The 60,948-nt window shown below is 29.0% G+C and overlaps 5 protein-coding genes across 8 annotated transcripts; 1 reads left to right on the forward strand and 4 right to left on the reverse strand.

The window, feature by feature from the left end:
• Positions 1–4,861: 4,861 nt before the first annotated feature.
• On the reverse strand, positions 4,862–5,329 carry LOC129972088 (uncharacterized). Its single transcript, XM_056086067.1, has one exon. The coding sequence runs from the start codon at positions 5,327–5,329 to the stop codon at positions 4,862–4,864; it is 468 nt and encodes a 155-aa protein (XP_055942042.1).
• Positions 5,330–5,417: 88 nt separating this feature from the next.
• LOC129972089 (uncharacterized) lies at positions 5,418–6,833 on the reverse strand. The gene is made up of 2 exons (XM_056086069.1): positions 6,457–6,833; positions 5,418–6,300 (listed from the first exon to the last, which is right to left on the reverse strand). Exons 1-2 carry the CDS (start codon positions 6,831–6,833, stop codon positions 5,418–5,420), a joined length of 1,260 nt encoding a protein of 419 aa, XP_055942044.1.
• Positions 6,834–11,345: 4,512 nt separating this feature from the next.
• LOC129971655 (52 kDa repressor of the inhibitor of the protein kinase-like) lies at positions 11,346–19,417 on the reverse strand. Of its 4 annotated transcripts, XR_008784818.1 has the most exons (4): positions 19,120–19,417; positions 17,630–17,995; positions 15,404–16,857; positions 11,346–14,848 (listed from the first exon to the last, which is right to left on the reverse strand). XR_008784818.1 is itself a non-coding variant. In XM_056085621.1 (3 exons), exons 1-3 carry the CDS (start codon positions 19,270–19,272, stop codon positions 16,483–16,485), a joined length of 894 nt encoding a protein of 297 aa, XP_055941596.1. In that variant the 5' UTR covers positions 19,273–19,417; the 3' UTR covers positions 11,346–16,482. The 4 variants fall into 4 exon arrangements, 3 of the variants coding, with proteins under 3 accessions (XP_055941596.1, XP_055941598.1, XP_055941597.1); XM_056085621.1 differs by having other exon boundaries at positions 11,346–16,857; XM_056085623.1 differs by lacking the exon at positions 19,120–19,417 and adding an exon at positions 18,872–18,981 and having other exon boundaries at positions 11,346–16,857.
• Positions 19,418–30,800: 11,383 nt separating this feature from the next.
• LOC129971119 (voltage-dependent anion-selective channel protein 2-like) lies at positions 30,801–47,650 on the reverse strand. The gene is made up of 8 exons (XM_056084608.1): positions 47,525–47,650; positions 46,606–46,684; positions 41,821–41,955; positions 40,358–40,478; positions 34,663–34,773; positions 34,121–34,237; positions 32,130–32,280; positions 30,801–31,014 (listed from the first exon to the last, which is right to left on the reverse strand). The coding sequence occupies exons 2-8, from the start codon at positions 46,667–46,669 to the stop codon at positions 30,865–30,867; spliced, it is 849 nt and encodes a 282-aa protein (XP_055940583.1). The 5' UTR covers positions 46,670–46,684; positions 47,525–47,650; the 3' UTR covers positions 30,801–30,864.
• A 147-nt stretch (positions 47,651–47,797) lies between these two features.
• On the forward strand, positions 47,798–60,372 carry LOC129971120 (transcription elongation factor 1 homolog). The gene is made up of 4 exons (XM_056084609.1): positions 47,798–47,960; positions 51,455–51,602; positions 55,912–55,982; positions 60,243–60,372. Exons 2-4 carry the CDS (start codon positions 51,487–51,489, stop codon positions 60,305–60,307), a joined length of 252 nt encoding a protein of 83 aa, XP_055940584.1. The 5' UTR covers positions 47,798–47,960; positions 51,455–51,486; the 3' UTR covers positions 60,308–60,372.
• Positions 60,373–60,948: the final 576 nt, after the last annotated feature.

Here is a 60,948-nt window from a genome sequence, read left to right on the forward strand (position 1 = left end):
GTTTGAATTCAGGCACGTCAGTGGGAATCATTGGAATTCGTGGCAGCAAAACATTTTCGGCTTGGAATTTGCCGTTCAAAATGGTGGTTTCGAAAACTTTTTTCATCAATTTCGTAATGAAGAATCGCGTGACATTGCACAGCCGTAGTGGGTTCAAATTACGAAGTAAAATAACGGAAGATCCAACTTTTAGTCGTAAGAGGTGTGGTGACATGCCTGGCACATTCAGTGAATTCAAAAACTAACTCTGTCGGATAACTTACAACTTCGTTAGTATCTCAAACTGTATCGATCGATTTGTATGATACCAAGTCGTCTGGCAACGATTGCTGTATCTTGAAGTTTAAATCGTCGACGTCCACATTTTTTGCTGCCAAAATGGCTCTTTCTGCCAGCCACGCATGATTTATGTATTGTGTGCTTACATCGGGAAATATGCGGTCAATGAGAGCATTTTGCGAATCAAAGATTGTGCAGAAATTAGTGGGCAATTTTATGCTTCCAGTATTTTCATAGACAGCGACTTTTCCATCGCCGATATCTAACAATTGGTCCGAGAATGTCTCAGCAGATGGATCTTATAGCATTTGGACGCGCATGTTTATTTTTAGCTAGACTTGTTCAACATTATGCCACAGTGGCGATGATTTCAAGCAAGCGTCAGAGTATGAAATAACGGGATAGAAATACCCTAATTACCTAGCGTTATGAAATATACTTTACGACCTAAACTCATATTTACCGAATACACATAAAAAATTTCATAAAAATCGGTCGAACCGTTTCGGAGGAGTACGAACACAAACACCGTGACACGGGATTTTTATATATCAGATTAATTGCAGTTTAATCATTTCCACTTTAATTTAAAGCATAAATTCTACGGGAGTTAGCAGAAAATTAGAGAGATACATATTACGTTATGACTGAAGGCATTTATATTATGAGTGAATTATATGACTATCAAAATTTGAAGTTTTAAAATATTTTGATGAAGCTATTAAAGTAAGAATTACATGAAATATTTCATTATTAAAATTTTAACGAGCATTAAGATTGGCGAACCGGCTGGTCGCCAAAGGCGGCTAGTAATAAATAAAAAAAACTATACAATTTACCAAAATAAAAAAATGCCCTAAAATAAATGTTGAATAAGTTAAAAGCATGTTGAAATGTAATACTAAATTGGCTAGTTTACTAAGCGATGGGTCTCATTACATAGGATCACAAAATGCTTTACTTCACCACCGACAGAAAAAAAAATATGAAAATAATAATAAAAATAAATAAATAAATAAAGGCTACTGTATATTGTCGTAATGCGCGTATGTATAGATGCAATATCTGAAATAATTTTAAATATATTATTGAAAAATATACTTCAAACTTTTTAAAAATTTATTTGCACCAAAATCATTGAGGGGAAACATTGTTAGCATGCTTCAATCCACATAATGGCCACGTGCCAAATCCGTTAGTTGTAGTTTCAATGTCAGTCACCTACAGAATTTTGAATATTGCATATCGGCATTTGAGATCGCATGCACGGGCCGGTCTGGATTATCAAATAGACGTCTACAGGCCTTGAAAAAACTTTGGTTTTTATTTCAGGGAAAATTAAATTTCTACTTCCATTCCATTTTTGAAAATCATGTATTAGGGCTTATTCAAATTAAAATCCAAGAATTTTTTTAGATTTAAAAACATTATTTCCAGGATCTTTTTTTTCTTCGTGTTTTTAAATTTGCCTCTAAAATGTTTTATTATTATTGTTGTTGTTGTCGTTGCCGACAAATACTAATACACAACTCAACAGCTCTGACGAACTTTGAATTTATTTTAACAATTTTTGTAATTATTTAAATATTTTATTTGAAATTATTTTTAATTAAAATTCTTTTTATATGCGAGACACTGATATCAAGTCTTTTGAAGATGGCCCACAATAAAAAGTTTTGTTATGTAATTTTTCATAACTTTTTATATTAAAACAAACTGTTTATATAAAGACTAAATTTTTAAAAAATAAAAAGAGGTTTTAGACGTTTGTAGAGGAATGGAAAATTTTGCATTATTTACAGCCATACAAAACTTATTCCGTGTCTGCATATTCAGTCCATAATCATATGATGTTAAAATAATTGACTGTAAGAGAAAACCCATTTTTTCCCCTATTTTGTTTTAACTTATTTATTTTATATCTGTAGCCTATATTGCAATTAATAAACGTTTTCTTTTTCTTGATCAGCTACAAAAATGAAACAACACATTTTACCATTTACGAAAGCAGTGTAATTAATGCTTTTCTGTAATTTCTATTCGGGATCTTGTTTTCAGAAATGAAGATAAAACAACATGGAAATAAGGAGATTCATTTGAAAGAAGTAGTTGCTTAATCAGGAAAATTTTAAATATTGTTAACTCTCATTATTTGTCCTTAGAATCGAATTTTTTCATCTTCTCCTCTGTGTAGTAATAGATGTGAATAGAGTTTTTTTTCAAAGTAAATAAATAATTTATTATGATAGCAATGCTCGTCCCTTAAGTAAAACTTTTTTTTAAAATAATATTTTAAAGTTAGGAATAAAAGAGCATGCGAAAAAAAAAAAAAGAGAGAAATAAAATATTTGACTTAATTCACTTCATGACAATATTGTAGTATAAAGAATTTCTGAAATATGTTTATTATTATTATTATTAAAACAAAAGATAAAATCTAGTATCAGAGCAGCAAAGTCGTAAACGAATTCTATGTTGTTGTTTTTTCAATAAAAATCTTTTACAATTAACACTTCCTAAAATCTCCAATGTGAAAAAATGGCATGCCCCCCCACCCAAAAAAATAAATTCTCTCACTTTCTGATTCCACGAACTGAGAACTTTTACTTCCCATAAAGCACTTCCTTTTTGCTAGACGAGTGTCCAAAATGTGTTGTAATAAAAGAGCTAAACACCGTGTAAATCACCCAAGGTCAACTGCTAGTCTTCTGCTAAGTGATATGAAAAATCTACCCCCCCCCCCACTTTCTCATTCTTTTGCGTCCATAACCACAAGCATCTGTCTTCTTATCTCTGGGAGAATCACGCATGAAATTGGCAAGTTCCGTACAGTCGTTCGCGAACGGAAATAGCCGGGTCGCGAACGAAAGACTTATTCAGAAAATGGCGACCCGATTCAGTTCGTTCATTTAGATGACCCGTACGTTCGCCAACGACCTACCCAAGACCGGGCCAAATGACGGGAAACAAAATATTGCTCGACAGATTTCGAGTATATCAAGATTTGCGAAATGTCGCCAAAAAAGGTATTCTTACTCTCAAATTCTCCCTAGGTTACGTGACTCATGTTGGGTGCACTCGTTTCGATACGACTAGCTCCCTCCATTTATATATCAGCACTATGGTGCCAACATGAATTCTGGTACAAAGTCGATCATCATGTTGCACACATCCGTTTGGTAATTTCCAAAATCTACCGTACGCAGAAATCCTTGCCTAAGTTAGCACTTTAATGTGCCTCTGTAAGTCATCAATTAAGTAGCATCAAAAATAAACTTGGTCAACTCTGTTGACCAAAGAACCTCTGGTTGCTAGAATAGTATAACTAGCACATTTAATCAAGCGAAATTTCCAAAAAAATAAAAACTTTCCTATTGCCCCCCCCCTTTTTAAAAATATTATCATTTTATTAATACAACTACTATCAGTTTTTTCCCTGTTTGTTCCGTTTTCGTACTTTACGAACCAGAAGTATATTAAAACTCGATGTTTTGTGTAGTCATAAAATGGATGAAACTTCTCTTCTTCTACATTAACACAAACGTTTTTTATAGTTCAAATATATACTCTCTTCGTTTAACTTCCCAAATTTTCATTCAGAAATATATATTTATGGCGTAAATCATGCTTATTAATATCATCAAAGTAAGAAACTCTACTCAAAAGCCATTCTCAAAATACCATAACATTACTCGCTTTTTATTACAGTTGCCATTCGGAACTTACAAAATATTAAAAAACAAAGATAATAATCAAGTAGAGCATCAACGTGACATCCTCCCACCTAAGTTAATTTTTATCTTAACATTTAACTTACAACAAATTATAGTAACTATTACAATAACAAAATTATATAAAGAGTTCACAAGTCCAGTTTATGAGGCATTTTAATGATACGACCACTTCTCGTTTTCCTTTCCTCCTCCGAAGGTTCAATATTGCAGTCCACTGAATGACTAACTATTGGTTGCTCACTTAATTTTGCATTTGGCAATTTCTCTCGAATTAGAACTGACTCTGTTGCTGACACTTCCAAAGGGTATAGGCGTTGTACCGGTCGAAGCAATTCTCCTCTTGAAGTTTTCAGTTTTACAAGTCTTGTAATACCATCTTTCTTTGGCATTACCTCTATTATTTTGCCAAGTGGCCAACTGAAGCGTTTCGTATTGTCATTTCCAATTAATACAACATCACCCACAGCTACGACAGAAGCTGTTTTACGTTCTGGTCTTTGAAGCAGAGCTCACAAATATTCCGACCGAAATCTATTTCTTAAGGCTTTCTGTAAATTTTGCCGATACTTGACACGCTGATTAAGACTCTGGTGATCAGGTTTATCACAATCAGGAACACCACTCACTTTGATATCCTGCAGGAACATTGACGGAGTCAGTGGAACCAACTCTGAATCATTATCCGTGACATACGTCATCGGTCGTGAATTGATTATGGCTTCGCTATCACATAACACCGTCGTCATCTGTTCATATGTTAAAGAAGATCGACCTAAGACTCTTCTTAATAATCTTTTAAGAATACCGATCAGTCGCTCCCACCATCCACCCCACCAAGAGGCATCTTATTAAGGGTTAAACTTCCGCTTAATAAGATGAAGAGCAGTGTCACTTACAATAAGGCTCCAATCCAGCTTACTCAGTAGATTAGAAGCACCCACAAAATTAGAGCCATTGTCACAATAGATAATGCTGCATCGTCTCCTACGGGCTATGAATCTGCGCAAAGCCAGTAAAAATGATTGCGTAGATAAAGAAGTCACTAATTCGATGTGTACAGCCCTATAGACAGCGCAGGTGAAGAGACATGCCCAAGACTTCTTATTATCTCTGAGAAATAGTGGCCCAGCCAGGTCAATGCCACAGATCTCAAACGCAGCACCTTCTCGGATTCGGTCCTCCGGAAGAGAGGCAGTAAGAATATCAAGCTTCTTTGCAGAATGTCTCTTACAGACAACACATTTTGATAAGATGGATCTCACTGTCTTTCTACCATGTAGAATCCAAAATCGCTCTCTCAAAATGTTACGCAACATTTGAGTATCGGCATGAGCGTTTTTTACGTGATAGTATATCACTATACGCTTTACAAGCTCATTTTTTGATGGTAAAATTGCAGGCGTCTTAAAAGTCCTCGCTATCTGGTCGATATAAAATCTTTGTTTTCAACCGGATGATGTCGTTTCCATCTTTGAAAGCTCTCAGAGTTTTCAACTTTTCATCTTCTTCATTAAAGAAGCTTTCCTTCTGTATTATTCTGATAACTGCATATTCAGCTACAGAAATTTCCTCGGAATCAAGGATTCTATATTTTTGATCATCCCTAGAAATACGACTGTTATTAATAAATCGATGTATCCAGGCAACGATTCTTACAGTCTTGTGATAGTTCGAAAACTTGTAAACAAAGGAATTGTCAGTTTTTTGAAGGTTCACCATGGATGATACTATTTCCTTTCTCTTTTCCTTCAACACTTCTTCATTTACGGAGAATTCAGATCTAGGCCATTTATCAGATGAGTAATAGAGCCAAGGAGGACCATGCCACCACTGTGTCTCCGAGAGCTGTCGAACGGAACAACCTCTGGATGGTAGATCCGCCGGATTGATCGATCCAGGTACATAAGACCAATTTTCGGGTTTACTCGCCAATCTAATTTCTTGTATCCTGTTATATACAAATGGTGTCCAGTTTTCGCTACCTTTTATCCAACACAAGGCGGTACTGGAGTCAGTCCAAAAGAAAATTGGAATATTTTCTAATTTTAAATCTTCAATAACTCTTTGCACCAGTCTGGTACCAATAGAGCAAGCTAACAGCTCTAGCCTAGGAATTGTAATAGCCTTCAGCGGAGCTACCTTACTCCGTGCTTGAACCAACTGACATGAAGTCAAGTTCTTACTTTCACTCCTTAAATATATGCAGGTAGCATAAGCTGTTTTGCTTGCGTCACAAAACACGTGTATACTTAATCTGCCAGCATTATCAGGATCTTTTATTAAACATCTAGGGATAGCAATTTACCCAAGTAGACTCAACTGATTTCTCCACCTTTTGAACTTCTTAGAGATTTCTGTTGGCAATTCGGAATCCCAATTTGTTTTCTTTTGCTACAGTTTTTGTAACAACAACTTCGGGTAAAAGGTAACTGGACAAGTATACCCAATAGGGTCGAAAATTTTATGAACTTCTGATAGTATTTTCCTTTTAGTAACAGGTCCATTATCTTCACAATCTTCTTTTAAAATTACAGAAAGTGTATCCGAGTTTAAAGACCATTGCAGGCCTAATACTGGGATAATTTTATTTGTCATACAGGAAACCTCTTCTGTTGAGGAGTGGGAATAATTATGCCCCCACCCTCTTAGATCGAACTTCCTTTCTAGCATAACATCTTTAGCCACTTGAATGAACTCATGTAACTCAGTCTCAGTTTGTAAACTAGTTAGACAATTGTCCACACAGAAACTATTTTTCAGATTCACTACAACACCAGCAGGATGTTTTGAGTTACCCATTTGTGCTTCCTCCAAAATCATTTCTAGATAGTACTGGATTACGTAATTAAGCAAGAACGGACTACTACAAATTCCGAAGACGACACGGCAGTGTCTAAAGTATTTCAGCTCATTTTTTTCGTTATACCAAAGAAATCTTTAAAAATCTTTATCATTTTGTTTAAGGCAAATTTGTAAAAACGCTTTACGGATGTCTGCTGTGACTCCAAACTTGTACATCCGAAACCGCGTTAATAGAGTAGGAATCAATTCTACAAGATTTATTTCTTTCTCCAGACAAACATTTAAGCTGGGGGAGGCTTTCACTTTCGCCGAAGCATCGAACACAGGCCTGATTCTCGTCGTGCTATTTTCTTTCACGACATATCTATGGGGTAAATAATGAGCCAGAAAATGAATCTCGTGCCTAGGAACTTCCTCAATTATACCCTCACTTGCCCATTCTTCAAATATTTGATTATAATCGTCATACAGATTTTCTTCTTTTAACTTTCGTACAGTATTGCCCAGTCTCTTTAAAGCCAAATTAAAATTGTCAGGCAGTGGAGGATGATCTTCCAGTCATGGTAAATGTACCACAAAACGATTGTCTTTGTCAACCTGAACTGTTTTAAGAAAATGCTCTCTTGCGGATTCATGCAAGTCTTCTTTAATTTTCCTATCAGACGGATCAGTAATTCCAAGGGAGTCAAGAGTCCACAATTCTGTTATTGTTCTAGTAGTAGAAAGCATAGAATTAGCAACTGAGATTCCATTTTCTTTTGAAGAAATCTGGGATATTCGTCCCATAATGGTCCATCCTAAACGTGTTTCCATTGCTGTTAAGCCACAAGATAGAGATTTGCAATCACCGGTAATGAGTTTTCCAGTTTCATCAGCTCCTATTAATATTTCGATAGGCTAGTCATAATCACCGTTCACATGAATACCATAGTCATTAAGTTCTTTTAAATGAATTGCAGGAATTGTCGGTGGGACACTCACAGATAATAGGTTGACTCAGTACTTTGAAATGACAGTTATAAGATTCATCACAACTTGTCAAATACAATGTAAACACATCGTGCTTGCACACTCCTGTATTTTCTCCACCAAACAGAGAATGTTGAAGATATTCCCAGCTTTCCCTTTTATATTTCATCTCTCTAGCAGTATTTTTTAAAACATAAGAGCGCTGCGAAGCAGTGTCTATGTTGGCTCTTGCCTTCCGTTTTCTCCCATCACCTCTGATGAAAACTGTTAAGGTTAGTAGCATAACAGTAGAACTTTTGGATACATTTGCAAGCGCTTGATCACCATTCGGAAGACTATCTACTTCTGCAGGGTTTTTTTTTTCCAGTAGAGTAAGATGTTCGTTGGTTTATGTTGTGACAGAGTATAATGTGATGTCTTTTTCCACATCCTAAACAAGTTACTTTTGAATTGCATTTACGAACTTGGTGACCCGGTTTTAAGCACAGGAAACAACAACCTGATTTCTCAACAAGATTCTCTCTGTCCTTCATCGACATTTTCCATACCTTCAAACAGTCAGTGGAATTATGTAAATTGTGGCAAAAAATACACTGTCTTTGTTCTTTCGACGAAGTTAAAAGATCAGCTGCACTAGCTATTTGACGAGTGTCCCCATATTTGTGTTTATTATTTGCAGCCTTTTTCTCCTTGAATGATTTAAAATTAGGCTTGGTATCAAATCCAAAGTTTTGTGAGGCTAAAATTATACGTTCCTCTGCTTGTACTTCATCTTGAAGAAACTCAAGAATTGAATCTAGATCAGTTTTTGTAGTAGTTTTACTATTTTGATTTTCCTCATCCTGTGATCTACGATTTGTAGATCTATACCGTTCCCAGGTTAGAAGTGTTTCCTCAGGTAAAGCAGACTCAACAAGTGGGAAAAGCATCGCCGCATATTTATCCCTTGTTACTCCTAATATCTCAAGCGCACGGAGCTTTGTTTCCAATAAATCATAAAGATTTCTCAGAGATTTTTTCGGCATATTCTGCTTTTGAAGAACCAATGATAAAAGATCTCTAACATACACTTGTATAAGTAATTCTTCTCGGCCGTAACGTAATTTCGATTGTTCTATAGCTTTCTCATAACTGTTTCCTCCTGGTGGAAAACTTTTAATTAATTCTTCAGCGACACTTCCTTTCTCCATACATTGGGATAGGTATGCAAATTTATCATGTAAATCTAAATTTTGGTCTTTATCGACTTTTTCAAATTGACCCCAAAAAACTTACCCAGCTTCTTATATTTCCATTAAACGTAGGTAACTGAATTTTAGGGTAACGTAATAATGTATTCAGCTGAGAAACACCACAATTCGACGAAACTTCTTCCATTCCTGCAATTGAAAGTTGTTGCAGTTTCAACTATAACAACCGCCAACGGTCTGTATAGCTTTCAGATTCATCTATCTCTTTATTTATAATATCATCTTCAACGTTTTCAGAAAAAAGAAACTCTTTAACATTGTCTTCAGAATTTATCATTAACATCGCTTTCTCCTCGATAATTTTTAATTTGATTATTTTATCAGAAGTTTCTAAATTTGTTTCTTCAGCATCGAACTCATTACATGCTTTAGTAAACAATCTCCTCTGCTGAGTTCTATTTTTCTTTGCGGTTTCCATTTCAGCTCATAAATATTCAAACACAAAAACCATAAATGCTCAGCTCAAAATAAGATAAACAAATAAATGAAATAAAACTCACTCAGTAATGAGCAGACGAATCCTGTCGCGGACGCCAGATGTTCCGTTTTCGTACTTTACGAACCAGATGTATATTAAAACTCGATGTTTTGTGTAGTCATAAAATGGATGAAACTTCTCTTCTTCCACATTAACACAAACGTTTTTTATAGTTCAAATATATACTCTCTTCGTTTAACTTCCCAAATTTTCCCTCAGAAATATATATTTATGGTGTAAATCATGCTTATTAATATCATTAAAGTAAGAAACTCTACTCAAAAGCCATTCTCAAAATACCATAACATTATTCCCTTTTTATTACAGTTGCCATTCGGAACTTACAAAATATTAAAAAACAAAGATAATAATCAAGTAGAGCATCAACGTGACACTGTTAATGAGGATTGGAAGTTCCCAAACAGGGCTAATAACAGGATATCATTTACATGCCATTTTTGTCATTCGAAAATGATTCGTAAGACCTGTCCTCAAATAGGGCTCCTGCAGCTTCAAAATAGGCCGCTAATATAACTAAACTGACTATTAGTATTCTTCCATCCCCTAAACAATAAATGTTAATACATGGTTAAAAAAAATACTGAGTGTGTCGAATTTCAAGCAGATTTCTTCTTTCTCTTGTCAGCATGGAAATAAGAAGTTGCATGGAAAAGTATATAACCTGTAAATTTTTTTCAACAAAAATTCGGCAATCTTAAAGCTGGGCTTTATGCAAACCCATATGCTTATAAGGTCATAAGGCGACCAATAAAGAGCTACTTTCATTCATCACGCCTAAAGGAACAAGAATAAAATTGGAATAAAAACATTCATTTCAAACCTGCATGTAAGAGTCCATCAATAAAGGTTTTGCACATTTACATGCAATTGATTCCATTAACATAGCCATTATGATTAGATACTTACAGAATAAGAAAACTTGAACTATATTACATTTTTGGGTCTTCTCTTCAGTGTAAATAAAACAGCAAAGCCATTATATAAGTTTCAAAGCTTTAATTCGATTCAAGCGTTATCTCATTTCCAAAATTTTTTTTTCTATGAGTTCTGTACTTATACTAAACACTAGATAAATCTACCATGTTACTGAATTCATAATTCCACAATATGCCTAAAATATTTTTTAAACAATAGTTTAAAAAAAATCAGATAATCAACCAAATTTCAGAATTTTCTCTTTTTCTACACCACATCTTGTGACTTATTTCAACACCAGAAATTCTGAAAAAAAAAAAAAAAAAGTAAAGAGAGTATTTCCAATTAATAGCGAAATGACCAATTTGCATTTTTATGACCTTTGTTTAAAATATTACTTCACTAATTCATCATCTAATACATTTTTTAACTATAGTTTGCACTCATTCCTAAATGAAACTGGCAACAAAAGGGAAGTCAAGATTTCATATCATTATACAAAGCAAAATAAAAATATAAATAATTATGTATGTTGAAGTATACAAGAAAAATTTAAATTCTACCACAAGTAATTTATGTTTTGGATTCTAAAATGTCATTCCAAAAAGGAAAGTTGTTCTATTCTATGGGGCTCATGTTTTATTGCACTAATGTCAGTAAAACGGTGTAATTTTTCATCTGCAAATGACAGTTTTGCTCACAACTTTTCACATATTGTCAATTTGAGTACTGGCTGATAATTCAAAAGTCGGAAAAAGTCTGCAACATTTAAACTATCCGTAAATCTAACTATTAAAAAGTTATCTTGAAATGTTGAAATTTAATATTCAATATTCACAGACAGCCATAACTTGAAAAACAAACCTTGTAGTAATGGGGGGAAAAAAAACACTGAAATCTAAAACAAAAATTTAATCATAGAAAAATTATGCAAGATTCTGTTCCAAATGCAGGGCTCTAAACATGAGAAAAAGTAAATAATCAGCTAATACAGTTTGAAACCACATATATTTTATAATATAAATGAACTCCATTAGGAACTCTTTAACCAACTTTCACACAATTATCAGCAATGTAATTTCTTATCTAAAATTACAGTATAGGTTCATGCACAAATAAATTATGCACACATGCATAGCTAAGGTTAGAGTGGCACATTTTTTTTCTCCAATTTCCTCACAATATCACTGTTTAAAACATGGCACACATGCACTAATATGTTATCATCATGGCATACTCAATGAATACTTCCGAAGTATCTATATTCATCTAACACTTCAATCACCAATTCAAATTTCACCAAAACATACAATTATGCATCATAAAAACATACACAGATAACGATGAGATTCAAGGTCATAAAGTTTTACAGGAATTATTATAATAATGTTTATCACTTCTGCAATTAAAATAACAAGAAAAATGAATTGAAATCATTCAAACTATTATCTAACATACGAGTTATTTACAGGAAAAATTTGAATGTAAACTAATATACTTTTCATCCCATGGTTTTCAGCAGGGTTCTGTATTTACTATTTACTTCAGTTATGAGTAAACATTCAGGCAGAAAGCATTAAAAAAAGGGGTGGGAAGGTATTAAAAATTTTTATTAGTTTTTTTTTTTTTTTTCTTTCTGGGGGAAAGGGGTAGAATTTATCCAGGTATAAGGGAAAACAAAATATGAACATAAATCATATACATATATATCAAATTTTATTCCAGTTACTTTTCAGATTTTTATTTACTCAAATGAAATTCCAATTTGTTTTATTTCATTACAGACAAAAAGTTTTAAAGCTGATGAATAATTGCTTCAAATAATCAAATACAATATTTAAAAGAACTTCTTCAAACATAATTTATTTTCATATAACCCTTCATGAAGATATAATCTATATCTATTTTAACAAAGTGCACACATAAAAATTGTTTGTGAAGTTTCATAGGCTAGATCCTGTTAGTTTTCAAAAGCATTTAGAAAAACAAATTCAATGTTACAAAAATCCTTTTTTTAAAGATAAATATTCAGACAAGTTTTCTAAAGAATTTAGAAAATGTTTTTCACATAGCTTAAAAATCCAAGAAATTGGTAAAATTGTAGTTTTGTGTACTTCTTACCTTATCAATGATAATTACAATAACAAGTTGCCAATCAAGATAATTGACCAGACAAACAATAATGCAGCACAGATATAATTCGCTACTTTTTTATAAAATTAAAATTATGAATTTTTATTGATCATGAATATTGTATTTAAGAAGACTTCATTTTGAACTTCTATAGACTACTATTAATGAACCTCTTTTAAATTCTGATTTAAAGAATCTCTGTAAACTGGCTGTGCCATTGATCTGGGTTTTGGGCAATAAAGTTACAGCATGGGATGCCAAAGGCATCTGAAGCAGAATTGAAGCATCCCTGGGCAGAAATTTTTAACTTAAGAAAATAGAATAATAGAGTTAATAGAAATAGCTCAGAAAAAAAAAATACCAATTCCAGTAGCTCCACTATTAGAAATGTATGTTCTTTTTAAGAAGAAATTTTAAGAAATAAATACACTTACTCATTTCAGCTAATCCTTCGTTTAAACATAAAATAATTTAGAAATTTTATAAAAAAAATAGCAGAACTTTTCAGTAATTGGACATTATTTTGTCACTACATGGACTCCACCATATAAATATCAAATTCTTTAATACAAAATCCCTGATAATATTTATGATCAAAATTTTTCTAATCATCTCACCCATCAGATACCCATTCTTGAACAACCACTCATGTGTTGAATTATCTTAGAAAATCCAGGAAAAGAACAACAAATTACAAGGAATTCCTTTAGAATGACAAGATAATATTAAAATGAAAAATTGTAAAATAAAGAAAACAAATTCAAAAAGCTTAAACATATACTTTTAAACTTTTATTTTCTGCTCAGACAATATTCGTGAACAAATGCTTTTAATTGAATCAATTCAATAAGAAATGCAAAAGGATAAATATTATCTGTTTGCAATTCACTTAACAAATAAATGAGAATGTTTTATTATTAACCATGATAATATTTACATTTATAATATGCATTTTATTTTTCTTTAAAAAATGTTAATTTTCTGATTATTTTAAATTTTCATCTCTGATAAAATTGTTGTAGTAGGTGCACACCTCGACATTAAAAAAAAGGTAAACAAAACATTAAAGTTAGTAGGAGAGCTACTTTGCATGCTTGTTTAGGCTACCATATGGCAACAAACTCAAGATTACACTAAGCTAGAATTTTAACCAAGATATTTGTCTCTCAGCTATTCATGTAAATAAGAAAACCTAATCGAATTTAATATGCAGCATTCATTACTGAATAAATTAAATTAGATTTTATATAGGATCAGCTTAGAAGATTCATAAACTGTTGCTATAAAAGAAGATTTCCAATAGTAAAATTTCCAGATCAAGCACAGAGTTGATATCACTAACACCATAGAGGCAAGAAATCAAGTCTTAAATATTAAAATTTCTATATCATTGATTTAGACATTAACACATTCATTACTAGACTTTTGAACACAAAAATGATACATATCATTGCTAAAAAATAAAATAAATATTTTATAAAACAATGCAATATGAAAGAAAATTATAAGTATAATTAATCAGATTAATATAATTAATTATATTAATTAGATAAATATAATTAATTATAGCTTAAAAAATTACTTCATATTAATTTTGAAGCAACAGATAAGGAAACATCTTATTGATATTTTCAAATTTGTCCATAACTTTTTTTTATAATAAATACTAAAAGATATTCGTTGATACAGTTTAAAGAAATATCAAATAAATAAAATATAATATTTTCAGCAATAATAATAAAAGCAATCAGGAATTTATAAAATTTATCATTCCCAAGAAGGCCTATATTTAAAATTTACATTAAAATGTTTTGTCTATTAAATAGCATTTTGCTCTCATTAGCCTACTTTCACAAAAGAAATGTCCCAAATATTTCAGGCAGAAAATTAAAAAAATCAGTGATGAAACTAGGTATAACAAAAATAAAATTTTAAAAACATAATATATGACTAAACAATAATACAAAGCATTACCACTTTCCTAGTATTTTAAAAATCTATCAAATAAATTTGTCTTTTCTACAACAAAATACACATCATCTGTTTTTACTCGAACCCTAAAATACTCTATAAGAGATGTCGACTGATTCACGAGATTGATGAACATCTCATAAATGAGTATTTCTTCTAAAGATGGAAATTTAAAAAATTGACAAAGAAAACAAGAGCAGGTATAAAAACACATGAATATGTAGCATTTTCTGAATATCTGCAAACATGTCTATCATGAATATAATGCCATATCTATGAATGGGTTGTAGTAGTTCCTGCAAGAGAGAATAATATGTCACTTTGTATACAAATGAAAACTTCCAAAATCTCATCATTTTAGGATCAACGGAGTCGATTTATTTTTGCATGCTAAATGTAAGGTAATATGCATTGATCAAAATTTAGAAATCAAAGTATAATATGCAAATCCTATATTTAATATTAAAAAATTATTCATTTCATTTCAAATTGTTTATTTTTTATATTATACTTTCTTAAACACTGAAATTCTAATTCTCTTCTTCAAATGCAATACTTGTAATTGATTAAATGTCGATTATCAATGCATAAGAAAAACATTTAAATTCAAAGAATAAGTCGATCTGACAACGATAATTTCACAAACCATGTTTTTAATACATCAGAAATTTTATCAATCTTTTAAGACAAGAAATACTCAAAATTATCCATAATATAAAATTTAATTCCATTAAATAAAATAAACTCAATCAAGTTTATTTTACTTAATGGAATGATGTCCCCATCTTTTGTTTTTGAGGTTAATTATATCCAACTAAATCCGAACTATTCAGATTTGAATCATCACTTACTTTGATGAGCGGATAAGAAAGACCCACACATCTGCTTCTTCCAATGTCTTCAAATACCAAAGAAAAATCTTTCATTGCAAAATGAATGATTCACCTTTTCCTTACTCATATATTTTCATCCTTGCTAAAGAATCGAAAAAGAAAATTTATTCCATAGAATCTTTATATTTCCTCCATGATACTGAAATCTTTATATTTATCCATGATAATTATTGATTTCAAAATTTTATTTGATTATCAGTCCAGCTCGTTCTCCAATTCCCAATTGAAATCAAGGATAATTAAAGGCAAATTAGCCAAAGATTGTGCATATATCTCAATCTCTACATCAGGAATTTTAAAAGGAATTTCAATAAAATTTAATAAAAACTTATTTTTTAAACACACTTATATTAATGTGCTGAATAATAGGATTTCTTTCAATTTAATTATTTTATGTTCACTTTTAATTTATAATTCTTTATGGTAAATACTAAGTATCAATTTCTTTTCTCAAATTCATCAGCAAAAGGTACAAATAATTAAAATAATTTCATGATAACTGATAATTAAATTGTGAAATATTAAATAATGCATTGGCATCAAAAATAAGGAAGTATAGTAAATTTCAAATGCATTAGGAAGAGAGTGAAGAACTGTTTATAAAAATTCATTTTTGCAAACAAGAAATGTTGAAATATTTCAAAATATTTTCATACGGCAAATATATTCTTTTTTTACATTATAGCCGTCAAACACTGCACAATAATTTGTTTTTCAGAACAACAACAGAAAAAAAATTGGTATAAAATTTAATTACAGCATAAATTAAAAGAGAGTTGGTGCATGTGCACTGTTTCATTCAGTGCAACATTTAATTAGATGTTTAGATGGCATGGCATAGTTATGTTTGTCGGATAACTGATTTCATATGAACTGAACTCCACACAATAACAGACAAGTACAGATCTAATGGCAGATCTCATGATAGACATGTACAAGTCAGAAATAAGGAAACAAATAACAGAGATGTCAAAACAAATACAATGCATTATAGTAAAATTTGATCAAAAAATGAAATAAACTCTTTTTTCTTTGTTTTATTTTATTCCAGGAATATATCTTTCAATTTTCCCAAGAGCCATCAATTTTTCCATTCTTGCAAATTGTTCTTCAGAAAAACAGCAATTTAATTTTGATTTGAGATCTTCATTTTGTTTTTCCAAATCCTGAAGTTTTTTACTCATTACTTTATTATCTTTGTCCAACTCTTGCAATTTTAGGCTCATAGCCTTGTTGTGTTTCTCTAGTTCCAAAATGACTCTGCTCATGGCTTTGTTATGTTTCTCAAATTCTTGAATTTCCTGACGCATCGACTCATTTTCGCGTTTCAAAACAGTAATTTGCTTCTCTTGTTCACTTTCTTCCTCTTCTTCAATCTCAGATTCATCAACCTCTGTCTCTGAAGAAGAATCCTAGAGAAAGGAAAATATGGAAATTTTCTAAATCAGTCTATATTTAATAAATTTTTTTAATAACAGAGTAAAATTAAATGTACAAAATAAAGATTGCGAAAAAGCAGTATTTATATTTGTTCACAGTACGTTAAAGAATTATTATAAATGCCCCCAACAAATTAACATAAAATGAAACCAATATTCTAATTTTTTTTAAATAATTAATACAGTTAAAAGTGAATAATGTAATTTGGCAACAATAATAATTTGTACTATTTTTTACCAATTTTTTTGCAAAAATAAAGAAAAAATTTTCTTTTGTTTTGAAATTTAAACTATGCTCAAATGATGATTCAAAAGTTATTACTGAAATGAAGAGAAAAATAAAAACCTTGTATCAAATATATGCTTTAAAAATAAAAATTAATTCTAGGAATTAAATATCAAATTGAAGTCTAAATTTTCTATCAGAACATACTTTTTGTGGAAGAAATTATATCTAAATATGAAGAATTCAAATGTCTATGTACAATAAACAAAAATTATATCTAAATATGAAGAATTCAAATGTCTATGTACAATAAACAAACAGATTAATTTTTATTATTATAAGAATTTAAGTCTGGTTTTATAAACAATTCAGAATATAATACTGTAATAAAAAAATTTTACATATATTTTTATAAATTTACAAATAAAAAATAAACTTTTATTTTTAAACAGAAAATAAAATATTAAATTTTTTTATAAAATAAAATATTCCAAGAATTATTGTATTTAGAATACTCACTGGTTCTGGATTACTGATTTTACGAGGTCGACCTTTACGTCGTGTAGGTGAAACATTTTCCTTCTGTTGGGATGAACCATCAGAAGAGGAACGAGTTGCATTCTTTTTACGAGATGATTTTCTTTTTGCCACAGTCTGATTATCCTCCTCGCTGCTCAAATTCTTCCTGCGTTTTGACTTCTTTTTTGAGACTTTAATTTCAGAATCAGATTCTACAGATGAAGATCTTTTGCGTTTTCGAATCTTTTCTTTTGTTTTTTTAGGCGATTCAGGAGGATCTGGAAAAACTGTTGGAACAGCATTTGGTTTTAACTTCTTCCAACCATCCTGGCGATGCAACTCAAACTGATTTTCTTCAAAATGAATCTATTTTAGAAATGAAAATAAAGTATAACAAATAAATTCTACAAATCTAAATTCTATTATGATTATTTCAATTTTCTTCATTTCAAAACACTACACATAAATATAAATTTAAATAAATGAAACACTGCATGTTTTGTAAAACAGTTTAAATGACAATATGTAATGAAGCTGCTCAAATTACCACTGAAAATTTTACAAGATTTTTTAAAATTAATTGACAGAGTAGGACTAAATAAACTGAAATTAATTTTCAGTTTATAACTTTTGTGTACTTTCCTACAGTAAAGAAGATACTAATGAAATTTAAATAGCATTTTAAATATGCTTGACAAGATGTAGCCCGAATGCTTTGAAAGTTATGATATAAGCCAGTTAAAATGTGCATGACAACTTTTATCTGCATTTATTGCTATGTGTAAAATGCAACTTTATTTCTCCGAATGAATATCAATCAATCCTTAAATGAAGATGTAAAATGAAAACATATCAGAAAATCAATTTTAGAGAATGAAAAGTACATGTAAAATACATAGCATAAAATTACATTATTATAGTAATAATTTTTTGAGCGAAAATGCATTTATTGTTATTCTTACATTATTCAGTAAAATTAAACTAAAATTATTAAACTTTCATATGCGAAAAAAGCTATCACGATACTTTTTTAATAAAATAATACTTCAGAATTTTGAGAAATTTCTTTAAATTAAAATCGTCACAGTAATTAATTCACACAATTGGTACCGAATTAATATCTTTATATTATCACACCTCGCAAATTCTTGTATAAGTTATTCTGTTACGAAAATTTAATCTGCAGTTGGAAATCCACAACTTTCTTCGCTTTTCATCTCTTGGGAAACGAAATAATCTTACATTTTTACGAGATGAATTACAACAATTTGGCGAGGCACAGCCGGTCATGTTATACTCCCAACATTTTTAGAAATTAAATTCATGACTGAATATCGAGCAAATATGGCAGGCAACAACAGGAACAGTATAATCGCATTTCGCTTTTGTGACTAAGTTAGTATCAGACTATATCTTCGACATAATACCTTTATTTCTGCAAAACTTTAATTATTTCAGTATCAGGACAAGATAAGACGGAGAGAACTTACTTCGCATAATTTCGCGTAAGGTCCTGGTTCATTTAAAAGTCCTGAATTAGTCATCCATACTTTTCTTCGTGTTTCTTCGCTAGGAAATTTAAAAAATCGCATCTGTTTGATTCGCGACGAATTGGAACATTTTATTGCAGCACATACAACCATGATAACAGGTTTTATAATTCATAAACTTTTCACAAAAATTAAAGCGTTAATCTAGTAATAAAGAAAGAAAAAAATTCTACGTGGTCCAAAATGGCGTTCAAAAATACTGGAACGAAATCATTGAACAGAGGTGTAGGAGAAGGGGAGGGAATCGAAAACAAAATATTCGCTACAATTTCTTCGATCGAAATCCAATTTTCATTTATTTTGAATTTTTATTCATTTTTTTCATTTTATTCACTAATCTATAGTTATGAAACTTTATGGAAGTTAATTTAATTATAAGAAGTTTTTAAAAGTCGTGAGAATTCCTCTGTAAACAGTAGGTAAAAAAAGTGTCCGTATGCAGCTATGATTGTTAATGAAAGTTTAATTTTTGACCCAAAATACTTTGTAATGAAAATAAAAATTTGAAAATTGGTTTAACACAATTCCATTTATTATTTATGAATGTTATAAGCGGAAAACAATAAGGAAATTAAATGCGTAAATTGAAAGAACCAAAAAATAAAGAACAAAAAAGTTTCCATTCGGTATTCACATAGCACATGAAAGATCTTTTTCATGCTGACCAACTTGCATTTGATGATCGGTAGGCCCTAATTTGGCCTTTATCACTTCTCTCAAACCTTGTGGCATAGCCTCCACATGTTTTGTTGTTGTTTCTTGAGAAATATTGCTCCAAATGTCCTGAATGGGCCTTTTGAATGTTCCTTTTCCTTGTTCTTTGTGTCATATTCTTTTTTGTTCCAGTCTGATTTCTACCCATAAATGCTCTATAGGATGTAAATCGGGTGACTGGCAAGTGCTATGAAGCTGTTGTTTAACATGATAGAGGCCCCATTGTCCTGTTGAAAAGTAAAGTCAGTTCAAAGAGACAGTTTTTCTACACTGATTAAGACGCTTTGTTTTAAAATGTTAAAATATATGTATCTGTGGTGACGCTTTATAAGCCAGATAACAGCTACGAGACATGAGAAATTTCTTTTGTCTAGTGGTCTTGTTACTCGGCTACGAACCATAAGGTTGCGAGTTCGATCCTCGCCTATCGCCAATCGTAACATTGGTGACCCGAGGAGGTGATACGCAAACTTCATACAACTGTTGTGGCGCCCTCTACCAGAAATAAATAAGTGAAAAAAAAAGCTGATAAAAAATAAGCCAATAAATAATAATAAAAAAAAAGCTGATAAATAATCAGCCAGCAAAAAAATGAAGCTGATAAATAATCAGCCAATAAATAAATGCAGCTGATAAATAATCAGCCAATAAATAAATAAAGCTGATAAATAATCAGCCAATAAAAAAAATGGATAAGGCGCAACAGCCAATATATCACCACTAATAACAGCAAAAGCAGGACAAAAAATCGTTCGTCTCACCTCCGACGAACTGAAGGGAGAGTAATGTGGTGACGCTTTATAAGCCAGATAACAGCTACGAGACATGAGAAATTTCTTTTGTCTAGTGGTCTTGTTACTCGGCTACGAACCCAAAGGTTGCGAGTTCGATCCTCGCCTATCACTAGTAGCAACATATCTATCCAAATTTCCTTCTATAAAACATAAAATTCCAACACCAGCAGCACCCAAGCACCATGATCCCGCCACTACCGTACTTCACAGCTCCCATAAATTCTTAATTAACATTTGCGGCTTTGGTTTCCTCCAGACCATTACCCGACCATCTGACCATAGGATACTAACTAGTAATTCATCACTCACAAAGGTTGAGGTTTGTTTACAAGCTTCTTTGCAAATTCAAGGCCTTTTTTCTGTTGCAGAGACTTATAAAAGACTTCTTACGAGCTCAATGTCTATTATAACCTTCTTTTTAATGACATTTATCACCGTCTGAGGTGAGACTTTAATGTTGTAATCGACCATTAAATCAGTTGCCAGTTGAGGTGCATCTGCAGATTATCGTGCACCTGACGCATGATATTGCTTTTATGCAAACGATTTAAGGTATCTGCCTGGGTTGACAAGTCAGTTTTTGACTAAAAATCAGAATTTTTCTTTTATTGTTTCCTTTGAAAGCCAAATTATTTACGTTTCCAAATCTGTGTTTGTTTTGTTTCTACGATTATTATATCAGAAGATATAGATGTTTCTTTAAATCAACATTAACGAAAACAAAACTAGAAGTCAGTTTTTTGCGTTTTAATATCATTAATATTCACTGATTAAAATTCCCTAAAGGTTCTGTTGTGAAACGTGAATGTGTACGGCATGTTCAAAAGCGAGTGGTTACTCAATGTGGTCAATTCATGTGACGTAAAAGTCACATGTTATGTACTTCTTGCGCATGGCATTTAAGTTTCATCCGCACCGCTTTCGTCGATCAGTCTGTTCCAGTAATAAAAAGCCAATGCGTGGACAACGCCCAAAGGGAAAGGATTCTTGGTGCAAATACCAACGTGCACTTTCAGAAGGTAGAAATATAAAGACTCAATTATAGGAATCCCTAAAAATATTATGAATATTATTAAGCCTACATATTATGTGACCAAAATCTTCTGAAAAAAATGCCTTCATGGGAAAACACAAAATGTTAATGAAAGTTTGAACAGTGTATTATGGACAGTTATTACCAAAAATACGTTTTTTTGAGTTAAAAACTTTGCGTTTAAGGACTAATATAGCATAATACATATATAATATATGTATTGTTATTCGTTTATTCTGGCATAATAGAAATTTTTAATGAATTGGGTATTATTCCAAGTCATTACATGCTAACACAATACAGTAGCTTTGACAACGAGCGAATTGTTGCTGCAAAAAGAATTCTTTGCTTGTTACAAAATTGTTCAGAAAAATAAAAAAAAAATTAATAACAGAGTATAAAGAAGGCATTTGCTACAAAATTGGTGAATTTTAAGTGCTTAAAATGAAATATTATTTTAGATGTATATTAAAAAAAAAAAAAAAAAACTTTAAATGCATTTTTTAAAGAATGTGTTTTCTGTCAACATTTTACTACGTAAAACATGGTTTCACAAAAACTTCTGGATATATTTTCTTGAAATTTTGTATATATATTACCATAAGTATTATGAAGGCAATGAACTAAGGATTTAGGTCTAATGTTAATAGTTTTTGATTTTTAGCACTTTATTGCAAGTAATACCTGTGATTTTTACCATAAAAATGCTCGAAGAGCCATAACTTTTTTTCATTTGTATATTTTTCTTAGCTTTTAGTTCATTACCTTTATAAGTACAATAACTATGCTGTGTAGAAAAATAATTTAAATTGGATAATTTGAATTTAGTGTAGAGTGTTTTGCGTTTTGCTCGAATTTCATGAAATTTTACCTAATATACCTTAATTTAATTAATTAAATTATTTTTAAATTTTTCTAATTAATGTTATTTATTGCTTTGAGTTATAATCATCAAGAAAATTTATTAAAATTGATAATCGAAGGAGTTTTTAAAAATGTGCCTTTAAAAATGTGAAACCAGGTAGATACCTTAACTTCAAAGGTCTCCGGGATCGATCTCCATCCTGAAATGTTTGCAGAACAATGAATTCGATTTCAAATTTGAATCAGATTTACATTTTAGATTCTAAACATATGCATCAAATTTTATCAATGTAATTTTTCATGTTTTGTTAAGAAAATTTGCTTTCGAACAGACAGATATCTCTAAATGGATTTCTTCAAAATTCGATTAAAAAACTACAAATTTGGAATAAAGTCTCATATATTAAATTCAATATTATGTATTTTATCCTATTGAGAGATAGACATAATTCCAAAAATGTGTTTTTTATACTTGGAGAAATCTGAAACCTGGAGATTTTAGCTTAAATTTCTTGACAATTCTGAAACTTTCTCTTTGTATACTTCATAAATGGGAAAATATAAAACCGGTATCCGAAACATTTTAATAAATTTACTTTTTCATAAAAATTTAAATAAAAATTGAATTTATGGTAAATCTCGATATAAAGTGAACGCATTTGGAATTTTAAAAATATACGTAAAGTAAATATTCAGTATATCATATCTACTAGTAATAAATATGAATGTGTGTGTTGGCGCTGTACAAGAAAGACAGTTTGACATCCATCTACCAAATCTGGCATGCATTTGTCTTGGAGGACAAAGTGTGCAACTCGGAAAGATTTTTTTTAAAGTTTTTGTTAATTAAAAATTAAAATGTAGTTTAGCATTTTTTTTTCTTTATAACTTTTCAAAATTTTATTGCAAAAATACATTGGGCATTTTAAAAAAATATCTATTTTCCTAATTTCTAAGAATATATCTGTCCTGAAATTCAAATCGCTTTCATTGTTTCATCAAATATTTAGTCATGTGAACCTACCCCATTGATGAAAGCTAAAAAAGTAGGACCTTGTTTAATATTTGTGCAATTTACAAGACAAATAAAAAAGCGAAATTCAAAAGATAGATGAACCAAATATTTGCGTTTTTAATAACGCTATGAAATCATGGAGCTGTCTCCATGCGAAAAGTTTACGTATACAATAAAAATAATTTATGTAAAATAACATGGCTTTAATGTCAGACAATTCGTCAGAATCATAGACATAAATTTATAACTAAATTATTTATCTGAAATCAAATATAACCTGTATTCCTGGTGAACCACCTGGTAGCCTGAGGAGACTAGTACTCAATATACCAAGTTTTATATTATGCTATTGGTCACATTTACATCGATTCCTTTTATAATGCAAAATAAGTATTTTTATGTACATACGTATTTTGAATTATAATTACATTTTATATGATGAATAATTAAAATCTTCTTTTAAAATAAAATATATTGTTCTCTTTGTCCATTCTGAAAAACTGGAATTCAAAAATCAATTCTATCATATTTTTTCACTAGTAATTCCAATCTTAAAACCCGGTAAAGATCCTGCCAACCCTCTGAACTATAGACCAATCGCTCTAACGAGTTTTGTTATGTGCAAAACGCTTGAGTGTATGGTCAATGCCTGACTAATGTATGAATTAGAGAAACATGAATGTATCTCGTCATTACAGAGTGGCTTCCGACGGGGACATTCAATTTTTGATAACATCGTCTAGCTGGAAACAGAAATTCGTAATGCATCTGTTCACAGGAGCTCCCTCGTTTCTATCTTTTTCGATAGTGAAAAGATCTATGACCGTACGTGGCTTTATGGTATTCTACATACACTTTTTAACTTGGATTTTAGAGGAAATCTCTCAGTTTCTATTCAGAACTTTTTAACATCTCGAATTTTTCTTGTACTTGTCGATAATTTTTATTCTGATCCTTTTATTCAAGCTGAAGGAGTGTCTAAAGAAATGAACACTATTTATCACTCATTTTAGTGAAATTATTTGTCAGCTTCCTTCGTCTGTTCAAAGGACGCTTTATGTTGATGATATGCAAATTTCTACTCAAGGCTGTAATATATGCTTTACTGAACAGCAACTACAGAATGCTGTGAACAAATTAGTTTCCTGGTGCGAAAAGAATGGACGAACACTCCTTCCCCAGAAAAGAGTCGTTGCATGCATTTTTGCCGAAAGTGAAATCTCCATCCAGACCCTGTAATTAATGTTCGAGGAACCACCACTCCCGTTGTGGCTTTTGGAAGTAATTTTTTATTGGAAGCTCACTTTCCTTCCACATGCTGTACATATACGGAAGAGGTGTGAAAAAACCCTGAATATCCTAAAAGTTTTGTCTAATACTTCTTGGGGTGCCGATTGCTCATCCCTTCTTCGAATATATCAAGTCGTCATTTTATTCCGTATTGATTACGGGTGCTAGTGTATGGTACTGCACGTCCTTCTGTTTTGAGCAGATTTGATACAGTGCACATTCTGTCCTGAGAATTTGCTCTGGTGCTTCTTTCAGCATGTCACCTGTGGAAATTCTGTATGCCATCTGCAACTGCAATCAAATACCTTCTGATCTACGTCGTCAGAAGTTAACCACACAATATTATTTCCGATTGTTATTGATTCCGAAACATCCTGTTGGTCACTTGTCTCTTCTAATTAGTCTTCGGAGTCTATATGAAGCACGCCCCTGTCACATTTTCCCCTTTAATGAGAGAGTAAAAATTCTTCATGATTCTGAACTTCATGATATTGCAATTCAGACTATTAATTGCTTTTCTTTTCCGCCTTCGGATATTCCACAATTTTCATTTTTGAACCCGTTTTCGGGATTAATAAATCCACAACCGCACCAATTATTTTTCAGAAGCTCTGTAAAGATCATCGCAGCCAATATTATTTGTACACAGAAGTATTCACTGGTCTATATTTATTCCTACATCTTTCTCTTTGTTTTGTCTGCCTAACCGATTGTAATACATATACTCTTCAAGTGATTTTGTCTTCTTGTACGCCCAATTTCTATATTTCTACTCACAATATGAGTGTTTTTGGAATCTCTTTCCAATTTCAGTAATGCTTTGGAAATCCTGATTTGTCTTCCCCCTTCAAAATTTTATTCTGCTGGGTTCCAAGACATATCGTTATACCTGGAAATGAAATGGCAGATGTTGCAGCGAGCTCTTCCACAAGGCGAAACAAAGGCATTCTTTGCAAGTCATGTTCACATGTTGGGGCAACGATCTTGGAAACAGTAACTTCCAATAAGTTGCATTTTCTCCAACCAATGATTTGCTTATGGCGTATCATTCCAGTGCATGGACTCAATTTTGAATTAACTCGGCTCCGCATTGATCATACCTGCTTCAGCCATAAACACCTTTTATTTGGTGAACCATGTCCAACATGCCATACAGTTTGAAGTATACGTTATGTTTTAATTGATTGTCCTGTTAATAATTATCGGTTACGGTTTCTTAATACAATTTCTATAGATATGCGTGAATTGGTGGATAACAAAACTCACTAAATTTTTACAGACTATTGGTTTGTTGCTTTTTTTTTTTTTTATCCATTTGAAATTTTTCCAATGTCAGTAATAAGTACTTTAACCTTTTTCTTGAACTTTTTTAAAATGCCGTTTTAATGCATCTGCTTGCTATTGGAATTTTACCCTTTACCTAATTTAATAAACCTTTTAATATCATTGAATTTTTTTTTTACCACCATTTGGTTAGCGCATTATGGTCAGATCTCGCTTTTGCGTTAAAAAAATTATTTGTTGCGTCAGGCAACAAATTACAGTATTCTAAAAATTCCAGTTGGTATATGTTTCTACAGTAATACATGAGCGAAATTGATAAAAAATTTCTATCTGCTCTTTAAAATCCTTACTTTCAAAGACAGCAAATGCTTTATAGGAAAACATAATAAAGACTGAATCACGGTCATCGTTTATGTGAACATGATAGGTGAGGAGAAATTAAAATTGATTTATAAAAGATTACATTCATGGATTAAACATACATTACTTCATTTTATGCAATAGCCACTAAAATAATTCCTCTCGGCAAGCTGAAAGGCAAATGTAGATTCCTTTTCATCTAGGTTACTATTTTCAAATTCCTTCCGGTCTTTAGACAAAAACAAAAGGCAATGGCCGAAGTGTTCCCACATACTTTCCGACTAATCCCCCCTGCCTCCATTTAAAAGTGTGGATCTTGGATAAGGCCACGAGTATCTTGAATGACGTTTACTAACGCCGTGTAAAGTAGTTACATATTACAGATCCGGTGATAATTACAAAGTACAGATCTTTAGAGTGAATCTACCATTTTTACTGAATCCATATTCAGAAAACGTGTTTTGAACGTCTTTTTGCAGAGTGATTCACACCAAAATTTAACTACGATTGCAATCAGAAGACAATATAATGAACTTCATTGATTTAAGTCATCACGTTTATGAATTATCGCATTTATATGCATTAGAAAGTATGAACAGACAGATGGTCAACCGCTCGACAGATTTGGTCCAAAATTTGATGTGAATCTCAATTTCAGATGTCAAACCTATTAACCAAATTTTATTTACGTAGCTCTTTGTGTTTTATAACCGAGTCCATTTGTACTCATACAGCAGGATAAACGTTCTCTGAACAGAGTTTGCTTAACATTTGACAGAAATCTGCATGTTTGATGAAAAGACCGTGTATGAAGTTTCATTTGTCAACTTCAAAGCGTTTTCGAGTTATCTTTGTAACAGACAATTAAGAACTCAGGAAGGTCCGAAACGAAGAGTCTCATCAAAATCTCGTATTTGAATTTTTAATGATTACATAATCTTGTCTATATTTCATATACAATAAAGTAAAAATGAAATATTACATATTGAAGCAATCGCAGGTAACGCTTATATTGCTATCAAACAATATTTATTGCATAAAAATAATATCAAAGTACAATATATAAAGCTAGGCCTGTTACTTATTATTGAAAAGCTTTGAAGTTTTTAACAAATGCCAAAAGATTGCATTATTCGGCAAGAACTGAAAGTTTATTTCTGCATTTTAAACATATTTGAAAAAATAAAAATAAAATATCGTTAGCAATGTTCTTCTTTCAATTAAATGCAAACAATAACTTTTCCTGATATAAATTACATATTAATCCTTTAATTTTTTCATTTATATTGGAGGGAAAAAATCATGTTTTTCTTAATTAATATTGGATGTTATCTTAAGTGCTTAATATTTTAATTATAATTATTAATTGGAGTAAAAGGAAATTTATCAACAGTTTTTTTAAAACATTCATCTGCATTTATGTATCGATTGTATTCCATTGCATTTAGATTTAATCGCATTTCTTTCCGAACACAGTCAGTAGACTATGATATATTTGGCGATCTTTTTGGACAGCTAGACGAATATTACGCGGTTAATAAAAGTAAATAGTAATAGATGGATTAAAGCTATAATAGTTGTATTTCCTTATTACAATATTTTTTTAATACAGTATTCTCTCAGTAATGCAACAGACATCAAACCAAATCAAATTAACAAAAACTTCAGAATAACAAAGTTCATTAAAAGAATATATATGAAATTTAAAAAAAAAAAAGCCTTTGGAAATTTTTAAGGTGATCGTTTTTATATGATGTTGCGATTCAATTTTTCTCATCTTTATTTTTATTTAGTTACTTTTATTCAACTAATCTTTTCTGCATGTGTATTTAAGCAATTTCAAATTATAAAAATGAAAGAAAAGTAGAAGTGTTAGTTCATTTTTTTCTTTTTCAAAGCTGGCAACTTAAATTTTTAATCTTAGATACAGTCAAAATTATGGTTTGGAAATCACTTTTTAACTTATAACATACAAAATATTGCAATTATCTTTCAATGTTTGTCTTAATGAGGCGCTGATTTATTTTTCGATCTTGAATATTAAGAAAGTTATAGCAAAGTGCAAATTTTAACCTCCAACCATTTCCACCCAACTTTAATTAGATGGCCCATCTACGAACTCACCCGAGGTTTTTAAATTTCATACAACATATTCCAGCCGGTTAAAATCTAAACAAAATTACTCTAGTTATCTTTTTCACAAGCGTCTACATGCGAAAAGCGTTATACACATATATATATGAACGAAGGGTGGTTTTGGGTTCTAAAATTTTCCCAAAAGTCATGTCACGGGAACCATTGCGATAGGTGATTCTCCTATAATAAATCTATCTAAATATCGAGAACCTCTAAAAAAAAGCTCGGCAGGGGGAATATACAAAAAGAGTATTTATCATAAACATTTTCTTCCAACGTTTAGTATACATTGTTAACATGAAATTGTGATTACATTAGACAGGAATGTCTATTGTAGTATTTTGCATATTTCTTTTAGCATTTATAGCCAAACACTGATCTTGGGCATTGTAACAGCAGGACGATTTATGATGTTCCTATCACATCATGCACGCTATGGCTCATATCTGATGCTTTCTTCAGTGTATGGCTGGCATTTTAAAACAGTTCTGTCAATCGTTAAATCTCTCATGTGAGTTTTTTGAGTTAGTGTCAAATTTGCATGCTGCTTTTCAACTGCAACTTACTCCTTATGAAGAACTTCCTGTGCAGTTTTATGGGTTATCTTAAAATCTAAGCATAGTATTTCAGAAGTCATGTACTGTCTCATGTTATCAGAAATCTTTGAAACAGAACTTTTGTCCACATTCTTATATTAAAACAAAAGTGTATATAAAAGTGAGTCGTATTAATGGAACCACGTCCTCTCCACATGGAATGGCGTGGTCAAAGTTCCAAAAGTAGAGTGATTAGCATATTTGTTGCTCATATAAAGCGAGTTATAAGCATTCAGAGAACAATGAATTAGTAACCGTTTAAAGCTAATATATAATTTATTTTTATCTTACTGACCAAAAGCAGCAGTATCTCTGCACAATATGTAAACAAGTCACAAGCAGACATTATTCAAGTGGACTGACAACAGTATCATCAATAAGCAATAGAAAAACAGTGGAGCATCACACAGATCAGAGCAGTGTGCCAAGTGTTATTGAGAAAACCACTAGGCAACAGTGGAAAAGCTGATAGCCCAAATGACATCATACAATACGAGTATGCCATGTGGCAACTAAAATTATGCAAGTGGTTAGAAATGCACTAGTCTTAAATGAAGATATGTGGAGCCAGCTCAAGCATGGAATTTGTTCATCATATTGCCCAACATACTTCTGTTAGCTGCAATGAAGTCAGTAAGGCTCTATTCAGTGGAAAGCTTGTCAAGCTACAAACTGCATTTTTTACGTTTTATTTTGGATTATAACGTGAAATCGCATTAATACAATCCAGTTTTGCATATTTTGCTTTGTTAACAAAGCCATTCAAACAAACATTCAAGCCAAACAAACATTCAAAATGTCCATGTGAAGAAAATTGTTAGTTGAAAAACACAGGTGCATAGATGTTATTTCCATTAGATATATTTTATCGGGCAATTTCCACCTTAGATTATAATAGTTTAAGTGATTTGCAAAGATACTTCATGATCAATGTCAGAAGTACATCTCAACAGCATTAAAAGCGAGTTTAAGAAAATTTCCACTGGGTAAGAATTTAAGAGTTTGTGATGCTGCTGAACACATTGAGTAATTGCAAAATTTACAGCAACAACAATAAGGGGACACACACACCCCCAAATGAACTTTAGAATCTAAGCAAATATTAGTAAAAAAACATACATAAAAGTGCATAGCATTTATATATTGAAATATTAATCCAGATATCTAGTCAATATTTAAAAAACATTTTTGAAGATTACTTTTTATGAGATTCTAGTTTAACTTGTTCCTGTTCTTAGTCTAACAGAGGATTAATTTTATAAGTAATATAATTTGGAGGATAAATATTTGTGAATATTTTGTTATCAACTGTAAAGCAAAAAAGTGATATTTCCACAGACAATACGAAATTCTTTATTTTGATTCGTTTTTAATTTTTAAATATCATAAACTTTTATTTTTTTAATTATTTATTTGGTTCACAATAATTCAACAATGATATAAAAAAGTTTTTAACCATACTACAGTAACTTCTACCCCTTGAAATATGTTATATGCTATATGGAATATGTTATTTAATGAGCCAAAAATAGAGCTGTCAGAGAAATGCATTTTATCTTTTGTATTTCTGAAAAAATTTTTCTATAAGTACAATCTGGCTCAAGCTTCTAGCTCCAATCCAAGACCAATTTTGTGTCCGCCTTGATTGAAGCTCTTGCCATCAATGAGGGCAGAGAGTGTGAGCTGGATTCCCTGCCTGAGTCGATGAGTGAATGAGAGGCCGATCTGGCTGTTATTGTTCACTTTAGCCTAAAAGAGAAAATAATGACTTGTTCAGAAAATTTCTCTATACATGAAGTTTTGAAATTACATATATAAATTCCACCAATTTTTATGGAGATAAACATCAAGTAATAAGAGTAATTATTTCTAGCCTCTCATTATAGGCCATCAGCTTTCTCAATGAAATCATCAGATCTCTCACTAAAAAGTTATAATAAATACTTCAAACATTTTAGTTAAGGATATGCAGAAATTTGACATTCATAATATTTTAGATTAATTTTCCACTTCATAAGAATGCAACTTTCACAACCAGAAATTTATTTACCTCCATTGCTTTCATTCACCTTCTTAATGTATAGAAATATGCATGCTACAAAATATTATCATTCTTGCAAAGCACAGATTTTGGAATAAAAGAAGTTTATTTCATTTTCAGAAAATGCGTTTACTTGTTAGAGTTTCCATTTAATCTCATTTTTAGCTCTAAATTTAAGGCAGACTGCATATAAGAACTGGACAATTAATCATAATAATTAAGACTATTAATTTATTTCAATTACTATGCATCAATATTTTTCACTGACTGTTTAACTAATAAAACATTAAGGAGAAAAGAATTTCATAAATTTCAAATAATTTATGTATTATAATAAAAAAAATGGGGTACTCAATGATATCATTTACTTATATTGAAGAAGCAGTACAATAAAATCAATTATCAGCAGAAGTGAAGGGGCACGACAATCTTTGATAATCTTCATGATGATATGAAAATTGAAGTTATTTGTATTTACAATAAAAGGACTTAATTACTAATGATTGTTAATTGTAATTTCACAATCATTTCTGTAATTATAAGCTTGCTGGTATACATTTTCGCATTTTTTTAAACATTAGGGATTAACAATTGCAAATAATTGAGAATTTATCATAAAACTGAAGGATACCTTTTCAACATTTAAATGCTTTGTGGGGGAAATTTATGAGTTAATTTTTTAAATTTTTAATTACAATACTATAAACATTTTTTTAAGTTTAAAATTCAGCCTCCCAATTCTTACCTTGCTTTTCTTATTTATTATTTGCAAATATTAGAAATATTTGTTTATTTTAAGTTGAGGTTCTAAATTCATACTCACCCTGACAGAAGTATAATCATCTACTTTGTATACACAACCAAGACCAAATTTAGTTTCATTAGTTCCAGCTACCCAGGATAAATTCATACCAGATTCAAGTTGATCATTAACCTTCTGATACATGCATCCACCAAATTCTTGACCATCAATGCTAAAATTTCAAAAATGTATGCAATTTAATATCTGAAGCCATTAAATAAATATGTCCAGTGACTTTGGTTTAACATTTAATTTAATAACCCCAATGTAATCTCAAAATCTTAATCTTACCAATATGCAAAATTACCATTTTTTAGCTACAGAAATAAATAACATTCTTACTTTACACCAGAAAATAAAATGAGCAAATAAGGGGAAAAAATATGTCTGAAGATTTATAAGTGTAAATTTTCCTTTAAAATATTTTATTTCACAGTTCATAATTAACCTTTTGTGCTAAAAAAGAGTAACAATTTCAATTTGTTACACTTTTTAAATTTTCAGATGAATATTTTATGCAAAAAGTTTTGCCTTTTAAGTATTCTGTGTTTTTTTTTTTTAATTGAATCCATAAATGATGCTTACACAAATACATTGAATCTTTTCCAGACGAACAATGCATATGTGATGTTTGTGTCGGATTATCGTCAGGGATGAATGCTGTATCTTTGTGTTGGACTTTTGGAACAAAATTATCTCTAATAGATAGCATTACTAATCTGTTTTTATCAAAAGATTGTTCATGTACATTATTTCTCTTTCCAAGGTCAGATTAAATTTGGACAAGTCTCCGTGAATAACTAGATTAGCCCATTTATAAAAAGAAACATGTGTTGCTAATGTAAAGAGAAAAACTTGCTCATTATGAAGTTGCTGTTATAATTTATACTCTCATCTGGGATAAGATGTTATTCTAATAAAGGTTTCATTCCTTTCAATTTTATTTGCGCAATCATGACTACTACACCACTCATCTTTCCGAGAGGGAAGGTGTATGTAAATTTACGAATGATCAATCTATGGACTTTTTTTGACAGCAATAAAATGTTAAATTATTTATGGTAAAATAGATGATTAAAAACTTAAGATGCTTGGTTTGCTTGAAGCAAGATAAAAAGATAAATATTACCTACGAATATAAATTGTGTAATGTCAGCCTCAACATTGATCTGCATTTCTAGATTTTTCATATAGCCTTCAAGGATTAATTATTATATTTTTCATGAATAATTTGGTTTTACTTTAAGTATTGTCAATTATAATAAAATGCACTTTACATACTTTTTATTTTTCAGTATCAAACATCAAGCAATTTTAATAATTTTTAAATCATGACTGAAAATATTATAACTATTGTCATATATTTAAACACTGTTTCATTTCAATGCAAAGAATACTTTTCATGAAATATAATCTGCATTACGCTTAATGGGAGAAAATGCTCTAGTCTGTAAGGACAGTGCTTGGTCCCATCTTGTGGGAATTTTTCTTTCGATGTATATCTGCCCCAAAGACATTAATAGGAACGCTTAAAACATTAAAATGCATATATCATAGCGCATTGTTGACAAGAAAATGAATAAAATAACGTTAGACATTCCTTAAATTGTGACCAATAGTTAAAATATATGCTGTACAAACACAATATGGGAAATAAAATAGGATAATTAACTGTTAGGTATATATTTCATACAAAAATTGTATAAAAAGAAATAACTTTGCAAATTCTTCAAATATATGGAAATGCTAAAATATTAAAAAAAAAAAAAAAAAAAAAATACTTTTCTTCTGTATATGAATACATTTAAACATTTAAAAATAAATATATTAAATATACAAAACATTTAACTTGTAAAATAATTGAAAAGATCAAGGATTTTTTAATGTTTAAGAATATAATAAAGAAAAGTAAAGTTAATGTTATATCATTTTCCCATTAAAAAAAAAAAAAAAAAACCTACAATGTAGAAAATAATTTCATTACTATAAGGGAAATTTTATAATATACTTACACATTTGAGTGAAATACGAAATCTCCTAAAGAATAGCCTAAGCCAATATTGGACTTCATTAATTGGTTTTTAGATAGACAACCAACAACTTTGGCTCCAACCAGCCAATTTTGATAGCTGAAAATAAATTTAAACATCTTTAACATGGTAATGAGACATAAATAAAAGAGAAGCATTAATACAGCACTCAAATTAAATGTACTTTTTATTTAAATGTAAAACATTTTTTTGCACTTCATTTATTCGCATGTCATCTTTAATATAATAAACAGATCCCCAATGCAATTCTTTTCTCCAACTTCAACGAAATTCTAGGTCAATTTAATAAATTTCAAAAAAACAATCTTAAAAGTTACATTATCTTATAAAAACTGCAGGAATAGGCTTAGGTAAGACTCTTAAACACAGAAGTAATCCTTAATATAAGAGAAGGGGATAAAGAAATGCTAACTTCTCTATAAGTAACCAGTAGACCTTTTATTAATCAATTCCACAATTTAACAGTCATTAACATTAATAAGCGTCTATATTGAGTTACTTACTTGATAACACCAGCTAGATGAACTTGAGGAGCAGATACATCCAAATCAACATCAGAATTCAAGTGTATGTGCTCATTTTTAAAAGCAGTACTAAATGTACCAGATTTCTTCCTATGCAGAAAATAAAAAAGAATTTTTATTTAAATACATTTACAAAAAATAGTAAATAATAAATTAAAAATTAAGTAAAATTTAATTCTGAAACATTATTATAACTTCTGTCTTTTTGTTAACTGATACATAATACAAAAAGAAATATAAGAATCAGAAGATATCAAATTTAATTTTAATGCTTTAAAATATATGCTTCTTTACACTAATATAATAGGCAAGATCCAATTCAAAACATTAACACATTCAGCTTTGACTGCAATTAGAGTTTTGTTAATATAAAAAAAAATTAAATTAATAAAAATAATAATTTTTTAGTTAATTTAAATTCTTAACTATTATATAAGTTTATCTATATTTATTAGGTTATAATTTATGCAAATTGCTGCTCCAAATTTGTGGAAACTGCTTAATCTATCACCATTCAAAAGTTGACTCTTCTACTGTATCATTTCTTTAATTTATTAATGGGATTGTAAATGCTGCCATCAGTTCTCAGATTCAATATTAGTGTAAAATTTAGTAACATTAGTTCCAATTTATTTAAAATTTTGCCAGTTATCTTGTTTTCCCAAATCATTTAAAGCATTTCATTATAACTCACTTTCTTTTAGCCATCAATAAATGTTTTAATGCAATTTATTAGACAATTTCATCATCATCATAACAAGCTATTGTAGATATAAATGAGGGGCCAGAAAAGTTTAAGCAACCCCACTTTTAAAATCTCACATAACTGACAAAGTAAAATTTAAAATATGAAAGATACATCAAATCATATGGAGAACGTGCTTTTGTGTTGGGATAAAAACCTGTTTATTTTATCACAAGGATCCATATATTGTACTTTAAAGTATTTCTATGAAATGTATATTTAGGGTAAAACCTGTGCACAAGATAGATATTCGGATTTCAAACATTAAGCAATGAACAAAAAGCACTTTTCAATTCAGTAACCAAAGAGAATCTTTAGATAATCATTTTTTAAGTAACAATCTTTTCATGCCGAGTTAAAGATGGAGTGCTAAAAATTGATTTAATTAAACAAAAGAGAAGGAGAAAGAACTAGAGTCATGTACAATCAAAATTATTTTTAAGCTAAGCATCAGTACTAATGAAGCCTTTATAACACAAAAGCCACATGGAAAAAGATTCACAGCTGGAGAAAGACTCAACTCAAATTACATATCAAAACATAAAAAAATTAATTACATATATATAGTAGATGATGGGGTACAGTATTTCATTTTAAAGTAGCAGATATATAAGCTTCAATTTATTTAAAAACTTGTTGGTCATCTAGTTTTCCTAAAAACCCATGACTTTGGAAAGAATTTGCACCTATAGTTACATTTAAAAAATAAATCTCTATTTTAACATGTTAAAAGCAAAATTTTGCATTTGTGATTAGTCTCTTTACTCAAGAGTGATGTATAAATGACCCAAATTCACAATTACTTATAACCCTCCTCCCTCCCCAGCAAAGCCATTTCAGAGGCGATAAAATGCTATAAAATGAAAAGGAATACATTGCTATGGATATAATTTGTCTAGTTAATAGCTTTCCAACAAGCATATATCTCATAATGTAAGTGTTATTATTCTTAATAGTTCTGCATTTCCTATTTAAAGACTTTTGATCAGAAATATGAATGATAATATAAATTGGTGCATTCTGTCAAAAGTTACCTGTCCATATAAATCTGCGTGTATTTTCATGGAATGTTTATATTTCGTTATATTATCAATAGCTTCTCTCATTAATATTTCCTTACATTTTGTTTTGGGATTTAAGCATGAGAAATAGATCAGAAGGAAGGAGGGACTGCCAGCTTAGTACCTGGATAACATAAGAAAGCTACAGTGCTGTTGAAGCAATCTCCATATTTGCCACATTTAAAGCAATTCAATTCATAAACTTATTGCATATATTATTGAAATCCTGTTTAAGATATAAAAGATACCTTATACTTCACTTCAAATGAATCTACTATTATGCAGCAATGTATCTCAATAATGATGCATACTGCTGCAAACCAAAAATATTAAATACTGTTAATAAATGTTACTCTTTTTATGTTTAATAATATATAGCGTGCGTGCAAGACATGTACATGTATGCAAGAGATGTACACGCAGATACATGCCACACTTTATATTCATTATTAATCTCATGTTATAAATAAAAAATAATGTGTTTAGCACATCATAGCATAAGAAGTTAAGGAAAAGCTACATTTAAAGTCACAAAAACTTATAAATAATAATAAATCAGATTCTTCATTCAAATAAAATTCCTATAAAATGATAATTAAAGTTATAAATACTTTTTGAGTTTAATTATATTTACTTGGTGCAGATAGAATTATTTCTTACATATCATGTACAGTGGCTCCCAAAAGTGTTCATACACTAAAGAAATTTGCAGAAATTGTGTTCTATACTTCTTATTAAAACTGAACAAATATTTTTATAAAAAATCAAGTAGTATTGTTCTAATAAATAAATAAAAATCACAAAATTAGAACGCAAAAGTCTGCGTACATCCAAACATTATTTAAATTCATCATAAAAATATCTTTTGCGGCTTAATTTCCTTCTAATTGACAAATACACTAAAATCGTTTGATTTCTGTGTTTAATATCACAATTATTTATTCTGTTTACTTTATTCTTAGATATGACGCGCATTCGTAAAGAAACGAGTTTAGACATACAAAAATTAATTATATTTCATTTTAAAGCTGGAAAATCAATTAGAGGCATTGCAACTATAACTAATCTACCTCATTCAACGGTGCAAAGCATAATAAAACGTTACAGAGAGGGAAAACAGATTGCAAACAAGCCTCGTAATGGTCGCCCGCAAATTCTGTCAGCTAGAAGTCAAAGAAATATTGTGACTAAATTTCTAAAATATCCAAGTCTGAGTGCAATAAAGTTTACTTCACAATATAATGAATCAAATGGAACTTCTATTTCCTGTGAAACTATTCGTAGAATTCTTCGGAATGCTGGTATATATGGCCGCTCTGCACGAAGAAAATTCTTTGTAAGTCAGAACAGAATTGCTAGGCTTAAATTTGCCAAATCTATGATAAACCAGCCAGAGAGCTATTGGAATTGTGCCTTATTTGCAGATGAAAGTAAGTTTAACATCTTTGGGCCGGATAGGAGAATCATTGTATGGAGGGGGGAAAAAAAAAAAGCGAACTTAATCCCAAGAATTTAGTTGGAACAGTAAAACATGGCGATGGAGGTGCCGTGGTTTGAGGGTGTATGTCAGTGGCTGGAGTAGGCAATTTAGTATTCATTGATGGTATAATGGATCATAGAGTTTATATAAATATTCTCAATAATAATTTAAAAGTGTCAGCACAAAAATTGGGCATTTTAAACAACTTTGTGTATTACCAAGACAACGATCCTAAGCACACGGCCATGAATGTTCGTCTTTTTTGCCTCTATTATTGCCCTCAAACCCTTAAAACACCAGCTCAATCACCAGATTTAAACCCTATAGAACATATTTGGAAAGAATTAGAGGTGCGAATAAGAAGTCATGACATTAAATCGAAAATTCAACTGAAAGCAGTAATGATCGAAGAATGGAACAAGATCGGTGCAGAAGTAACCGATCGTTTAGTTAAATCTATGCCCAAACGTTTAAAAGCTGTTATAAAGAATAAAGGACATCCTACTAAATACTAAACATTTATAAAAATTTCATATTTAGTGATGTTTTTTTAAAGTGTAGGATCACTTTTGTGTCCTATTTTTGTGCAATTTTATTTGTCATTTTTAAAAAAATAATTTGCATCGTAATTAAAATTTATTCTTCACTGCTTTATTAAGAACTGTAAAAATATGCTATGAAAAAACTTTCATGTAAAAATAAAAATATATAATGGTAAATAATGAGGTTTTTAATTGATTCTTGTTGGTGTACGAACACTTTTGGGAGCCACTGTATATTTATAAATCTCATCAAGTTTCAATAATAAAAATTACACTGCTTGATGACCAACAATTTTTCATTAAACTCTAAATTTAGAGATTTATTCTTTTTCTTTTTTATTTTCTTAGAAAACAATAAATGATTGTGCAAATATTATCTTGTTTCAATGAATTTGAAAGTTAAAACAACCAAACGAAAGATTGCAAATAGAATTTTAGAATGGCTATATTAACCCACATCACAACACAAGAGCAAAATAGAAAATTTTTCCTTCAGTGATTTCACTAAGAGATTTTAACAGGTATGTGTAGTTTCAGGAAAAGGAATCTTTAAAAGAATGTTATAAGCAAATAGGGATTTTTATCCTTTTTCTTGGAGTTTGAGAAAATAATTAAATTATTATTTTTCTAGAGTACATGCTAAAAATAAATAAAAAATTGGATTTTGATCAGGAATTCGAGAACTTTTTAGAATGAAGTTAATATGGACTAATTTAAGATAAAAATAAGGAAACTAATTAGGATTTAAATCAAGATTATATATAATTGTGTGTATGTGAAATATCTCAATCATTTTAGCCTGTATGTATACCTGGAACCCAACTTTAATTATATATAATCTCCAAATAGGAAATATCCATTTCAATCCAATTAAAAAGATGTGTTAACCTTTGAAAACAAACGCAGTGAAAATTATGTTTGTATCATAATAAAATAAAAGCTTCAGCAATTTATCAAAAACAGAGTAATTGTATTGTGTCATCAAAAATTATGCTACATTTATTGAACCCCGATATTATCTTAAAAGAAAATTAGCTTCACATATTTATTATGAGTATGGCCTTTTAAAAATTTATACTACTCATATCTTCTCTAAGAATTCAGCATTAAATTTTTCTTCAAAATCATAAAATTGAATAAAAGTTTTCAACTGCCAAGAATTCCGGCTTTTACTTTATGTGGAATATTATATGGTTTGTTAAACAATTTTTGTATGTTAATCACACTTTTTACATTCAGATACTTAAAAAGATAAGTTTTATAAAAACATTCTGTTGAATTTATAATCAAATTTCCTTATTAGATCAGATACATGTGTATTTCAATTGTTGGTTTTCTGGTATTTATTAGAAAAAGAACCATGTTAATTATACCATACCACACATGCTATTTGCTAAAATTACCAACAACTGCAACAACTTGTGTTGATTGACATGCTATGGAGGAATTATAATTGGCACAGAATCCAACTGGTGCCAATTACAGATTTTTTTTTTTTAAAGCAAAGAATTGTAACAAATTTATAAATGACCTTTGGTCAAATACAAAATTCACATTTTCCTTTCCTTAATAATTACAGCTAAATACTTATCAGATTCCAAACGTAGATAAAAATACATTACAAAATTAACATTGGAATACAGAATCAGATAATCAAGAATAATCTACCTGGAAACATCACAATATTTGTTTTTAAATTCTTATTTGCTAATAGAATTAACATTGGTGGGTCAATACTTTAAAAACAGATGGTTAGAACTTAAATTTAATTTTTGATGAATAAAAAACATGCATGTTAAATGATGATCATATACAACTATAATAAATTATTTGTAAGCAGTCTTACCCAGTTTGAGGGGCAAAACTAGTATCCAAACTCAATTTCAAGCCCTTAACAAACTGATCTTCTACAGACAGCTCTGTAGCCAATACATTGTCAGTATTCCATTTTTCCTTTATAGTGATTCCTAGAAAATATTAAAAATGAATATTATATCTAATCCTTCTTCTCATTTTATAGTAAATTTGTATGAAACAAGTACAAATGATTTATGCTCTGGCAAAATGAATATCCTAACTCGTCTAAAACATATCTTCTACATTATTAAGATATTTTAAAACTACAAAAAAAAAAAAAAAAAAAAAAAAAAGATGCAGCATATAATCTAGGTATTAAAATTTTCATATTTAGCCTTGCATTTTATAGTGAGCTAACTCTGAGGGCTTCCAATTGTCATTTATCATTTATCTACGTCATGAAACTCTCAGTTATATAAATTTGCATTTCGTTCAGATATTATCTATGAGCCATTTATTAAAAAGCTTGAAGCATCAAATCAAATTTGAAAAAGATTGGGAAAAGAAACTTGCAATTACTGTGACCTTATGGCATTGCCCTCTGCAAGTTTGCGATTTTAAATGTAACTTGCTAAAGCAAATTTAACAAATAAATAAAAGCCTTTTTTACATATTTATATAACAATTGATTTTATACATGCTTATCAAAAACTTTTGTAAAAGAAATGTTTTCTTATTCAGAACATTTTTACTGTAAAATGCTTTTTTCAATAATTTCTCATTAATATTAATTTTTAATACATTTTAAATAGCTCCTTCTTTACAAATTGAAAACACTATTTAAATATATTAAAAAAACTAATTTAAATTTCTAATATATTGCACATATTTTAGTAATTGCAAAGTTGCTTAAATATATGTTCATTTTTGCGATTTTTTAAATAAATAATTATAAAACATGATATTTACACAAATCCTCAATCATGTAGGAAACATACAAAATAGCCTAAAATGAAAGTATTAACTTCTTGAACATCATGATCCTTCTTGTACAGATGTGCTCTTGTCAGAAACTGAGCACTGACGTATTTTATCAAAAGCTTTATTTATAAAACAGTAAAAGGGGGGGGGAGAATGCAAAGTTTTATGTCAATAAATTTTCTAAAAATTAAGAAAATTAAATTGTTTACCTGAGCAATGATGAGTGAAAATAAACTACAGTTTAGGAATTAGCATGTTGATTACACTACTGATTACTTGCAGCCCAAACATGACACAAGTTAGAAACAAGAAAAGCAAAACCTTATAAAATAATGAAAAGTCAAGTATTAAACAATCTGAAGAATAATAAAATTTGATTTTGAAAAATGCAGAAATCTATATTTATCTGGGGATACCAATTACGAATTATCTAGAAGTAATGCATGACTGAATTGGCTTCAGGGATCAGACATCTGAATTTGCTTTAGCATTCAAAGTAAGGATGTAAATATAGAAACCAACTCAACTTACCATGCTTCTTAATATTGTATTTTGTTTCTAAGAAAGCATTCACTCGGCCAGTATCATTGTTAGAAGTTCCACTCACTGTGAAATTTACACCTGTAGCAGTTTTGGTCTTGCATTCCAATTTCATAAACCCAATATCTGAAAATAAAAAAATTCTATATTAGTTTTAAAATCTTAAAATCAAAATATTATTTCTTAATTATACACCCTAATAAGCACTCAACAAGTAGTACAGAATCCAATCAAATATGATACTGAAACCAAAGTTTTTTTTCTTTCTTTTGTTAACAATTAATTTACCAAAGATAATTACAAGAGAAATTATTTTAATCATTTATTTTAATATTCAAAAAGAAATTAAATGATCTAATACTATCAGCTAATATTATAAGTTTGGGAAAGTGGAAATGAATAGCATCTTAAAATTTTTTATTATTTAAAAAATAAATCAAATTTCATTTTCCCCCGAATAATTTCCAAAAGATTATACAAAAATAGATTTTAACACATTCTAAAGTGTAAAAATTCTTTTTCAATATAAGTTTAAATATTCCATAATATTTAGCTTAACTTTTATAAACTATTAAATTATTGTGATCCTATTAAATTATTGTCTTCCACGAGAAAGATTTGCATATATTTCAAGTAAAATGAAAGAGGAAGAAACCAAAAAGGCATCATACAGGACAAAAAGAAAGACTAAATTTTAAGCTTCACTATTAAAACATTTTTTTAAATAAAAAATAATTAACGTATTATTATATATAAAATAATTATATTATATATATATATATATATATATATATATATATATATATATATATATATATATATATGTATGTATTAACCTAATATAACTGCACACCTCTCGAGAGATTGCAATAAAATCCAAAATATATTCCTCAATGCTTAGAAATATTAATTAAATATTGCAAACAGCTATGTCCTCCAAAAAGAGATGAAATGGCAGAGTAATTTTGTTTTTCTTCGATAATCTCAGAACATATTTCCAAAATTTATTTCATCAAAAACTAAAAAAAAAATTTCAGTGACACTTGTTCTACTTTAATGACAATTTCTTCACTTTTTCAATATTCATTCAAACACTATTCTTTTTTTGTTGGTAGTGGCATAGAAACATTCAACCTATTTTACTATTTAATCACATCTACCAATAATGAGGGATATGCTAAAATTAAATTATTGTCTTTAAACGTTTTCACCATTTTTTCGCAGTATAAATATTCTTTAATGCATGCATAATAATTCAGCTTTAAATAGTCTTAAAATTATTGCAATCAAATACTTTTTTTAATAACATTTTTTTATCATTGGTTCCTTGAATAATATTTTATTTCACTGATAAGTTTGACAGATTTTCTTTATATATAATTTATCATATTGGCTTCAAAACCACACTTATTAAAATATATCAATCAACAATTATATATATATTTTCTAGCTTTGATGAACCCAGATATTTTTTGCATCTTTTTGACTTTGCAATATCTGGAATAAATTTCCTACACTTCATTTGCCATCATTATTATATCAGAGTTTAAAATTTTAATACTGGATTGCGATTATCTGTTTAAAAGGTGTAGAAAATTTAACTGTTGTGGATCCGAGAATAAAATGGGTGCAAAATTGATACAAAGGCAAAAATATTTCCACAAAAAATAAACAAACACAACTAAAAATATTCTCATAAGTTACAATTACTTTTATGTTGCATCAACATTCCATTAAGTGTTATCGGAATTTTGATTTTAATTATAGCTGATATCAAAATGTATTATTAATTTAAGGAAATATTATTTAGAATATATTGAAACATGAATAACTGCAATTCAGATTCATATGTTAAAATACGACATAATATGCAAAATACGACAATAATATGCAAGATACGACATACAATACAAGAATGAGATGTGGTCAATGGTATTGAAATTTAGACAATTTGACACTGAGGTAATCCTGAATTCTTTTTTTATCATTACTTGAATAAGTATTTGCCATCATTTTTTAGGGCCAATTGTTTTGACACCTTACAATTACAATGATTGACACAGTATTTGATTTTGAAACATATCTAGTTTTACAGGTATATGAAATTAAATGCTGGTGCTTTGGTCATCTATCTATATTAAAATCTATTCAATTTGTATTTTTAGATTTAATTATTTACTGGCAACGTCAAAGTGATGCAATGTAGATTTCAGCTCGTGTGTTATTCATATGATTTTTTTTTGACAAAATAAACATACATATTTATTGATACTGAAATAGGAGCATTCCTACAGTCTTATATTGGCTGTTCATTTATAATTTTATATTACATTCAAAATTTAGAAATTCTAGTAACTTCAATTTGATATATGTTTGTTCAGTGTCATTACTGTATACTTAAACTTTATAATTCATCATAGAACATAAAATAAGCTAATAAGCTTTTTTATTTATATTTTTTTATTGTAGGGATACGATAAATATAAAGAGGAAATGCTCTATTACAGGATGGTTCACCAACAATAGGCCAAAGTTTTAGTTGGGTGACCTAGAATGTTTCAAACATAAGAGTTGGATACATTATTCCTTCTTTATTTTCTTGATGGACAACCACAGCATATAAATAATAATAATAAAATAAAAATAAAATGCAGCTCTAAAATCAAAAAATTGTTCCCGATGAACTGCAACAAAGTTATAAATATCATTGCAAACTATTATATTGAACAATATATACAGTGGCTTAAAAAATTGCGAGTACAGCTTACTTTTGCTTGATAAATCCGACTTTCAATATAAATAACACATTACCAGAAAGTGCAAACATGTTTTTATTTTTACACATAACAAATGATTTAATTTAGAGTAAAAAAGAAAAATCAACAAAAAACTTCTAAATCCAAAAATTTCAGAAACATTTTAAATAAACACAAGCAGAATTTTGCCTCAAAAAATTACGAATACACCAATGAAATTTTTTGAAATACACGCATAGTAACAAAGTGTCACTATTAAGTTGCATGTCTTTTGGCTCTTATAATGGCTTTCAAACGTCATGGTATCGATTCGATCATTTTTTGGTGGTGTCTGAAAATATTTTACCCCATTCTTCTCACACCACTTGTTTTAAATGAATTTTGTTTCTAATTTTGTGTTTTGGAACCACTTTTTCGAGTATGGCCCACGAATATTCAATGGTATTGATGTCGGGGCACTGTGACGGCGAGTAATTGCTGTTTACAAAGAAAAAGACACAGTATTTTGACGTTACGTGCATTCTGTTTGGGGTCGTTGTCCTACTGGAAAATGGAATTTTCATCTAAACCCAAATTTTTAACACTAGATTGCTACAACCATATGGTTCCTACAACTTGTTCCAGGAACTTTTCAAATCATAGGCAGAAGCGTAAGTGCTAAAACTGTGTAAAATGCCATAAGACAAGCTGGATATAAAAGTCGCATTATTAGAGAGAAACTGTTCATCAGCTTACAAACTCATAAAAAGCATTTGAAGTTTGCAAAAACTCATCAATTGAAAACCAATAACCTTTGGAAGAAAGCTATATTTAGTAATGAAAGAAAACTAAACATTTTTGGCAGTGACAGACGCAGACAGTTGACATCGCACCGCATGGAGAAAACCTAATACTGCTTGGATCCAAAAAATTTACGTCCTACAACTAAACATGATGGTGACTCTGTCACGATTTGAAGTTGCATGGCTTCATCTGGGGTAGAAAATTCATTTTTTATAGATGACATTATAAACGATATGGTTTACTTGGATGTACTTCACCGCAATCTAATGGAAAGTGCTAAAAATTTAGGTTTAAATGGAAATTTCATTTTACTGTAGGACAACGACCCCAAACAGAATATACGTTATATGGTTCTTTTTCATTGTAAACAGCAGTTACACACACCACCACAGTACCCCGCCATCAATAACATTGAATATCTTTAGGCCACACTCGAAGCAGTGGTCCAAAAACACAAAATTAGAAACAAAACCCATTTAAAACAAGTGGTGCAAGAAGAATGAGGTAAAATATCTTCAGATACCACCAAAAATTGGTACCACAACGTTTAGAGGCCACTATAAAAGCCAAAAGACATGCAACTAAATACTGACACGTTCTTCATTGGTGTATTCACAATTTTTTGAGGCAAAATTCTGCGTATGTTTATTTAAAATACTTCTGAAACTTTTCAATTTAGAAATTTGTCTTTATTTTTATTCTAAATTAAACCATTTGTTAGGTGTAAAAATAACAACATGTCTTTATTTCCCAGTAATGTTTTATTTATATTGAGAATCAAATTGATCAAGTAAAAGTAAGGTGTACTCTCAATTTTTTCAGCCACTGTACATATATAATTTTTTATTAAAAGTATAACCAGACAAAATTTTAGGAATGTTAAAAACTTTACTGAACTTATTATAAAATAATTGCATACTGTCATTTTTACATTCAATATATATACACAGTATTAATTTTAATTAAACATATACCTATAAAGAATACACTCATAAGAAAATAGATTAATCAAATTTTATACTTTTAAAAATAAAAATTCAAAACAGCTACCTTTTGAATTGAATAAATGTGTCATAAGAAAACCGAAATTCACGAAAGAATTTTGTTCACAAATTAAAAAACTCATTAAGATTAGCAAGTACTGATAAACAGAATTATTTCCTGGTATTTTGAAATTAATAAAAACCACATATTTCTTAATCATAAAGATATTTCAAGTTGGGAGAAAAAGACTTACGATAGTTTTTGTTGAAGATATCCCTGGATTGTTTTCCAAGGTCGGCAAAGCATGGTGGAGCCATTTTTTTTGACTTACACTTAAATTAAAAATATATCAAATCAAAAAGAGCAAAGAATATAAATAATAAATAGTATCATTTTAATAAAAGTGATAAAAGGATTTACAATTTTCCGCGATTAAGATTCAAAACAATAAGGAATTATTTATGCTAGGATTGAAAATTTTATAAGAAATTTTATAATTTAAAGTCTTCTTCATGTCTTGCAGCTGTCTACATGCACAATAAACTTAATTCAATGACCTACATTTTTAAACAGAAAAAAATTAGTGGAATTGCATCCTTTTATCCGTAATTTCTGCATAAAATGCAAAACAATTTTAAAACCAAACGCATCTCTAAATAATTCAAATTAACTTGTAATTATGCGCCATATTTTTTAAGAAAATTTATATTAAAAGATTGAAGTGCTTTAAATAAATCAGTCAAAATTAGCATGGAGCTTCTATGAAATATGTATTTTTTTATTATTTGTTACATGAACCAAATTCCTCGATTTCCATGATGCAACAATGCGCCAAGTCACCACCTATTTTTAAATAAACGAGCCGTATTAAATAATTCAAACATATTAAAAAATTCCTAAGTGTTATCAAAGCGAAACCTATATTGAAAAAGAAATAATTCTTAGCAATCTAATTAATAATTTAAGATTTAATTTTTTAATCAAAAGTTTTGAAACAAAACCCGGAAGAAAATATTTAACGCTGGCAGAAATTCAAAGATTCGTGTACACACAAATAATAATTATTAAACTCAAAGTTTATAATGATCATTATATGTTTGAACAATTCACGATAAACAAAATTTTTAATTAAGTTTTATAAATACATAAGAAAAGTAAAACCATTATCTTACCGGAGGTTAAATGAAGGACTGAAGCGCAGTGTTATGCAAATTGCTTAAAAATGTATTAACTTGAGTTACAGTTAAGAGAGATTCAAAAATTACATTAAAATAATATCAAAATTAAATATCTCATCATTTTATTTTTATAAAAAGAAAAATGTGATTACCATAAGCAATTGCATAAAGTGTAAACTTCGATAATTTTGTATTATCAGAAAATGTAACACGTGGTTGACTTTTTTCCCTGTGCCGTTTTCTTTTCCCATCAAATCAAAGCCGAAATGAAATGAAATAGACTAAATTAAATTTACAGTATCAAAATAATGAAAGCGGGTAAACGGCGAAGTTGAATATGGAATTAACTTTTTAATTGTCTGTTAGTTTAAAAATCTTTGAATTAAATTTTTTATTCCTCAGTAATACATTTTTCGCCTACACCTAAAAAGTATGTAAATATGATAATTTACTTTACAAATCATTTAGGGATATTTGATTTGCAAGATGATTCTATATTACGTAAAATGAATTGCCGAAAGAAAAAAAGATGATAAACATTTGCATTTTTCTTAAGAAACGGGAATAGAAATGTTATAAAATTGATAAAACTCTAAGAATCCATAGTTGTGAAATAAAGAAATGAATCGTAATTTGTAATGTTAGAATTTGCTTTTATTTCTTTACGTGAAATAGTTTTAGAATTGATATTGTATAAAAGTTTGTTAAAAGAAATGTTCTTTAACAATAAAAATTTTCAAGAATTATGAAATTATATTTGAATAGAAATAATTTTGATTACTTTTTCTTCTCCGTTCTCTGATGTGTGATTCTCGGATTCATCATTTATAGATATAATCTATTTATTTTTGGTATTGTTTATTGCTGTGAATTTTGATCGAGAAATGTGTATATGATAAATGGTCAAGGTACTTGAATGAAAAAAGTGTTTATTTTCTTTTTTATATTTTTAAGAGTTTTTTGTTTTTTCATCTTATATATTATGTTTCTGTTAAATGTGCTTTATGTTACTGTTTTTTAAATAAGTAATAAAAGTTGATAACATCTTTTTTGTAAAAGAGAAGCTAGTTGCAGCACTCAAATTTCAATTTCTGCTGTCAGCTCAAAATTATATGCAGTTGTCCTCTATGTATATAAGCTGCTTAATGTATATTTATAAGAATATCCTTGGGAGAGAAAAACTTGATATACTAAAACTTAAATCTTTATATCTTAAAATTTGATTTCATTTTTTGAAGTTCTCATGTTACATTTTCTTTATTATTTTTTTAATAATTATTTAAAATTAGAAATTTCATACATTTATATATCAAGTGACAAAAATAAATGCTGAATTTTATGTGCTTAATTAGAAATAGTGATAATTTCTGGTATTTATTACCTAATGGGAGTTTGAATGCAAACAATACTGCAAAAAATTTTTCTCATAAGAGTTTAGTATTGTAAAAATTATCTTTGGGTAACCCAGAATCTTAAGTTGTAATTATCTTAATTGTATTTATAAAATTATTGATGTATCTTTTTTCGATTGATGACTTCTAGCAAAGTAATAAAAAGATAGTAAAAGTTGACAGCAAATGTGACCATTGGGTGGGAAGGAGCTATGTTCCAGTTCCAACTGTGAATTGCAAAAGTTTCTGTTAAACCACTGATAAGTTCAAGGTTAGAAAATATTTTTCTAGTATATTATCTAGTGACACATTGTGATCTGGCTTTAATGCTTACAAATGTTATCCACTATGCATCTCTATATCAATATCGATGCTGTTATTCAATGTGCACAGATTGATATATATATATCGACCGAACTGATCTTGCCTATATATATCTTGTTGATTTGTTTCAATGCACTCTCCGAGTATTAATAATTTTATCTAATGGTAATTTCAAATGAATGAAGTCACTGAATTATTTAGCTACTGATTGAAATCAGCTAATGAGCATGCAGAATAAAAATGAGTAAAAAAGTATTACTTTTTAAATATAACTATTGGTAATTTAAGTATTTTGCTGTTATAAGTATTGTGTGAATTTGCTGTAATCAAATATTTCTTTTATTTTCTCAAAATGTTCATTTCTAGAACTTATGAAACTACACAAAATTAGGCCTTTGTTGCTTTTGCTCAAATATTATAAAATAGAAACAGAAGGCTTTAAATGAAATGATATATAAAGGAAAATGATATTTAAAAATTCAGTGTATATATCACATGAATCATTTACTCTCTTCATTTTGTTTAAGTTAAGCCAAGCTTATTTATTAAAGTTATTTTGCAAGTTATGTATGATTTTATCATTTGGTTGCTTAGTTAGGGATTGATAACTAATATGGAATTCCAACTCCATTAGTGGAAATGCCAGTTAGTATGGTTATTGCCAGTGTTTCAGTTTTATTAGTTCAGTTTAGAATGTCTAAACTCAGAATAAGAGTATTTTTTTATAATAAAAATTATGTATAACTTTAAATGATATGTAATTTGTTTTATGACTTCTGAAAGTTCTACGAATTCTGACTATATACATATTTTTAAGTTTTGTGTAACAGTGATATGTATGATTTTGCAACATGCAAAGATTAGGTTGTCTCAATAATTGAGAAACTCAAGAACTGCCATTACTGTAATTGTATTTATGTTCAACAACTTTTCAAATAAATTCCAGCATTTTTTATTTTTACTTTACTTTTATTTTTTAATAAACTAAAATGTTATAAAATAGACAATCTTGCACATATACAGGCATAGATGGAAATAATAGAAACATGCAGTTATTCAAAATTTGGCTTGCATGCTGTTAGGTATGATAGAAGAGAATTTATAATTCTTTAGAAAGTAATGATCAAATAGCTACTAGATGCGCAGAGAAGTTGAAAGAATAATAATTGGAAAATAAAATGATGAGTGAATAATAATGGAAAATTCTTTACCTTTGGTGAGTGTGTATTGTTGCTAAAAATGCTCACCACTCACAATACTGTCCCTTTTATATTGGTGGCTCATTGATTAGTAAACCTTTTTGAAAAAACCTAGTGTTTCCAAAGCATTTATGCTGTTGATGGAGATTCTTACTATGTTGACATTTCTGTTGCTTATTTTCAGTATGCACTTGGAAATTTAATCACTAATACTGAATCCAAATACAGTGTTGGCCAGTAGCATCCTTTAGGTCACCCAGTGGATTTTCTGGCCATCCTTTTGTTAATGTTAAACATATGTTTCTTGTTTACTTTTTTTTTCTTCGCATTTATTATCTCAAAATTGTGTGAGTTTTGTACCACTCAATATATATGTATGTCTTCATATATACAAAAAGTAAAATATTTAAGAAAGTTTTAATATTTAGATTGCTGATGCAGTTATTTTGTAAAATGTGGAATAGCAGAGGCTTTATCTCTTGAATGGAACCATGAAAAATTTGGATTTTCTCCCATAAATACTAGGATAACAGAGGCGCTTAAAATAAAGGAAACTGGAAAATAATTCATTTGAATTGGAAATAAAAACTATTATTATTATTAGTTAATAAAAAAACCTACATCAACTTTATAATATTATATGATAAAAATATATATTATTGTTATTTATATTTTTTAATTCAGAATTTTTAATAATCTTTGATAAACTATAAATACTATGGAAATCTGTACTTTGACTTGTTCTTTAATATATTTGATCAAAAAAGGCTTGAAGTAAAAAATAATAAATAAATAAATAAAATCGATGATCAATAAAAGCAAATATAGCAAATAAAATATGTTTTAAAAATATATAAATATAACTGTATATATTTTTATTACCTTCAGGTGTGATAGATTTACAAAAATATAGATGTTTTGACGCATTTTTGTAAGATTTAAAAAACTCTGAAACTATTAAAATTTCTTTATATATTTATTGTTTTTGAATTAAAATTTTCTTTTTTTAGGTTCTAAAAAGCTATATTTTCAAAGTGTAACCATGGGCAGGCGAAGAAGTAAAAGGAAACCACCACCCAAACAAAAAGCAATTATGCCTTTGGAAACACAGTTCAATTGCCCATTTTGTAATCATGAAAAATCTTGTGAAGTAAAAATGTAAGAAATTAAATTTCTTAATTAAGCAGTTTTCATTATCAGATAAAAAAATTTTTCATGTAGTAAAAGAATTACATACTCCATTGAAATTAGAGGAGAAAAACTAATTTCACCAAGGCAAAGATTTCAAATTACTTTCGATTGTTAGAGAAAAACAATGAAATATTGCATATTGAATCAGCCATAGATAATAACTTTATTTTTATTGCATAGTTTAGAATTTCATATAAAATAAATATTAAACATGATATGTATTGCCACATTTAAATAAATGATTATAATCAAATACTTTAAGGAACACTGAAGTATGTGTGGTTTCTGAAATTTTCTAAACTTGTTCATTTTTGATTAACATTGCCAATAAATATTTTTGCTCTTTTATTCTTATTTAATTAATTTTCTTTGGACTCTTAAACTTTAGTCCATATGCATTTAAACAATTTCAATTTATGGAAAGAAAATAAACATAGTTAATTTATTTCGACATAGAAGCTTATTTATTTAAACATGGCAATACAAATCATACTAAAAATAATTGAAATTAGTGGTTGAAAATCACTTTTTAGCTCCTATCTTTTAATCAATTGCAACTATGGAAAAACTTTTACAAAATGTCATTACAGAATTTCAGTATGACATTTTAATAGCTTAAATGTTTCAGTTTTGCGTAACAATCATTGTTTTTAGATGTTTTTGTGAAGATTGTAAACTTAAAATTAAGGGAAATGCAATAATTTGCCTTGAAAAACAATTTCTAAAATTATAAACTTCATATTCTACAGTCTTTTCAAAAATAGTTTCAACTTCATGCTTAGTATGATTAATAAACATTTAATACATAGCAAATTTGTTATTCATTTAATGTAGAATTGTTCTTTGGTATTTTCTGAATAAGAGACAAAGGATCAGAGTGTGATTGCACATTTAATTAAGCTTTTTAAAATTTTGTGCAAATAGTTTTAATACTTCTTCAGTTGTATTTCTTGTTAATCTCATCTCCTTTAACTGTAAATATCCATCTGTAAAAAAATCACAATTTTTTGAATATTCAAGAAACAGTATTTTTATTTCCTTCATGTATACATTTCATTGAACCCCCTACATTTAACCACCAACCATTTCAAAAAACTTTGTATTTATGTTCTCTAAAGATTGCTAGCATTACTATTTATGGTGTATAAAAATATATTGTAGACTTTTCTACAGTAAAATAGCCATGTATTATTATCTGAAATTGATTACTGCACTTTTAATGGTAAGAAAGAACAATCTGAAAATAGATGAAAAAGAAGTATTTTAATTTAGACTGGTAAGTAGAAAGTATCTCAATGGAAAAACATATCTATTTCACAGAACATTAGTAATCTGAAGTAGTGTGATAATTTAAAATTTTTTTTATCGATAGTTCCAAATTGTATTACAATAGTGGTTATATATATATATATATATTATAATGATTAAAATTTAATCTCCTAGAAAATATGTGAAAGTTTGATTAAGTATGTATTAGGTAGAAGATTGCCATCAAAATAATTAAATGCATTAAAAAAATGCTATTTTTTTAAAATTCCAAAATTAATATTTCTGGATCCAAAATCCCTAAAATGTTGTTTATATGTTATGAAATAAAATCATTTGTCATAGCCTTTCAGTCTGTCTACAACAGATCAAAGCTCATTTAGGGGGTCCAGAGAAATGAATTGACTAATTATTTGACTAAACAAGTAACAGACCAAGACAACATCTACGATATTATGCCAATTCCTGGATCATGGTCAAATTCATATTGAAGAAACTGATAATTAATAAATGGCAAAATAGATGTACATTGTTCAAAACAAGATTTGTTTATACAGTTTTCCTGCAAATATATATAAATTGCTGTTTTGATGGTTTTATGAACCCTGTACTCAATTCGCATTGGGTTTTTCCACTCTACCAAAGTTTTATTGGGAAATCAGCAAACTGCCCATACGGTTTACCAATTACCCATGAGAACACAACATTGTATCTTTCATCATTTAAAGGTGCCCAATTTTCAAGAAGTTTCCCTCCTCCCTTTCTAGATATTGGACACCTTTATTCCTACTATTCTTTTTTACTTGGAACTTATTATAGATAGCAAAACATGCTTAAGTATAATATCTGAAATCAAATAATTTTTAAGGCTAGCATTTGACTCTGCTATGATATGTACTGACTATGTCTTTGTGTTCTCTGCAGCTCTTTTTATTTTTGATTTTTCCTTGCTACTTATTATTATTATTTTACATTTGAGTAAAAAATAATGATGAATAAGGGCAAGTAAATCTTCTGAACAGATCACTAACATAATTAATATTTTTCAATTATTAAAAATTCTTTTAAAAATATTACTGTAGACTATAAGGTTTTTGCTACATGATTTCATTTTGAGAATTATTAATTCAAATTTTAGATTTTTCCCATTTTAAAAATGATTAGAGATGGAAAATCTAATGACATCATTGAAGTGCTTAGGTGTTGGATGGACCTGTTAAAATTTTGAAGAGATGACTTATCAGTCTTGTTATCTTATAAGAGCAATTGGCAGAATGGGTTACTTACAGTTAGTGGCAATCTTTAAAGTTGAAGGTTTTTTACAACAGATAGTGAACATAACAGTGTGAACAGATAGTGAAAGAAAAAAATCAGCAACAGAAGTGTAGAATTTCAACGATTCAAAAGAAATGTCCTTCATCTTGCTTTAATTGGAATCTTGAGATGTATTCCTCACAGCATGCCTTCACTATTATGTAACCGCATTGGCCATTGAATAAAGAAATGTTATTTATTAATAAATGACTTATTGAATTCTATAAAATTAATATTTTGTTAAGAAGTTTGTTTGACAAAAATAAATATTTAGAAGAAAGAAAATATAAAATATTTTTTAACTTTTATATATCAGAATTACTGTAATGTGTGCTGATTGTTGGCATTAATTTCAGAGGTTCTGGTTAATTAATTGATGCAGGTAGAGTGCCATTTTAGAGTGAATCAATGATAATCTGCTTTTGATATCTATTTTAGTTTATAGGATGAAAACTCATAATTTCCAAACTTTGTTACAAGGGATGCTGAGATTTATTTTACACGAGAATGCATATCCACTATACTATAAGTAAATGTTACTTTCATGGCTCAAGGTTTGCTTGATGAAAAGATATTTTACTTAATAAAACCTGTGTGAAACATAGCTATGTGAAATATTGTAAATGTGTTCATTCTGTTTTTCTTAATGAACTAAGTGTTTCAGAGTCAAATTCAAAAGATAAAAGTTTCTATTGAAAAACTTGCATTAGACATAACTTTACTGGTATTATCATAGAGTAAATTATGTTTGTTATTGTACAATATTTTATAGGTTGGAATCTATCTGCAAATTTGTGCTTTATCATATATTATACAAAAAACTTTCTACAGGATATATTTGTGGATGTAGAGCATCTAAACTGACATATAATCACTTCTTGTATAGGAGATGTTAAAATAATGCAATTAAAATTTTTTGAAAAACATGTTAACAATTTTCCTCAATAAATTTTATATTTATTGAGATATTTTTTGATATGAAATGACATAAATTCATTTTCATATTACTTTAAAATTCAAAAATTAACTGTCTAATAAAATTTTATTTTAAAATATTTTTTAATAATTTAATGAGTGTTTAAATAGATGTTACAATATTATTTTTCACTGTTTTATTTACTATATTTGTGTAAAAATGCATTAATTAGCATGATTATTAAGCTTATTTTGTGCGCGCACATTATTATTCATGTAATTGTGTACAAGTTTGATCTTAATTATAAATCAAGATTTTAATATTAATATAAAGCTTAAAGAGAAGAGTAGCTTAGAGATAAATTTTTTTTAATATTACCATAGTGATGTTTTTTTTTTTTTTTTTTACTGTCATTCTTTCTGTAAATTCCATGGCGTTAAAATTGATAAGTATACGTTGTCATGGCAAATACAATTAAGCCTGAAACATTATCAGAATATGATTTCTTGAGCTAAATATTTGAGTTATCTTGATTTTTTATTAACAGAAGAAGATTTTTTTTTCTCAGCTGGAATAGGAATACTTATTTTGTTTCAGACATTTCTTTGTAATGCCTGTAGTATGTTTCTACAACTTTACTTCTTTTTTCTTGCAATGAGCACAGTTCACATTCCAGAGATAGAGGCATGCAACTAGTTGGAATCATTATTGCATTTTTTAAATATTTTCCAGTTTATTTTCTTGTGATTATGTATAATGACACAATGATTATTTTTTTAGGGATAGACAAAGGAATACTGGTCGAATTACATGTCGGGTTTGTCTAGAAGACTTTCAAACTTCCATTAATTGTATCCTTTTGAAGGCAGATAAATAATATAGCCATTTAGCAGATTTGCAATTACTTTTTTTATTTACAATATAAAATTTGTATAAGTGCAGTTATGTTTGTAGCAGTTTCAAGAATGAATCGGCATATTTGTGTAATTCTCTAATGTTTCTTTGAATTCTTAATTTCAAGTGTGTGCTGTGGAAAGTTAAATTCTAAATTTTCTTATATTTTTAAAGATATAAGTAAGGGAGTGTTTGTTATGTTTGTTACATTATTTTTGAAATGATACATATGATTAATTTTCTCTTTAAACCTTAGTTAATTGCTATTAATTAATTTTTTTATATGTGTGTTACATAATTCCCTCCAGGATTTGGAATGATTATTCTGAAGACTAATAAGTTATAAACAGTTGTATTGTTATAGGCATTGGCAACTTATACAAAATCATTATGTAGTTACTATAATTTAGAATTCTACCCTGTTTAGTCATGATTTTTGTAAGCTCCATTACTTTGGCTCATGATTACTGTAAGTTAAGCTCCTTTTTCAATAGATTTTAAATAGTTTAATAACTAATTAATAAAATATTGTTAGGTTTGATCTCTCGGGAGTTTTGCTGAATTCAAGGTTCAAGAAATTATTTTCTAAAAATTGAAAAGATATATTCATTTCTTCACACTGCAAAGAGACGAAAAGTTTTATGAAAGAAGATCAATGGAATTTTTCTCAAGAATTTCAATGATTAGATCAATAAAATTGTTTGTAAAGAAACTAGTGTGGCGGGAAGGCATGACTTAGTAAGGATGTTCATTGAATTCCCGGTACTGCATGTGAAGAAGTTTAGTCATTGGACTAACCCGGATATTTTGACTAGTGCCACTAGAACTATCTGCAGCAGCAGCATTTTATTAAGTGGATTTCTTCAAAATGATCATATTTAGCTGTTGTGACAAAATGTTCTCAGATACTTCAAGATCAGCTGTTTAACATCAGAAAAAATTTAGATGATTTCAAAGCTAGAAAATTTTTTGAGAAACATGAGATACTAATCATTATTCCAAAGATGAATGACTAACAAGTTGATTGATCCAATATTGATATTTCTGATCGCAAATCATATCATGTTTCGCTCTGCCCATTTTTAGATGTCATAATTTCCGAATAAGTTTTTAGTTCATAAAAGTATTATTTCTTTTTCCTATTTGATTTCTGGCTGAAATTATATCAATAATTGTTATACATTAATCAAATTTTATGAGCATGACCTTCTTGAAAATGGTGTCTTCATCACCACTTCACTAGTAGATCAGAGTACATGCCTCATTAAAAGTCATTAAAAACTGCTTATTTTTTATGGTCCTTATGTAAGGGCCTTAAAAGTGTTTGCTTTTTTCACAAATGCTTGTTTTTCTTTCTAAAGATAAAATAAAATTTTCTGGAAGTTAGATTTGTTGTAATATTAAAAGAAACTTTTTTTTCCACGCGTGTACGTGTTTCATCCTTCAATGAAAAGTGCTGATCATAAAGGAAGTGATGCTGGTTGCCGATTCATTAATGAGTCCAAAGTTCGATAAAAGTTTCTCTTTCTCCTATGATAGTTATACATACACAGAGAAAAAAATATCTGTTTCATTCACCTAACTTTTTTTATCATCTTATTTTCTGTTGCTTACATTGATAAGCAAAAAAAAAAAAGTTTCTTTTCAGAGATAATTTTATGTTTTGGCCCAAAATAGAATGTAAAGGTGGTTTATATGTGACTTAAATTCACTGTTGTACTTTTGCTTTGTGGTTACTTCTTTGCAAAATATTTATTATAACATCTTATTTTAACATTTTTACTGCATGTAATTTTTTGTACAAAAGTATTTTTTTTTTTTTTTTTAACAATATGCCATGGAAATGTGTACTCAATTCACACATTGAACACACACAACACACATTGAATGGTTGAAGGTTCCCAAAAATGAATATAAAGCAAAATGATCATGGTGCTCCAAAGAATTTGATATTTCTAATTTTGGAGAAACAACTGTAAAAGTCCAAGACAAGAATTTTTGGAATCTTCTAAGCTTAAAAAAAATATACTTTTAACTTCTATTGTCATAGATAGTTAGAAAATGCACCATTGAACCAACATGCATCTGAAATCTGGCAAGATGTGATAAATTATGTAAAATTAGTTGGTGGCAAAGTTACCTCTAAATTATTTTTCACTTTTTCCCAAGCTACTAGAGATAAATTAAACCTGTGAAGTTTCTTTTTTTCACATGTGTTACAGACCGCATTAAGCCATTTCTTCAAATGTATCAAGAGTGATGGCCTTCTGTTGCCTTTTTGTGCATCTGATATTTATAAGTTGTTAAAACAATGTTTCTAATTTTTTTTAAAGTTTTAAAAGAAAATTTCATAGCTGAAATTTCTCCAATAAATAGCGTATGTAAATTTAATTTTTCTGAAAGTGAATCCTATTCTGCAATTGATAAAGTGAATGCAGGTATAAAAGGAGATAAATTATTGGAAAAATTGCATTCCAAAAAAGAAATATCCTGCTAAAATTATTTTCTTTTCAAGCATGCCTGTTCAGAAATTTGTTTTAGAAATGCTGGCATAATAATTAAGTCTTCAATAAATTATGCTTTAGTAAGAAATGGAATGTGTCTTGTATACATGACAGAGAAATGACATGTCATGTATATTGACCCAGTATACATGAGAGAAAACTAGTAAGTGTGAAAATAAAATGAAACAAGTTATTTTGCACCAGAAAAAAAAATAAATGAAGGTGAATGTGATACTGTTCTAATATAGTATATAGATTTTTTGGAAAATGCAGTCAAACCATCCTTACTGGATGTCAAGAATTTTAATGTCAGAAAAATGCGATTTGCTGATTTTTAAAATTTTTTTTTCAGGCAATAAGCTTGATAAACTATGGAAGGTTTTGAAAATTATTTTCATTCTTTCTCATACACAAATATCTATTGAAAGAGAATTTATTATTAATAAAAATATTTAGGTGGAAAATTTAAATGAGATATCATATATTTCACAGTGTTTATTCTATGATCCTGTGAAACAATTTGGTAGAATCCACTGAATAAACATTACTAAAGAATTGAATAGGAGCATCAGCAGCCCATTTAAAATATCACCTATTTTTGGAGAACTAAAGAGCTGAAGAGATTGCTACGAATTACATAAAGATAAGACATTAGAATCTGATTCTTCAGTCTCTCTACGGAATAAGAAATCTCTCTTAGAAGAGGAAATTGAATATAATGCTAATGTTCTTGCTCAACAAGCTCAGTAAATCGGAGACTTTTCACTGCTAAAAAATCAATTGAGTTGCGAAAAACTGACAAGAAAATTGAACATTTAAAAGAGATAGTGAAATTTCTATTACTTACATTCTTAACCTCTTTTTCTATTAAGAAGCTGAAATGTTGAATTAGTGTCACAGTTTTTCTTCTTAATACAGACTCTAATGTAAATAAAGTATTCCAAATATGGACTGAAAATGCTTGAATTAGATTTTCATGACAAACTTGCAGAAAAATATTTTAAGTAACTTCGCTTTAATGTTTATGAAAAATATGCAATAGTTACTGGTGGTATTCTATGTTTCTGTTTTTTAAAACTTTTTTTTAGTGAATTTCTTCATAATTTAATTACATAAGCAAAACTACTAAGTAAATATTGGTCCTTAATTTTTGTCTCAAAAATGATTATAAACTGCTTATTTTTTAAGATAAAATTTGATTGTAGATGCTGAATATTTGCTATAGAAAAGATGAATATATTTCCAAATTGTTGATTTATCAAAATTATAATTTGATGTGAAATTGTTATTGTTTACTTGATTTAGAATAACTGATGTAATAACAGAAACTCCAGAGATTAGCTACAGTTAGCTTATGCTTTAGAAGATTGAACACATATTTGTAAAATACAACGTGCGAAAACAAATTTATTACTATGGCATTTAAGAATTTATACTATAATATGAGCATAAATATTAATAAAGTGTTCAATAAGTTAAGCAAAAGAATCGGTAAATGAATATTATCTCCTAATTTGCTTATTTGCCCTTTGTTTTGAACATCAAAATCAGATAGTTTTGATTGGATAGTTTTTTCATAATTGTTTGGCCATAATAAGACATATGCTGTATGCTTATGGCTTTCATCCTTGCTATAAATAAATTGTTTTTGAATTTTTATTTTAAATGATTTTTTAAATATTCTGTTAAAAAGAATCTTTAACTAATGCTAAGATCTTTCTGAACCTGTTGATGTTTATAGTGATTGGATTGATGCCTGTGAATCTGCAAATCAATAACATTGACTACAAAGGAACAAGTCCTTTCCTGTATATACTGATTAAACTCATTCTGTATATGTTCATTATTTTAGTTTACTTTTTGCATCATGAAAGCCAAAAAACGTCTTTGTTGAATTAATATTCATTCTGCATATTTTGTTCTAGACGAATAAGTTTTTCATTCATAAATGAGTAACGGGAATTTTACTAATTAAATAAATTATACTGATTTTTTTAAAAAACAAAATGGAATAAAATGTTTTTCTATTATCCTGTTGTTCTTTAACTAAATAAATTAAAAATGTGGAGTGCATTGAATTAAAAAAATTATGATTTAAATCATTTGTTAAAAACTGCAAACCTTCTCGTAAAAACGAAATTTGTTGAAAACTTCAAATTTCGATTTCTATGAAATTTTAGTGATTCTGTTATTTTTATCATGCAAAATGACAATTCATACCAAAGTTTTTATAAGAATGTTTATTCATAATTATTTGGAATTCATGCAAATTATTGGCTGGAAATAATGGTCCCTTGTATTCCGTACAACATTTTCAATATGCTGACCTTCCCTGTGTACAGCATATTGTGTATGACATACTCTACTGCTCCATGTAAACTGTCAATTTCGATTTCGTAACAGCCCGTCTTATGTTCTG

Source organism: Argiope bruennichi, chromosome 6 (assembly GCF_947563725.1).
Source record: "Argiope bruennichi chromosome 6, qqArgBrue1.1, whole genome shotgun sequence".
Lineage (NCBI taxonomy): Eukaryota > Metazoa > Arthropoda > Arachnida > Araneae > Araneidae > Argiope > Argiope bruennichi.

Coding starts and splice junctions, on each gene's coding strand:
- LOC129972088 (XM_056086067.1), bottom strand. CDS start 5,329: ATGTTGCGTAACATTTTGAGAGAGCGATTTTGGATTCTACATGGTAGA.
- LOC129972089 (XM_056086069.1), bottom strand. CDS start 6,833: ATGATTTTGGAGGAAGCACAAATGGGTAACTCAAAACATCCTGCTGGT. Junction 6,301..6,456: donor AAAATTTTCGACCCTATTGG/GTATACTTGTCC, acceptor TGCTATCCCTAG/ATGTTTAATAAAAGATCCTG.
- LOC129971655 (XM_056085621.1), bottom strand. CDS start 19,272: ATGGTTGTATGTGCTGCAATAAAATGTTCCAATTCGTCGCGAATCAAA. Junction 17,996..19,119: donor CTTACGCGAAATTATGCGAA/GTAAGTTCTCTC, acceptor TTTCTAAAATAG/ATTCATTTTGAAGAAAATCA. Junction 16,858..17,629: donor AAATCAGTAATCCAGAACCA/GTGAGTATTCTA, acceptor TCCTTTCTCTAG/GATTCTTCTTCAGAGACAGA.
- LOC129971119 (XM_056084608.1), bottom strand. CDS start 46,669: ATGGCTCCACCATGCTTTGCCGACCTTGGAAAACAATCCAGGGATATC. Junction 34,238..34,662: donor CATCTAGCTGGTGTTATCAA/GTAAGTAACTCA, acceptor ATTTATTTTCAG/CTATCAAAATTGGCTGGTTG. Junction 31,015..32,129: donor ATGATTATACTTCTGTCAGG/GTGAGTATGAAT, acceptor TTTCTCTTTTAG/GCTAAAGTGAACAATAACAG.
- LOC129971120 (XM_056084609.1), top strand. CDS start 51,487: ATGGGCAGGCGAAGAAGTAAAAGGAAACCACCACCCAAACAAAAAGCA. Junction 51,603..55,911: donor AAATCTTGTGAAGTAAAAAT/GTAAGAAATTAA, acceptor TTATTTTTTTAG/GGATAGACAAAGGAATACTG. Junction 55,983..60,242: donor CTTTCAAACTTCCATTAATT/GTATCCTTTTGA, acceptor ACTAATGCTAAG/ATCTTTCTGAACCTGTTGAT.